A 68,184-nucleotide genomic window follows, 5' to 3' on the forward strand; every position below is an offset into this window, starting at 1 on the left:
CTCATAAAACTGCAAAGCTTCTGTAAGGCAAAGGACACTGTGGTTAGGACAAAACGGCAACCAACAGATTGGGAAAAGATCTTTACCAATCCTACAACAGATAGAGGCCTTATATCCAAAATATACAAAGAACTCAAGAAGTTAGACCGCAGGGAAACAAATAACCCTATTAAAAAATGGGGTTCAGAGCTAAACAAAGAATTCACAGCTGAGGAATGCCGAATGGCTGAGAAACACCTAAAGAAATGTTCAACATCTTTAGTCATAAGGGAAATGCAAATCAAAACAACCCTGAGATTTCACCTCACACCAGTGCGATTGGCTAAGATCAAAAACTCAGGTGACAGCAGATGCTGGCGAGGATGTGGAGAAAGAGGAACACTCCTCCATTGTTGGTGGGATTGCAGACTGGTAAAACCATTCTGGAAATCAGTCTGGAGGTTCCTCAGAATATTGGACATTGAACTGCCTGAGGATCCAGCTATACCTCTCTTGGGCATATACCCAAAAGATGCCTCAACATATAAAAGAGACACGTGCTCCACTATGTTCATCGCAGCCTTATTTATAATAGCCAGAAGCTGGAAAGAACCCAGATGCCCTTCAACAGAGGAATGGATACAGAAAATGTGGTACATCTACACAATGGAATATTACTCAGCTATCAAAAACAACGAGTTTATGAAATTCGTAGGCAAATGGTTGGAACTGGAAAATATCATCCTGAGTGAGCTAACCCAATCACAGAAAGACATACATGGTATGCACTCATTGATAAGTGGCTATTAGCCCAAATGCTTGAATTACCCTAGATCCCTAGAACAAACGAAACTCAAGACGGATGATCAAAATGTGAATGCTTCACTCCTTCTTTAAATGAGGAAAAAGAATACCCTTGGCAGGGAAGGGAGAGGCAAAGATTAAAACAGAGACTGAAGGAACACCCATTCAGAGCCTGCCCCACATGTGGCCCATACATATACAGCCACCCAATTAGACAAGATGGATGAAGCAAAGAAGTGCAGACCGACAGGAGCCGGATGTAGATCGCTCCTGAGAGACACAGCCAGAATACAGCAAATACAGAGGCGAATGCCAGCAGCAAACCACTGAACTGAGAATAGGTCCCCTATTGAAGGAATCAGAGAAAGAACTGGAAGAGCTTGAAGGGGCTCGAGACCCCAAAAGTACAACAATGCCAAGCAACCAGAGCTTCCAGGGACTAAGCCACTACCTAAAGACTATACATGGACTGACCCTGGACTCTGACCCCATAGGTAGCAATGAATATCCTAGTAAGAGCACCAGTGGAAGGGGAAGCCCTGGGTCCTGCTAAGACTGAACCCCCAGTGAACTAGTCTATGGGGGGAGGGCGGCAATGGGGGGAGGGTTGGGAGGGGAACACCCATAAGGAAGGGGAGGGGGGAGGGGGATGTTTGCCCGGAAACCGGGAAAGGGAATAACACTCGAAATGTATATAAGAAATACTCAAGTTAATAAAAAAAAAAAAAAAAAGAATCAAGGCCAAGTCTCCCAAATAAAAAAGGTTGGACACTTCCCAAATCACCTCCAGAGACCAATGTTTCCCTCCCATTAAAATGTGACCTTATAAGAAGAGAAAACTACTAACCAATATATTTCGTGTGTTTAAATGTGAACTTGTCAACAATAGACGTTTAGCAAATGGAAACACGTAATAGAATTACTTACCATGGCCAAGTTCAATTTATCCTGAAAATTAAAAGTTGGCTTGGCATAAAAGAGATGGAATAAAAGCAGATGAGCTGAATTCCAACAAGACCAAGGGTCTTATCAAGTCGGTGGAAAGATGTCATGGAGTGGGAGGAAATTTTGCAAATTAATCATATATTCATATGATTCATAATCATATATAATAATATCATATTATTCCATGCCCCCTAATAGGATTATAATGAAAAGAAGAAGATAACAAGAGTTGAGAATGTGAAAGAGAAACTTCAATTCTCATACTCTAGTAAGTGAAATATATCAAGATGTAATCAGTTTGGGGAAAATAAATCTTTCAAGTCTTTAAAACTTCCGTCAATAAATGAAGGGGCCATCAGGATGGTTTTGTGGTTAAAAGCCATGCACATCTGGGGCTCTGAGCTCAGTCACTGGAACCCACAGTGGAGGCAGTTGTCCCCTGACTTCCATTAGCTTTGTGGTATACGCACAGGTGGTATGAGCACGCGTGTGGCACACGCGTTTATACACTGATACATGAAGTAGGCCTTTAAACAATAGAAAAGTAGATGGGTAAGCAAATGTCATGCAGCCATTCAGTACAGTGCAATTTGGACACAAACTGTAAGTGGAATATTGACATAGGCCGTGTGGATAAACCTCCACAAATGTGCTAATGAAAGAAGCCAATCTCAAAAGTCACATGCTGTGTGAGTCCATGTCTGGTACAGGGGAGTAAAAAGTAGATTAGTGATAAAGGAAATAAATTAGCAAGCGATGCAAGTGAATCCAAGGGTCCTGTTAGGAGTGCTAGAACTTCTAATTTTAGCTGCTGTGAATTATTGAACAGGCTTACAAAAAAATAATGCAAAAAGAGCTCACTGGATTTATTTTTTTGAGTGTGACAAGTCCCCGGTAGTGGAAATGAATGACGGCATCAATGACGTCATCAGGCCAAGCCTGTCTCTGAGAAGCTCTCCTCTCTGAAGTGACCACTTCCAGGCTGCCTTTTCTTGCAGGATTACATTCTCCCAGCTTTGAGGTAAGCCCCCAAGAAACCTTTTAACTTCTTAATGTAAATGCTTAGCTTAACCGTCTGTGGCCATGCCGTCTGTGGCCATGCCGACTAGTCACTGCAGCCAGCTTGGTTAGCGCGATGGCTACTTTGCTTGTTGCTGTGACAGAATGCAGGACAAAAGCAGCTCAGGGGAAGGAAGATTCAGTTTGCCTCAAAGGTTGAGGTACAGTCCCTCATGGCGGCGGAGTTCTGCAAACAGGAGTGAGAAGCACCTGATCGAACTGTGTCCACAGTCAGGAAATAGGGAGCCGTGAGTGCCAACGTTCAACTAACTCACAGTTCAGTCTGAGAACTAAGCCCTCGGATCAGCGCCACCCATATTAAGGGGGCGTCTTCCCACCTCAGTTTACACAATATAGAAAGCCTCTCATAGATATACCCAAAGCTGTCTCCAAAGTGATTCCAGGTCCTGTCACGTTGACAATTTGCATGAACCATCACAGTGTAGTATACTGGTTAGTCTAGGCCTGATTCATACATCAACTCACAAAACTCTGTAACTGGGAGGTAGGGAGTTTGAAGCCTCAAGAAAATAGTGACAATTAGATACTGTGTGTGTGTGTGTGTGTGAGAGAGAGAGAGAGAGAGAGAGAGAGAGAGAGAGAGAGAGAGAGAGAGAGAGGTTTCCATGGGACATTTTCACCAAAAGTAGGTAAAGGCCTCCACTAGGCAAAATGACAACTGAGACTGTACAGGTAGCTGTGTGATCCTGACTGTGAGTGTGAGTGTGAGTGTGAGCGAGCATCCGTGCCTTGGTTTCCTCATCTGTGAAGGGAGAACAGTATGACCTGCCTGCTCAGGTTGTTAACGCTGAAATGAGTTATTCTCTAAGCCACTGGGGACAGCAAGGGCCATGTGATGCTAATACCACTATGGGCAGCAGCATCTCTTCCTCGATTTCCATAACGATCCTCGGTTATGACTTTGTTTATTTTCTTATCAGAATGAGTCTTCCTTTAGTTCTGAGTCAGTAATTCTCGAATGCCTGTTAGCGAGCCAGCTCTTATTTTTCCTGCATAAAGGGACTCTGAAGCCTTTTGCAAGTTCTTACACAAGAGTTAGAAGCAATTATAACAACAATAATTTCTCTAGAGTTGCTAGGGTAAAGCTATTATTCCAGCCACATTGGCAATCTCTTAAGCACAAGCCCAGAGTCCAAAGCTATGCTGAAGTGGATGGTCCTTGAAAGAGCCTTTCACGGATGTTCAGTCTGCAGTGCCTTCCCTAGGGACTCACCATCCCCATGACACAGATGGTGACTTTGAGTCCTAGGATCCCAGAGACCAGCTTCCTGTTTGTGTCCTGGGAGCTCCAGGTCTCTGCGGGTCACATGATCATACTACCTGTACCTGCCCTTTACCCAGAAATGCCTCCCTACACATGGACGGATGCTAAGAACATACAGATGGGGTTTCGCACACAGAGCACAAATCCATCTTCACAACCCAGTCTGTAAAAGCACTGTAGCACTTAGTGTTTGCCAGCCTGTTACAAGCTACGGCCACCTGGGAAGAGGAAATGTTGATAAAGGAATTGCCAGTTTGTGGGGAACTTTCTTGATTAATGATTGATGTGGGAGGGCCCAGCCCACAGTGGGTGGTGCCCTACCATGGGCAGGTCATCCTGGGATCTATAAGAAAACAGGCTGAGTAAGCCATGAGAAACAAGTCACATGCCCACCCACCGATGGCCTCTGCTTCAGTTCCTGCCTCCAGGTTCCTACACGGCTTCACTGAGTTCCCGCTTGGATTTCCTTAGCGGTGGACTAGGAAACATACATAGAAGCCAAATAAACCCTTCCCTCTCCTCATTGCTTTGGATCACAGTCTTTATCATCTCGGTAGGAGAAAGCAAACACACACAAACACTCTGGGTGATTTTTTGTATGAATAGTTTCAAATGTAGGATTATAAGACTGGCTGCTTTGGGAGATAGGGAAGTGAGAGAAGAACTATTTTATCAGGGCTCTCAGCTTTGCTATGAGATGCCGTGAGAGAAAAGAGTAACTCTGTGGCCTGTGAAGAGAATAAATATGTTATTTGTCTGTCTGGTTTAGATTGGTTAGAATGATGGCGGCAACACAGAAATTAAAGAAAGCAGACAGGCATCTCCAGAAGCAGAACAGGTCTTAATCAGAACAACTGAAGGGCCATAGTTTCCTCAGAGTGGGAACTGTACAGTAGGGTTGGTAAGTGGATTCCCTGATCAGAAGCTTCCACAGGGGTTATCAGTAAAGTCAGCTTCCCTGTCCAGAGATTCTCTGTCCACCTGAGTCATTAACCCTTTACTATGAACCATAAGAATTCTATCGGATGACAGACATAAAACTCTGAGCCTTAGAGAATTGCTCATGAAAGTTGTCCCCAGATCATCTTTCTTTCTCCAACAGTGTGTGTTGGAGTATATACACACAGTACACACACACACACACACACACACACACACACACACACACACACACACACACATATGTACATGAACAATGTCAATAGACTTGGTTACCTGGATTCCCATAGCAACCTCTAGCTTTGATCACCTAAGGGACAAATCTCTGGGTGTATCTGTGAAGATGTTTTTAGAGGTGTTTAATTGGGCTGAGAAGACGCCTGCCCCATGAATGTCAGGACAACCATTCCATGGGCTGGATTCCCTAACAGTATATATGGGAGTGAAATGAGCACCAGGGTCTCTGTCTCAGTTTGTCTCTCCCTCCCTCTCTTTCTCCCTCCTCCTCCTCCTCCTCCTCCTCCTCCTCCTCCTCCTCCTCCTCCTCCTCCTTCTTCTTCCTCTTTCCCTTCCCCTTCCCCTCCTCCTCCTCCTCCTCCTCCTCCTCCTTCTTCTTCTTCTTCTTCTTCTTCTTCTTCCTCTTTCCCTTCCCCTTCCCCTTCCCCTCCTCCTCTTCCTCCTCTTCCTCCTCTTCCTCTTCTTCCTCTTCTTCCTCCTCTTCCTCCTCCTCCTCCCCCTCCTCCTCCTCCTCCTCCTCCTCCTCCTCCTCCTCCTCCTCCTCCTCCTCCTCCTCCTTCTTCTTCTTCTTCTTCTTCTTCTTCTTCTTCTTCTTCTTCTTCTTCTTCCTCTTTCCCTTCCCCTTCCCCTTCCCCTTCTCCTTCTTCCTCTTCCTCTTCCTGGATTGTAGATGCAGTGTGACCAGCTGCCTCAAGCACTCATCTGCATGCCTCCCCCACCAGAGCAGACAGCACCACCTCAAACTAGGAACCAAGCAAACCCTTCCTTAAGTTGCTTTTGGTGTTTTGTCACAGTAACAAGAAAATTAACCAATACCCTAGGTCTGTTCAGCTCCTACCTCTGTCTAATACTGATTCCCTTTCATAATATTTCTGACAAATAGTTGGAATTCCCAACCTCAGCTCAGTATCTGCTTCAGGAAAACCCAACTCTAGCAGGTATCAAGTCTCCTGGGAGAACTCTTCCTTCAGACAAGTTCTGAGAGACTGATAGAAGATTTGAGCACACTGATGGGGATTGGGGGGGAGACTTGGTAGGTGATGGTTAATAGAAGTTCAAATCTGGTTTTGTCTGAGGCTCCCATAGACGTGTTGACACCATTTCTTGCTAGCATCTGGGAGACAATGGGTGCAGGAATCCTAAGATGAATTTGGAGGAGGGTCAGGGGAAAGGCATGTAGGTACCTCTTTATATTTGCTTGCTCCTTGACTATGTCCACATCAAAAGCTGTCAGGCACATGAACTACAGATGGGTCTCATGCTACACCCAGTCAATGCCCCATAGATATGTGTGATATGGGTGAGGAGGGGCGGGGTAAAGGAGAAAGGTAGTGCTCAGGAGACAACTCTGAGCAGAGCCTAGGGAGTCTCCGTGGTTTTCAGAGATAAATGCCTTCTACCCCTAGAACTCTCTGTTATGGAAGAATGGATACTGCTCAGTGACAGGCAATCCCCTCACAGCCTAAAAATTGCTGCTAATTATCACTGCCTCAAAACAGCAAGGTTTGTACTAAGGCACTTACTACCCAGCGCTGTGGGTTAATGAGCCCGAATCACATTCTTCAATCCCAATATCCTCTGCAGGGAGCAGATTTCCATGTGAAGACTGCTCAGAGGGGCTGGACAGAGCAGAGCAAGAGTGTCTTTTGTCGTCGTTGGCAACACACATGTCTTCCACAAGGGCTGCTCTCTTGGCCCGCTCTTCTGGGATTCTCAGCAGTGACTGACATCCTCTACTCCAGAGCTGCCATCTTGCCAGCACCACAAGTTATAGGAGGAACTAAACCACTCCAGAGGAAGATTGGTTTGGATTTGTGATTCACACTGGTGATTTTTACCTATATGCACACATAACATCTACAACATATAAAGTGCATACATGTTATACATGATATATATGTAATGTGCAATCATAACTGAAATTTTCCCTTCAGCACACTGCTTCTCAATAAATAGTATTCTTACTCAAATCACCCTTTCCTGCTATGATGCAAGAATTTTAGTATTTTCCCCTTTTATACACACACACACACAAACAAACAAACAAATACAAAACAGACAAACAAAAAACCAAACCATAAGGAAGATTTAAGCTTGATTCTCATGGGGAATTAATTTCCATTAGTGCCACATTCTTTTATGAATGTGGAAAATTAATTTCTGTTTTCATTTTCTAATTTCTATTTAAACCCTCTGCCTTAATGAAACAAACATGAGGAACTTGGCACACGGCAAATTCAGGTATTTGTCCATTGATTCATCCTGCTGAAAACACCTGGGCAATTCACTTTACCTCAAAAGAGCATCTTAAACAGCCAGAGCCAAATCCTCAGTAATTGGTGTACTTGGCAGTCACCTGCCCCTGTGTTGTGAGCCAGACACATAAGTCTGGTGGAGAGCCAAGGAGTCACCCAGATGTCCAGCTCAGTGCTAGCAGCAAAGACTGTGGAAGACATAGTAGGGCTGGAGTATCAGGTCCCCTAAAGGCTCCGAGATGTTGGGGGTAGATTCTGTGAGAGGCATACACTGTGGGGAGCCCCCATGTGAGAGCAGGCAGAAGAGACAGAGTTAGAGAGAAGATGGATAATGCCTTCCAGGCCTGGCTCTACTCCAGGCTGCAAATTGCCCAGGCCTCCAGAAAGGCCAGCTTCCCTTTATTTTCTGTAGTCAGTACCTATCTCACCATCAGACACGTTATCACACAGAACACTGTGGGATGCAGCGGTAGCCTGACCCTGCGTCGGTGAATCTGTGAAAGCCTTGCATCTTCCCATTAAAACATTATATCTCTGTAATACAAAAGATAGAGGGGAATAATGAAGGAAGATTAGGAATGATTACACCAGATTCCTGCAGGGAAAGAGTAAGAAATGATAAATATTCCCCTGATTTCATAAAAACATTGTACGTGCATTTCTCAAGGTATAAGACACTTAAAAAACAACTTTGGGTGTTTATCCATTTGTGAAATTTCAAGATTTGTATACAATAAGCATTTACTTGTTTTAAATTTACAAAAATTTAACTGTGAAACAAAAAACATATGCAGACATAAATGCGCGCACACACACACACACACACACAGCACACACCCCTACCTGAGCTACATCATACTTTATATTTTGAAAAGTCTCCATCATTGGACTGGAGAGATATGAGTCAGAGGACCTGGGTTCACTACTCGGCACCCACACGGCAGCTCGCAACTGTCTACGACTCTAGTTCCAAGGGATCTGATGCCCTTTTCTGGCCCCTGAGGCCACTGCATGTATACAAACACTTAAAAATAAAATAAATCTTTAAAAATTATTAAGTCATTCCAGTGAAGACTTATGATAACTATGATTATGAAGGAATGTTGAGAGGAAAAGATTAAGAAGATACACATCACAAAACTATGCACACTATATCTTTATCTGTACAATAACTGGGAAAATATAAATAATTATCATATAAAGAATGTGACAAATGATAATTAGGGACATAATTTTCCATTTTAAAACAATGTTGGAGCTTAGCATGGTAGCTATAATCACGAACCTGGGCTACAGAGGGAGGGTCTGCTCCAAAAAGTCAACAAAAAGATCTTGGAATGTGTGTTAGACCAAGGACAGCATTTGCCTCATATGTATTCAGAGTCCTTGGTTCAATCCCGAGGAACACACACACACACCCCTAATTTAGCTATATGATTCCTTCTATTTCAAAAGGCCATCTGCATAAGTCAGGGCAGCCTAAGTCACTGCTCCTGTCCAATACTGCCGAGGAAACCTCTTTCCCTGGTCCACTCCCAGTGTACTGAATAAAAACAAACTTCCTGTGACAAATACTTAGAAGGGGGTTGTGACAGGAGAACTGACATAAGTTAGAGGCCAGCCTAGAGCTCCATAGTGAGTTCTGGGCCAGTCTGAACAACACAGTGGGTTCTGGGTCAGCCTGGGAGAGGAAGAAGATGAGAAGAAGAGAGATAAAGAGATATATAGAGAGAGGGAGGGGAAAAGAAGGGAAGAGGAAAAGAGAGGGAAGGGTGAAAGGAAGGGGAGAAGACATAAGGAAGGGAAGAGGGAGGGGGAAGGGGAAAGGAAGGGGAGAGAGTGAGGGAGAAGAGATACACATACGGATATGGATAGATAGACAGATAGGCAGACAGACAGACAGATGGTAGAGAGATTTCCCTTGTAGGCCAATAATTATTTTCACTACTGCTGATTTTCTCCTGTATTCACTGAAAGGATCTGGTAGCCCTCATTATAAAGCTGGCTGCTGTGGTGTTTGCATCTTGGTGACTCACAAGCAAATTTGACTCCACTTTCTTTCAAATCCTTATCAATTCTCCTCTTGCAAGCCACACCTTCAAAAGAAAGGGTCTTTCTTGGCTTAAATGATATCTTAGAGGACACAGGGCTGTCACTGAAAACAGCAGGCCTTGTTTTATGTCTATCAGTAAATAAACAAATTATAGAAAGCTAAGAGTCATGTTAAGGCTTTGTAAATATATGATCTAATTTAAACCTTCTCTCTGCCACAATAATGGGGGAAAGAGATTGTATTAGTACCGTTTCTATCCCCGTGACAGAACACCACGATCAAGGCACTTATAAAAGACAGAGTTTATCTGGACTTACAGTTCTGGAGGGATAAGTGTCCATCAATGCAGGGAATTATGGCAGCAGGCAGGATGGAGGAACATGTGAGAGCTCACATCTCAAACCACAAGCAGAAAGCAGAGAAGACAACCTTGAAATGGTGTAAGTCTTTAAACCTTCAAAACCTGTCCCCAGTGACACACTTCCTCCAGCCAGGCCAGACCTCCAAACTCACCCAAACAACACTGTCAACTGAAAGTCAAATATTCTAATGCTCAGGATGGTGAGGGATGTCTCTTTTAAAAACCAGAGCACAGAGGTTTAATGGAGTTAACGATGCTTCTCAAAGTCACAGTGAAAGCCCTTAGACATCCCATGAGTGCCTTGAAGAGAATGAAAAAGTCTGATGGTCATGCTGATTTTTACATATGCAAGCATTGATTGAGACTATCAGCAGGGTGCCAAGAGTCATCATATTATGCTGTTTCAATGAATAGAAATAAAAATGAAATCTGCATATATATAGTAAAGTATATCAAAAGTACAACTCACAAAATTTCCCTTTGTTTCATTTCATTATTATCTAAGGTTTACTTTAATTTTGTGTTTGTGTGAGGGTATGTCCATGTGTAGGAGCCCAAGGGTCTAGAAAGGGACATGTCATCCCTGGAAGCTGGAGTTACAGGTGGTTTGAGCTGTCCAGCTTTGGTGCTGGACACCACACTTGAGTCCTTTTGACTTCAGTCTTAGACTTTGCTGGGAATATTTGCTTAGCCAAGTGACTCAAGGTCCATGTAGCCACCTATAGAATGAGAGTGTTTTTTAATATAAATCTTATATATAAATATTTTAATATAATTCTTATACAAAATATAGTATGTATTTATATTATATAATACATAATTTCTATACTATATTGTGTTTTATTATATATTATAATATTATAAAATATATTTATATATTATATGCTTATATAATACATATTTTATGTATATAAGATTTATATACATTAAGTATATAGGAAAAGGACCTTCAATTTATATTAAACAAATATTTATAGCTCAGAGGTGAAAAGACAAAATGAGCTAAAATATCCCAATAGCGTAGTTTTAGAAATAGTTACAAATGGCTAATCAACTGCTAAAAGACACACAGTATCTTTACTCACTGAGGAGATACAAATCAACACTTCGGCCAGAATGTTTTCTTCCCTTCACTAGTGTGTTGGCCAGATCTCCAAATCTGAAACAAGCATCTGAGATACCCAGCCTCTATAGGACAAGTCTTGGAGCTTCTAATCCATGCCTGGTTTGCCCCATTGCTCTTGAGGCTACTGTGTACCCTGCCTCACAGTGCACGGCAAGATGGTAGAACCTTTCGCTTCCTGGTTGGGGCCAGAAAAATAAGGAGGAAAAGACCTGGATCCAACAATTCCCTTCAACAGCATCTCCTACTCCAACCCGGGCACTCCTCCTAGTGATGTAAAACCTACCAGCGGGTCCTTAAAATCGAGTTTTTAATACATGATCCTTTGGGAGCTACTTATGCAAATCACAGTAGCCAGGATAGCTATCATACAGAAAAAAGGGAACAAACATTAGTGAGTAGACAGACACAGTGTCTTCATGTACATGTTCCTTATTTCTACAGCAAACAGTGGATGGCAGTGGCAGTTGCCCTAAATTAACAAATCAAAAGCAGAAAGGCAAACTAGGACTTTTATTGTTTTGTTTGCACGATTTTCAGCCATCTTTCTCCCACAAGGAAGAAAGCAGATGCGGCTGTAGCTGAACTGCTCTACCATGTGTAGCTTCAACCTGCACTCCCTGGGCTCGCTTGAGTCTCGGAACTTTGGAGAGGGAGGAACCTAGAAGTCCTAGATCCTGGAGAGAGGACGGACTCTTGGAAGGAGGAACCTGGGATCCCACGGAACCTGACTGTGGCGCGGACGCAGCTACCCGGACTTTGGAACGGAAGAGCTGCGCGTGTCGCTTCCTGCCTGGCGGTGGGGAGGGCCGGGGCGCCGCCGCGATGTTACCCTACACCGTGAACTTCAAAGTGTCAGCGCGCACCCTCACCGGGGCTCTCAACGCGCACAACAAGGCGGCGGTGGACTGGTGAGGGCAGTGCTTCCGGCAGCCGGTCTTGGGCGCACTTCGCGAGGGGACGGGGAAAGAACACGGGGCTTCCGGTTTCCCTCGCCGAGTCCGCGGCCAGCCTCCCACACCTCGCAGATTTTCTTTTAACTGAGACATTTTTTGTTGTCGTTTAAGTCGCAAATGCCCCAAGTGGGCAGTTCCTCCGTGCAGACACAGTTTCTGTCCTTTGTTCTTTCTCCGCATCTCATTCCTTTACTCTTCACCATTTCCTTTTCTCCAGCCTGCACTGGGGAGGGCTTCTCTCCATTCCCTGTCTCCTTATCTCTTTCTGGTTCCGACTTTTTCTCATTCATGCATACTCCTCTTTTTCACTGAGATCCATTCACCAATGCCCTAGACTCTGACCTGTCACCTGTTCCCACCTTTTTCTTTACTGGTTCCTGTGAAGCAGGGCCTCTCCACAGCCTGATCTCTTTCCAAAGTAAAAGAACACCCAAATTCTGGCACTAACCATGTGAAGCAAATTCTATGGCTGTTTTGGTGCTAGGAATATTGGTACGGAGGCTGAGCCCTCTTGTATTTACCTATTTATCTGGCTGAAAGGACTAAGACTAGTCACGTATCGTAGGCACATTGCGGATTCTCTGTTGTTATCAAAATAAATGTTATTGGACGCTGAATAAGACAACATGTGCATAAAAAAAGACAGCCCAGATGGGCTTGCACATCAGAGCTCTGCGTAGATAATCCTTCAGCTAGGGCTTTATGTAAATGGAACAATATCACAAGCCTTTCATTTTTAAATATTACTACGAATAATGGTACATATGATCTAGATTCGTTTATGATAGGCAAGAGGAAAGTTGAGTTACTTTGTTTTATATTTACATTTTAACACCGTTGTTTTGCCAGGGGCTGGCAAGGTTTAATTGCGTATGGATGCCATTCGCTTGTGGTAGTGATCGATTCCAATACTGCCCAAACTCTGCAAGTTCTAGAAAAACATAAAGCTGACATTGTTAAGGTAAGTTAAATTGTACATCAGTCCCATAACTCAAGTTTAATACATTATCAGGTTCTTATTAAGTCCTAATGAGTCTGATTCGTTTACATATAAATACAGTTATTTAGGGTTGCCCAGCATTTTCGTACCCATGCCGTAATGTCAGTCCAGAATGTGTTGTTAAGTGCTAGTTCTGGGGCACTTTGAAAAGGTGAGCAGAAAATATCAATTCTGTCATTTACCATATCAACCTCTCATCCAGTAGTTCTGACTACTGACTACCACGTGCTAAGAATATAAAGTTTAGTTGGGGATTTAGCTCAGTGGTAGAGCGCTTGCCTAGCAAGCGCAAGGCCCTGGGTTTGGTCCCCAGCTCTGAAAAAAGAAAAAGAAAAAAAAAAAAAAAGAATATAAAGTTTAACCGTCTTTGTGGGTGTGAGTCTCACCATGGTTTTGATTTGTGATTTCATGGTGGATAATCATGAAAATCTTTTCATAGACTTGTTCACTATTTTCATGTCTTCGTAAAAATCCTGTGATGGTTTGCTATGCTCAGGGAGTGGCACTATTGGAAGGCGTGGCCCTGAGAGTAGGTGTGTCACTGTGGGTGTGGGCTATAAGACTGTCTTAGCTGCCCAAGGTCAGCATTCTTCTAACAGCTTTCAGATGAAGATGTAGAACTCTCAGCTCTGCTTGCACGGTTCCTGCTTGGACACTGCCACGCTCCCACCTTGATAATAATGGACTGAGCCTCTAAACCTGTAAGCCAGCGCCAATTAAATGCTGTCCTTGTAAGAGTTGCCTTTGTCATGGTATCTGTTCACAACAATAAAACCCTAACTAAGAAAAATACCTACACTGATTCTTTGCCACTTTGAAATGTTGCCTTTTTACGATTAAATTGTGACCTTTAGCAGTGTATTTACATATGAGCCCCCTTATCAGATGCATGACCTACAGATATTTTCTCTTATAATTTGGTCTTCTTTTCATTTCTTTTGAGAGTGCCTTTTCAGAAACTAATGGTTTTAATTTTGATATAATCCATTTACTTGTGCTGTATCCAAGAAATCACTGACTTATACAACATCAATTTACAAGTTTATTTTTAGCTCTTTAGTTCAGTCCTTGATACATTTTAAGTTAATTTCTGTGTTTGATATGAGGTTGAGGGAAAATATAGGACATATTCACCAATGTCCTATGGTCTTAATAAACTCACTTATTAGAACTAGTAATTTTGGACTGGATACTTAGATGTAGATCTAATCATGACATCTGCTAAGGATAGCAGTTTAATTTGGTAATCTCTACTTGCTTAATTTTTTCTTTCCATATTGCATTGGCCGGGACCTCTAACTTCAGTGAGTCAGGATGCTAAGTGGTGCTTACACCTCCTTCCTGAGCTGAGGGGAAAGCGTCTAATCTGTCATCAGTAAGGTTTCAATTTGAGTTTTTCAGGGAGAGAAGTATTGTCACCCCTCCCCCTTCTCTTTCCTCTTTTATCTTTTCTGGAGTTTCATTAACGTGTAGATTTGGGCTTCAATTTAATAGTCTATTTCTTTTGCCTGAAGAAATTATTGTCAGCTCTTGAATTGAATATCTTGGTTAATTTTATCAGCTTTTCCTGGTCTGAGGAAATATTTTGCTTTTGTTTTTGTTTATTTTTTTATTTTGTTTTGTTTTAAATATTCTCAAAGGACATAAAGACATCTGGGTTGTTAGTTTAATTTTCCTGAAGTAATTTTAAAATACCACTTCATTATCTTCTAGCTCACATCACTGACGAGAAATTCTCAGGTTCTCTCCCTGAATTGTAGCTTCCTATGTTCTCCCCTCTTTTTAGTAGCCTGATGTGCGAGCATAGTTGGTTATCACATGTTTATAAGAATATTAGAATTTATGTAGAGAGACCTCAGTGCTGTACCTGCATACATACACACACACTTTTTCTTATTCAGAGTAACTATATTCCGTAATATCATTGCAGACATGGATTAGGGACTACTAAAACCTTGTTTTCTAAGCAGTTAGCTTCCTGTGAGCCTCTGGGCACATCGTATCACCTCAGCAGTACGTAGCCTGTGTGTTCCTGGTCCCACTTACACTGAGACTCAGCTGCGTCTCTGAGCAGAGCTGCTTCCCCCTTCTTTTCTGGTTAGGCACATTGCAGCCTCTTGCTTGTAGCCACAGTAAGGAGCAGTGTGCTAGGGGCCATTTTAAACAATAAGATAGCAGGAAAAGGCCAACACAAGGAAAAGCGTGGTGAAGCTGTGAGACCGACACTCATTTGCACTGTTGGGGCTAAGGAAGGGTTCCTGGTCTCACAGCTCCTTACGTTCATGCGTTGTCAGCTCTGGTTGGTCATCACTGTGTCCTTGTCTGCAAATGCCCTACAAGTATTGGCCTTGAGGTTATAAACACATGATAGCAGACAGGTGAGTTCACATGTGCAAACTACATACAATAAAAGTTACTAGACTTACCTGTGTGTAAGTCTATGCATAATACACATGGTGTTCAGATGTAAATGTACACGTGCATGCGCCCACACACACAGAAACACATATATACACACCTTTATTAAAAAGAGTTTTACCTGAGGAGTTTAAAGATCAGTAAAATTAGTACTCAGAAAACTTGTATTTCCACCTTCTCCATACATTCTATTGTAATTTGTTACATTTCTTTCCTACTTTGGCATTCATTATAGATGGTTGTTTCTAGGTGTGCACACACATGTGATGACCTATGTTTCTGTGTATTTGACGATTCTATGATGTTTACTAGGCCCACTCATCAACAGATTTGGAATCTACACTGTGGTTAGGGCATAGAAGTGCAAGCCCTCTGTGGTCTGTGCTGTGGACCGGTAGGTAGTAGTGAAAGAAGTGAAATATTTACATATCATGCAATGGCAGGATGTGCAGAGAGACAGAGGATGGTCCTGGGCATCAGGGAGGCGCCGGGGAATGCCCTGGCTATGGGGAGGACTGAGATGCATCTCTTAACTCTACTATTTAATGTTCAAGAATATAATCAGATTTACTTTACAGTTCTGGTGGGATTTTATTTTATTTTTTTTTTCGGAGCTGGGGACCGAACCCAGGGCCTTGCGTTTGCTAGGCAAGTGCTCTACCGCTGAGCTAAATCCCCAACCCCGGGATTTTATTTTTAATTTGTGTTTGTGATGCTGGGTAGAGTCCTGCACAAACTCAGCATGCACACTACTGCTAAAGCCACACAGAGCTGGAGTCCTTCTGCTTCAGCCTCCAGAGTATCAGGAATTATTAGTGTACCAACAGGTCAGCTCTCTACTTTAATATATTTGGCATGTTTATGTGTATTGTGTGTGCATATGTGTGTATTCACATTCATGTTTGCGTACATGTGTTATGGGGCTGTCTTAGTGGGGGTTCCTGTCGCTGTGAGGAGGAAAGGGCTTATTTCATCCCGTGGCTTGTAGTCGTCATGCAGGGAGGTCGGACAGGAACAAAAGGCAGTAGGCATGAGGCAGGACATGATGCAGAGGCTGTGGAAAAATACTGCCCATGGACTTGCTCCTTGTGGCTTACTCAGCCTGCTTTCTTACAGCACCCAAGACCAAGAGCCTAGGAGTAGCACCATCCACAGTGGGCCAGTCCTTACCACATAAATCATCAATCAAGAAAATGTACTACAGGCCAATCTGATAGGGGCATTCTCTCAGTTGAAGTTCCTTCTAAAATGACACAAGCTTGTGTCAGGGTGACATAAAACTAGTGAGCACAAGTACTGTGTGTGTGTGTGTGTGTGTGTGTGTGTGTGTGTGTGTGTGTGTGAAGCCCAGAGGTTGACACTGGATTATCTTAATGCATTTGCTGTCCATCTTATGTTTTGAAGTAGGGTCTCTTGCCAAGCCCAGAGGTCATTAATTTGAAAAGTCTAGCTATCCAGCTTGCCCCAAGAAAGTTCTCCCATCTAGAATTACAGGCAGGACATCATGCCTACCTGACATCGGGATCTCTGGTCCGGGATCCCTGGTTCTCATGAAACAAGCACTTTACTGAACCATTTTCTTCAGCTTTTTTTTTTTTACTTTTAATATGAATTTTAATTATAAAGCAAAAACTTTGATTTAGAGAAATTATTCTTCCTGAAAGGATACAGATAGAGGTTTGCAAGGTTGTTTATTTCCTTTTTCCCTCCAAAAGTACTTAGATCTATAATGTTTTTCCTTCTAATTAGGGTAATAGAATATAGAAAAATGTTCTTCTTAGCCATTAATGATTTTAAATGCTTTGCCAAAATTCAGTTTTAGGAAAACTAAGTTCCAAGATGGCTTGGGAATTTACCAAGGCATTTGAGAAATTCTGTTGTTTTCATACTCAAATATTTAGGCTCTCTCTCTCTCTCTCTCTCTCTCTCTCTCTCTCTCTCTTTTTACATTTTACAGGCATTGTGATTTTTTTAAAAAAATTAAATACAGTATTTAAAAATAAAAATCTAAGTTTCAAAATGAATGCTCGTTTCCTACTTAGTTAGACCAAGTTTCTTTAACCGTCTTCGTGGTTACCGTTCTGTGGGAATGATGCCCAGGGTCATTTGGTGCACGTGAGATTGATCCAATCTCTCCTCGTCACTAGGTCAAGTGGGCCAGGGAGAACTATCACCACAACATCGGGTCTCCATACTGCCTGCGCTTGGCTTCTGCTGATGTCAATGGGAAGATCATTGTTTGGGATGTAGCAGCGGGAGTAGCTCAGTGTGAGATCCAAGAGCATGTCAAGCCCATCCAAGGTGAGAGCCTCCCCACCCCCACCCCATGGAGCTTCTTCCTGCCTTTACCCCCAGATTGCTGCTCCTGTCTCTGCTCTCTTCCCTTGTGTTCTATTTTGTTACTTCCAGGATGACTCTTGAAGGTGTTTAGCCTAGCATTCTTTTCCTTCTCAGTACACTTTTAGACATTGTTGCCTTAAATGTTAACTGATTCTTGCTATAGTAAAACACTGATTTCAGTGTCAGCCTTAGCTACATTGTGGAGACTCTCGAGCTGACACAGTGTATGCGATCAGGTACAGTTGTCTGCAGTTGCAGTGAGATCGCTGTCAGCACTTAAGGTAAAGCAATGGAGATCAGCAAACGTGTATTCTCGTGTCCCTAAGAGTTACTTGTTTTTTTTTTTTTCTTTTAGTGCTATTCCTCTAAAATTAGTACAGCCTTCTTTAGACAAATGATTGAGAAGGTCTCTTGCTTGTCTGGGAAAAATATGCGTATGTGATAGGTATGGGGGAATGCAAGTAGGTGGATTTGGGTCATATGTATATATTAAGTATACGCCTGCAATGTGAGAACAGGGGACAGTCTCAGTCAGACCCTAGGTGCCTTCCACCTTCCGTTTGAGACAGCGCCTCTGATTGGCCTGGTACTTTATCACACAGGCTGGGCTAGCTGTACTGGCTGTTTGCATGGGCTCTGATGGTCTGAACTCCAGTCCCCATGAATGCAGGACAAATATCTTATCTACTGAGCCATCTCCCTAGCCCCGAATACTTTTTCAGTTGATGATTTTAAAAATATCTATTGAGTACTTAACTATGTACTAAGTACTAAACAATATTGTTGTTCTAAGATATTTATTGTTTTTGAAATATCATGAAAAGTTTCAGTGCTTTCCAGTAACCCCACAAGAGCATTAGTGAAGTATAGCATCTTGACCATCCCTAGGAAAGTCTCGGATCTGAGATTATAGTTTCAGGTCATGATCATAAGTAATATCTCAGGGTAAGTCAGATGTGAACCAAACAACTCGGCTTTATATAAAATTAGCCTGATAGTGCGTATATATCACATTTGGGGAGGTATTGGATTGTACACTCTGGCCATCTTGTCCTTGATACCTTTCAGACTTCTTGGAGTGATGTCATGGAGTGTGGCTTGCCCTCACCCTTCTGGTCTTTACAGATGTGCAGTGGCTGTGGAATCAGGATGCCTCCCGAGATTTACTGCTTGCTATCCACCCGCCAAATTACATCGTGCTTTGGAATGCAGACACTGGCACCAAACTCTGGAAGAAGAGCTATGCAGATAACATCCTTTCTTTTTCTTTTGACCCTTTTGATCCTTCACATTTAACTTGTAAGTAATAATTATTTGTAGAAAATCAGTTATAGGAGGTACTAAAAATAAAATTAGTGTTATACACACAAAGTACACACATTGTTTGTCCTCAACAACTTAAAAGTGAACACTGTGGAGGAGCACAGCACTTGTTCATATAGCTGCAGTTTCTAACCTGCATGCTGAATTGTAACCCCACACTGTTGCAGGTACTTTGATCGTCAGCCATTTATGGCAGCAAGCCATGCACACATTGAGGTCATGGCTTAATAAATAGTATTGTGCTAGCTTGGGACAGAGAGCTACTGTATTGTTCTAGTTCAGACTTAAGAAGACTTCATTTAAAGAATCAGGGATTTCATTTAACCTGTAGCCTGAGTTCTTGCTTTTAAAACTATCATTCTATTTAGTGCTATTTCATGTAAAAGAGAATTTTTTTTTTTTGCAGAAGTGGTTTTTTGCCAACATTTTGTGTTTTGTGGATCAAATGATGTAAGAATAAGGTTTGTTTTAGACAGATTTTTGTGAGTTTTATTATTTAGCAAATTCTCTTCATGCAGTGATTCAACAGATACTGCTTTAGCTAGTGTTACTATTCTGGGAGCCAAGATGGAGTTTCCCAACTTCGTGGAGTTCTTGTTTTAGTAAGAGGCAGTCAGACTGTAAACTAGGAACGAATGAATTTATAAGTTCTAGTGTTTTAAGAGAGGGCTGGAGGGATGACTGGGAAGTTAAGAAGATGTAGTGTTATAGTAGAGGACCCTAGCTCAGTTCCTGACACTCACGGCTCACAACCTCCTGTAAATCCAGCTTCTTAGGTTTCAGCAACTGCACTCATGTTGTACACACACACACACACACACACACAAATACACACACATGCACACACACTCACACACACGCACTCACACACACGCGCACACACTCTCACACACACTCACACACACGAACTCACACACACAAATACGCACACGCACGCACACTCACACACATGCACTCACACACATGCACACACACACACACACACACACACACACACACACACTCTCAAGTCTTTAAAAGGTGATCAATGATACTAAGGTAAAATCAGATGGGGGAGATGAAGGATGAGCATCAGGTTGTGTTAATGGTCAGAACAAACTTGATTTTAGTAATGATCAGAGGCTTGAGGGAGGCAGAGGACTGGCTGTCATTTATAGTGTTTTCCCTGGATTTGAATGTTTCAAAATTCTGATTTTATCTAGCTGTTTATTGAGAGAGACCGTGTGTGTGTGTGTGTGTGTGTGTGTGTGTGTGTGTGTGTGTGTGTGTGTGTGTGTGTGTGTTAAAAGAGAAGGAAGATTGGAAGTTTAAATGGAGAACATGGCTATAACAATGAAGCCGACACATCGTGTTCGGGCCTGTCTGTGTATTACTTGTACACGCTTACTGGTTTGCTGACAGATTCAGGGCTGTAGGACACAGTCAGAGAGGCTCGTTCATTATATTCAGTGGGTGACAGTGACATGAATGAAGGAAACCAGTGAGACTTTGGAGGATGAATTCTGGAACCTTCAGGGAGACAAGGATTAGGCTGAGTTTACTGTGTTACACTGCATCTCTGGATTGGGCTGCTGAGGTACTGTATTTGTGTGTATGTGCCGATTATGACTTTGAGAAAAGATCGCCAGTTTGGCCTCAAACCCATGACCCTATTCCTTAGACTGCTGGGATCTCACCTGCTTTCCGAGTGTCAGCTGCCCTACTGTTTTGTGTGTAAACTTGCACTTAATGTGCCAGGCTTGTCACAGCATTGCATGAATCCCTGTGCCTACAGCAGCTTCACTGATGTCAGGATCTTCACTGGTGCACTTCTCTGCCATCTGCCCAGTACTGGCCAGGGTGTGGGGTAGATGTTATTTAAGTCTTAAGAATGCATACGTTATGACATGAAATATGGTGCTGGGGTAGGTCTGTTTCATGGACGGGAAGCTCCATTGGTATTCTGCTTTATATCTGAGTGCTTATGTGTGTGCATGTGTGTGCATTTGTGTATGTATATAAAATTAGACATACAGGTACAAAGAATACTTTAATTTTAAGGTTCAGGCTGATGTTTGAGAAGAAAAAATACTTATTAGACTAAGTAGCTCAAAGTAGTCATAAAAGTTTAGTATCACTAAATCAGATATTTGAGCCTGGCTAATGGTGACACCCAGTTTCTTCCATGTGCTTTCCTATGTGGCTTGTACATTCTGAAGAATGCTTGGATTTTGAACGTATAGGATATAACGGGAGTGAATGTCTATGCATAGAATTTTCTCTGAAAGAACCAATCTTTGTTGCTATGCCAATCATCTCGCAATAGCTCTTAATATAGGGTACAGTTGAAAAGGTCAACGTGGAAGCTTCTGGTGAATTGTGGTGGACCCCCTGTTTCTGCCGGCTAGCACTACACTGTGTTAGGGAGATAGCATTGCCAGCTCGTACTGAAAGTCTCCTTGTCTCGCTTTCATGGGGTAGAGTGGAGCTGTGTGCTATGTAACTCAGCCAAGTTTTAATCAGAGTTCTTCTGCCTCCCTCTGTGTAGTACTCACCAGCGAGGGCATTGTTTTCATCTCGGACTTCTCTCCATCCAAGGCTCCCTCCGGCCCTGGGAAAAAAGTGTACATCTCCAGCCCACACTGCAGCCCAGCTCATAACAAGCTGGCCGCAGCCACAGGAGCCAAGAGGGCTCTTAATAAAGTAAAGGTTTTAGTCACGCAGGAGAAACCTAGGTGAGTACGCGGTAAGACTGACTGAGTACACAACTCTCCTCCCTCACTTCCGAAGGTGTTCATGTTATGAACTTTCTCTTTCAGCTCACCTTTTCTCCTTTACTGATTTTGAATTTAGTAAAGGAGGAGTCTTCTTTGTCCCCTCCCCTGCATCCAGTGACCTCGTCATTCCACTAGTGTTGGACTTCCTCGCTCATGTTGCAAATTGGAATTACCCCTTCCTAATTTAACTTGGGGAAATCTGGGATGATGTTAAAGTCATGGTCACTGAGCACATGAAGACTGGGGAGCACGGTTTTTCACTTTGATACACTTCCTCACGTGCCGTGTCCTCTCCGCAGTCAGCCAGAGCTGATGGCTTGTGTGCAAGCGAAGGCATTCACTGCCCAGCCTTGCTGATAGTTGGGATCTTTAGCATTGTTCAGGCTTTCCCATCCCAGTCTGTGTGTCAGGGTTCTAAAGTATTCATAGGCTTATTACGGAGGTAGACAGAGCAGACGCTGTGTCCATCCAGCACTTAGTGTAGTGCCACAAATGTCACACGCCTTCCCAAAGTGTGAGCTCTTACTGATGAACAAACTGCACCCGAGAAGAAATGTAATGAGCCATTTGTATGCGTTACAGATGGATTGCTGGGTTTGCTAGAACTACAGTTTTAGATATTTTTATAGCTTTACAAGTTTTCTTGGTATTTGTTTTAAAATAGTCTTTAATATGCTGATTATTCTGCTTAAACTGAATAATTAATTGACTTATATGTCAAAGACTTATATGTAAAAGATTGTGCTATAAATATACTTTGAATTTGTAGATAAATACTGTTTTTTTATATTATGCTGTAGTCTGGTTAAATTTACTGGTGAATTTATCTCAAGCCCTATGCTGAGATGGTTTAAGATTGCTTTTTAAATGGCTTAATAGAACTTTATATTTTTATGGACTCCTTGTCATAAGCAAATAATTACTCATTTAGAGACTGCATAGTTTTGTCCTGCTTGCTGTTGTCTGCCATGTGATGTTGAGCATAGGAGAACCTTAGGTGAACTGGACAGGATGCTTTCACATCCAACCGTCCACGCGGTCTCTGCAGTGCTGGGCATCTGTGCCTTTCTCACTGTGCAGAAGGAGAAATTGGGTCCCAATGTCCTCAGGCTCACAGCTTGGTTGGCAGTTAGGAGGTTAAAGCAATACAGATTCCTCTCTTTCTGCTCACCCACATTAACTCTGTTGTAAACTTCCAAAGCTTTCGATGTAGTTATGTCAGAATGTTGAGTGTTTAATAAAAGATACTGAAATGAGTCTTGAGACTCTTCAGCAGCTTAAAAAAAAATCGGGTTTTCTGTTATACTTGCATAGAAGAAAGTGGAAGAGAGTAAACTGTCTGAGTTTGTTTAAGGAGGCATTAAACTATGAGGACGGAGTAGAGGTGGTGGCTGCTCCAGGCCACATTGATGGCCCCGTCTTCCTGGTTTCCCTGATGCTTGTCACCCTGAATGCTTTATGTTCCAAGTCGGTAGCTCAGCGGTCTAGTACTTGCAATCGCAAAGGTAAAATAAAATAGTCTCGTGAGTGCCAGTATAGCCACCATGTCATCATAATCAGAAGGCTGTGCTGTTTATCTGCCACAAAGATTTACAAACACTGGTGTCTGCCCAGCCCATGCAATATTGTCATTATTTGGATTCATAACATAACAGAGGTCTGAGTTTTAGCTGCTAATCCATTTTGGTCATTTTAGGAAATAGTTGTTCATTCTTGACAGTTTTTGTGTGGTTGGGTCTTGATGCTGACATTGATGTGGTTCATTTTTTGTTTTTCTCAGTGCTGAATTTGTAGCTCTCAATGACTGCCTCCAGTTAGCCTATCTGCCTTCAAAAAGGAGTCACATGCTGTTGCTCTACCCTCGGGAGATTTTAATCCTTGACCTTGAAGTGAATCAAACAGTTGGCGTGATTGCAATTGAGCGAACAGGCGTTCCCTTTCTGCAGGTATCTACGTGGGTCAGCTACATGCCCCACAGTTACTGACTCTAGGCTTACCTAGAAACTGTCCTGACGCTAGGTAAGAGCCAAAAACGTGCTGTAATCTTGTAATCCCATCACTCAGGAGGCTGACACAGGAGGGTCACCATCAATTCAAGACCAGTCTGGCTACATAGTGAGTTCCAGGCCAGCCAGAGTTATCTAGGAAGGCTATTTAAAACATAGACACAAAAAACCCAAAACAATAATTTAACTTGTATAGGTGCTAAGGACAAGTTAATTTTAGGTTTGCAAATAGATTTTTTAAATATTCCCTTTGTTAAAGCTTAGAGAATATTCGTATATGTTTGTGTCTGCTATGTTGTCCATATCTTGTTTAAATGAGTTTGAGTTACATGGTATACATTTAATGCTGTGTTGGGTTTTAAAAGCCAACCTGTCTCTGTTCAAAGGTAATACCGTGCTCTCAGCGCGATGGCCTGTTTTGCCTACATGAAAATGGCTGCATAACCTTACGTGTCCGGAGGTCTTATAGCAGCATCTGCACCACTTCAAGTGATGAACCAGGTGGGAGCACATCACAGAGATGTTACTAGCACTTCTCTTCAAAGTGGTCTTATAAAGCATCCCATGGAATAGTGCTGATGACATCCTTGTCTTGAGAAAATGATAGAATGAAATTACACGTGTGACATAGGATAGTGCAAACACCCAGTACAGGAGAGATGGCACTTTGTCATTCCTTTTTGATATATGCACAGACCAAGTAGGTGTGACCTGTTGTGAATATGTCCTCTGCTGTGTTCCTTTAGCCTTGCACCCCTTGACTTTTGCGCTGTGGTAGCTTTCATTGTAAAGTGACAGAGGTCGGTTAGTCTCCAAGGCGACCGAGTGTTGTGTAGCTGTTTTGGGGAATACTTTATCACAAAAGATAATGCTTTTGTGAAATGGTGTACTACACATAGATGGAAGAAATTTTATAAAGCCTGGGTGTTGTCAGTCTTCTGCAAAGTGTAGTTTATAGGGCACTACTTACTGATGTTCTTCAAAGCATTCTACAAAGGTTTAAAGACAAGGTATCGTGAGCATAGAGTACACTTACACAGTTCTTACATGAAGTCTCTTTACAGTGTGAAGGAATTAGTAATAGTAAATCATGACTGTAGTTTGGGCAGTCTGTCTGCACTAGTGACAAAATGCTGTCCTTGCAGCTGAGGTCATTTCCACGAAACAGTGGTATTTTTTGCTGCACTTCCTCACTGTCATCTGAAAGACAGTTTCCCCTTAAGATCTAGATCCTGTTCAGGAGCTTACCTATGACCTGAGAAGCCAGTGTGATGCAATCAGGGTGACGAAAACTGTCCGTCCCTTCAGTATGGTGTGCTGTCCTGTTAATGAGAATGCAGCTGCCCTCATAGTAAGTGACGGCAGAGTCATGATATGGGAACTCAAGTCTGCTGTGTGCAGTCGAAATGCACGGAACAGGTGAGGGAATGCATGGGTCGTGGTTTGGGCTGGGGTTGCTGTTTTCTGTTTTAAAGGGCAGAGCACTAGATCACTAGGGGATTATGTTGCTTCACTTGTGGCCAAGATTAATATCTGCTGCTATAAAAGAATGCCATGGCCAGGAGTTGCTGCTTGAGTGCCTGGTGTGTAAAGCTGGCCTTACATATGTGTAACCATCTGCCCACTGTATTGTTGCAGTAGTTCTGCTGTGTCCCCTTTATACTCGCCCGTGTCCTTCTGTGGGATCCCTGGAGGAGTGCTGCAGAATAAACTCCCAGACCTCTCCCTAGATAATATGATTGGTAAGCTTGTTTCTCTCCTCTAACCTGCACGTTAGAGAGTCTTTTTGAAGTGCAAAATTAATAGAGTGACTGATTTAGCAATTACTACAAAGTCAAAGTTAATATTCGGGGAAACTAAAATGTGAAAAAATTTTTTTTCCTAAATCAACCGCTGGAGTCTAACATGTTTAAGCATGAGGATATCTGATGTGGCTTGGTTAGACCCTGCAGTTGTTGGATTTAGAAAATTACATCCTTGAAAGATTCTGATCTAAATAAAAGAGACTGCAAGAAAGGATCATGGGTGCCTAGGTTGAAAGGCTCTGCTTTACGGTCTCCCTCCTCAGGCCTGCGTGTTCCCTGACCTTGGCATTAATTCCCTTGGCATTAATTACTTGCCTCTTGTCTTTTTCTGTTACTTGTAATTCAAACTCCAGCTCAAGTGTTGTTTCTTGATCTAAGCTTCATTTAGGTGTTTTTTTTTAAATATATATAGTCTCTAATATAGTGACCCACAGTATAACTGTGGGTTTATCTCTCTTCTAGTAGGTCAGAAGTTCTACAGGAATAGGATAGTGATTCAGGTCCATATCCCCAGGGCTTATGCTCTGTAGATCTGCAGTCAAAATTCACTGAAGGAATAAGTTAGCTAAGCAATATTAGAAACAAGGAAACTTTTTGTGGGCATTTTCTCATTTGGAGATTCTTGCCTTCAACAGATATTTATAAATAAAACATCTAGTCATTGCATGATTGTGGAGCTAGGATATAAAAGAAAGAACAGTATCAAATGTTATGAAACTTGAAATTGTAAGCCTATAATACACCAAGGAATGTTAGCATATAATTCTTATAGGTTTATAAAGGATTTTCTGCATTGTTACCTTTCCATAACATAAATGAGAATGGGTATTATCTAGTGACTTGTTTTGTGTAAACCCCTGTAACATATTTCAAAGAATGTTACCCTACTGGTTCTAGTAATCAGCTGATAGTCTGTGTGCCTCTGTGTACTCACTGAGTGGCAAGTACACAATGAGTCTTACAGCCCCACAGCACAGTTAGTAAGCCTCCATTTCTGTAGAGAATAGGTCCCAGAGAGGTTGACAAACATGCCCTTAATCACACAGCAGTCGATGGGAGCTCATGCCAACTCTGTCTTCCTGGTCTCTGGTCCTGTGTTCTCCTGTTGCCTGGGAAAAGCCCTGACCTTGAAGACCTTGAAGACTTGCTTCATGATTCATCCAGTCGTAGTCTTTTGTTCAGTTATACCATCTTTAATTCTTTTTATTCCCTATGAGGGTGTTTAGACAAACTGACAAGTTTTGCAGAATTATTTGATCATTAGCAACTTCTCGAGTTTATTGATTTTTGTCTGTTGCTAGTATAAAATATAAAGAATTATGAATATGAATGAACAAAACTAATCAGCAGTGTGGAGCTTAGAGCCAGGCAAGCTTGTGTTATTCATGTGCCTGAGTTATACAATCGTGGTGTTTAAAACCAAAGATACAGACTGCCAAGAAGTTCGTGACAACAGAGTTTAAGTGTTTATTTTAAATGATGTATTTATCTTTATTTTTCATTTTATGAGCATTGGTGTTTTGCCTGTATGTATGTCTGTGTGAGGGCATCCAGTTCCCTGGAATGGACTTACAGACAGTTGGGAGTTACTATGTAGATGCTAGAAATTGAACCCAGAACCTCCGACCCATCTCTCCAGCCCACTTGAGAACATTTTAAGTAAAACTTTTAATTAAACTTTAAATTTGAAACTCACCATGTCCTTGGCCAAGATGGAAAATAACTCAGTGAGATATGGAGACTGGCTTAGGTTTACTGGGCTGCTGCTTAGTGGGGTCTAAGCTGCCCTACTGTGTGAATTGCCTCTTAGGGAAAATGCTGGAGACATGGGGCAGTTCCCAGGAGTCATCTATAAGCTAAACCTGCTGGTGTCCATAGTACATCTGTCAAACCTCCCTTTTCACAACATTCCACCAGTTGGTGTCAATTGTATGGCCAATCCCAAGGGGTTGTGTTAACTGGAATAAATTAGTGTTTGCTTTTCTTTAATCCCTCTAGACTTCAGAATGGTATTACTAAAATAAGTTGATAGCTTCAAAGGATTATACTCAGGCATTCTTAGTGATTGAATCTCACAGTGTTCATGTATGTCCTTTATTGTGTACTTTTGACAAATCCAGTGTATTTTTAGTGGAGTCTTGATTTTATTATAGTTATTTTACTTATATTTTCTTAGTTTAGAATCTTATTGGAATCATTGTTTAATTTGCATAAACAATGCATATGTAAATAATGCAACTTAATACTTAATTATCAAGCCTGTAATCCTAGAATTGTCAAATTTGTAAAATCGCAGAGGTGAGGGGCAAAAGGATCAGTTCAAGGTCATCCTAGGCCATATAGCAAATTCAAGGTCAGTCAGGCAGCAGTCTCAAAAAAAACAATATCTACGGTGTCGCTTTCTAGTTGCGTATATTTTTACTGATGTTTTTTTGTCATTGACATACTTAAATATAAAGTGGAGCATTTTGTAGCGTGATGATATATAAGGCTTCTTATTAGCAATCACGAATTCTTTGGATGTTTTTTATGCTTACTAATTTAATGTGTCTTACACAGTCACTCTGGCTGAAAAGTAGTTCTGCAAAAAGGTCTCGGTCTGTAGACAATGCTCTAAGCCAGTTCTTCTGCTCTCTTCCTGAAGCCTTTTCTCAGTGCTTTTCCCCCGGAGCTCCAGAAGACATGGGTAGCATGACCCTGGAGTCATCTGCTCTGGATCTAGTGAAGTAAATCCCTGAGTTGTTGCTGATGTGACCCTAAGGTCCATGGCGGCTCTCGAGCTGTTATGAGCCTGTATAGCCCTGTGGCTCTCAGCCTTCCTAGTGCTGCCCGCCAGCCTATAATACAGTGGCTCAAGTGGTGACCCCAACCGTAAAATTATTTTCCTTGCTACCTCATAGCTGTAATTTTGCTTCTGTTACGAATCATAATATAAATATCTTTGTTGAGCAGACTTAGATTTTTAAGTTCAGCAAAGTTTTTCGTTAATCCTTTATATTTTTTATTACATACCAGGGCAAAGTGCAATTGCTGGGGAAGAGCATCCCAAAGGCTCCATTCTGCAGGAAGTGCACCTCAAATTCCTGCTGACGGGACTGCTCTCAGGACTCCCCTCCCCTCAGTTTGCCATCCGGATGTGCCCACCACTGACCACAAAAAACATTAAGATGTATCAGCCACTCCTTGCTGTTGGTGAGTACTGGCCTATTCTTTTGTTAAACTCATTTTATAAAATACTTAGTTTCCTGATTTCTAGAAAGTCCTTTATTCTTTTTGGGGATGCTTTAAAAGAAGAAATGGATTGGGGAAATTATATAAATAATTTCCTTGAAATATTTTTCTATCCTGTTTCCTGTCTTAGTTTTAATGGCATGAGCCCATGTGCCTGAGATTATCTCTGTCAGCAAGTTTCTGAAATACCAGGACTGTCTGGGACAGAAGAGGCTTGATGCATAGCGCTGGCCGTGAGCATTGGTTAGGGCATTGGTAGCAGAAATGCTGATTAGCCAGGTTAGCATCAGTGACCCGGGGCCATGCTCTGTGCCTTGAGCGTGTTCTCCTCTGAGCTCTAACATTGAATTTTCTGTTACTTGTAGTAGGTTCAGTGTTGGGTGAGCAGCTCGCCTAAGACCTGAGCCAAAGTTTCTTCAGCTTCAGAAATCACATTTAATCGCATCATAATATATTGTCTTGTCATGATTAATTTAAAGGAGATGAAACATTATAGAGCACTCGGGCTAGTTGCTTTGATAATAAACATTCTGAGTTCCAGAAATACCAACTTTCACATGTAGAAAAGTTTAAATTATTATATTGGTTTATCTTTTAAAATCTTATGTCCATGAAGTTAGATAATATGTTCCTAAGGATACATGTCCATGAAGGCCCCATCCTGATAAGGATGGAAACATTTCCCTCCTTATTCACCTGTGTTTAAGTATATAATCAGAATCCTTCTGTAGAAGATAATTTTAACAAAGACTTTGATTGCATTTAGCTCCCTACTAAATTAGCATTCGTCTCTTCCATCATTTTGAAAGGTACAAGTAACGGTTCTGTCCTGGTGTACCACCTCACCAGTGGTCTGCTACACAAGGAGCTAAGCGTCCACTCGTGTGAAGTCAAGTGAGTATGGCTGTGACATGGAGATTACAAACACAGTGGCAGAAAACGCCGCTCACTGGGTCTCCTAGGCTTCTCTGCGTTGATGTTCTGTAGTGGTGTGTGGCGTGGTGACTTTGTTTGCATTTGAGTGACAAATGTGTATCTAGCTGAGGGTTCATTAGGAGTGGGCACTCATCTCTGCTTTGTGAATTTCTAATGCCAGGTTCTTTTCTCACTGGCAGTCACTGTCGCCAGGTTTATACAGTTTATTTCTCAATTTGATTAAGATCCGTCAGAACTGCTCATTTTTAACTGTTAGTTTGAATATCACCAGGAAAGACACAAACTGGGACACATTTATTTGATTCTGAGATGCGATGTGTGGTGAGGCTTAAGAGAGAAGGCCAGCGGAGGAGCAGAGAGCCACTGGCATTCGCTTTAGACACTCCACAGCCTTATTGTGCTGAATCAGAACTGTTTCCCCTTCGCCTGTGAGTTATGCATGATACAAGTTACATATATGTGCAGTGTGCCCAGTGCTTTAATGATCTAATGAAAACACAAAAAGCTTCTCCGTGTTGTACATTTCGTACTTAGTCTTGGGTACAGTGAAAGCCTTAGCGGACCTATTGAGTATACTTGAACGTAATGTTTTCTACACAGAGCAAGATTAACCTTTGAGTATTACAGCTGGTGATTATAATAAAAATGTCTTTTAAGACTACTGCCAGTGGCACAGCCCAGGTGACTTTTTAGCTGTCTTATGTTGTTCCTCCCCAGCTCTGCAAATACATTTACATAAATAGTAATGTCTTCAGGATATTGAGCTTGGGATCTTCGTACTGTATCTCTTGGCCTCAGGGCCTCAGCTGACTATCCTGACACTTCTTCCAGGGATCTCTGCTGCCACTGTTCTCTGTCTCCTCTTTCTCTTCCTTCCCTATGTTTCCTTTTACCCTTGTCTTTTGTGCATGGTTGTTCCTTTTATGGCTGACATCAACCAATCAGAATTGTGCACTGCCATCCAGCACTTGTTCTAAGACATTTATGCTCTTAGAGTCGGTGTGTCAGTCATTTCACTGACCCCACCACAACCCTGCAGAGTGGGTGCTGTCACCTTTCCCAGGGACAGACAAAGAAACCGAGTAATGCAAAGCCTGGGAAAAGGTGGATGGGATTCGCTCCTGGCCTCAGGCATCAGAGCCTGAGCTCTGTACTTGAGCTATGGTCTCCTGCCAAGAATGTCCAAGGTTGAACATGATAGCAATAAGTTAAATGTGGACTGATCAGGAGTATGACGAGCTTCCAGAAGATCCAGCCTGTTGTCTTTAGTTTCTGAATTCTGAACCTCAGTAACTGGTGTAGCCCAGGGTCAGGGTATGCATAATGGCGCATACAGTGGTTGTGGCCTGGTGGTCCTGAGACTGTTGAGTACTGTGAGGGATGTCCTGTTCCAGAGGAGCTGGGAGTGATCATATGCACACGGCCCACTTTTCATATAAACTTCCCTCTTTGTTGACATTTTGAAGGTAATTGACTTTATATTCAAAGATGTTACCCAAGAGGATGCTAAAATCCTGCTGTCCCTGTGTTTCAGTTAATGCATCTTAGAGTTACAATTAAAACCATTATGAAGATTTCACAGATGTGCTATAAAAAGTTCTAAACCAATTAGCAATAAACCTAATGTGTTCTTGATTTTTCACATGCAGATTAAGGCTAACTTTTAGATAGTTGTTTCCTGTACTTAAATCTTATGAAGGTAGACATGTTGCCAGGCACTGTGTAATGATGATAGTGTATGGGAGGGGTGTAGGAAACATGATGCTTCAATGTTTACAAAGGATGTTTCACAGACACTATTGAACATTTTCTGTAAAACTATAATTGGAAGCTTTGGTGCTTATAATCCAGTGGCAGATATAGGAATTATAAAGTGGAATGGTCGACTCTTTTAGAACATTTTGTCCAGTGGGTGGAGTTTAAAACAGTATCCTGGTACTATGAAGAACTTAGAAACAATGGTTTGTATAGGCATGGATTGCTTAGATTACATTGAATTACTTGTGGAAAATGAAATGGTCTCTCTTGTTTTCCTGGACATTTGCAGAACAATCATAGGATTTAAGTCTTGCAGAATTGTGTGCTCCCTACTTTCTTGAGAAGTAGCTTGTGTGTTATATGTTCTATAGATGCCTGGCATGCTCAGCCTGTGAGCCTGAAGCCATCTGATGATAAATTCTAAGATTACAGTTGTTCTGTGGCTAGGGATTCTAGCAAAAAAGATGAGAGAAATCCTAGATCAGGGATGAGATGCTGTTTCCAGTCCTTCAGATATTAAGTGCAGAATTAGAGGTAAGCCTGGACAACAGTGTTCTAATCCCAGGGGCAATGTGGAGCTCAGCCGTGTCTGACAGGAGGTTTTAATACTTTTCTTCTGACAGATAGATAACCCCTGCCTTATTTAATCTACTTTGAAATCCAGTTTGGTTTTACTTTATTTAAGAAGATGTAAGCTGCTGCTGCATTCCGTTCGAAAGCAACCTGCTCACACTGCCAGACTACAAACACGCAGCCCTGCAGGTTCTGCTACAGCTCCGGGGCTGGGACCTCCAGTGAGCAGGGCAGACACTTCCTGAATCTGGGTTACACTGCTTAACAAAAGAGAGGTGCTAGGCAAGATATCATGGTGCCGTCCTTAAAAGACTCTTCAGGGTGCTGGGGAGTAGGTCATTGGTAGAGTTCTTATCTAGCACATTTGAGGCCCTGGGTTTAATCCCCAGCAACACATAGTTGGCCTCTTGCCTCTTGTGCTATTACCTTGATTGGTCAGGCTTAGGTCCAATGGCACAGTTTCCAGAGCTGGTCCCTGAGGTCAGAGTGTGTGCAGCTCACACACTCCTGTTGAGCTCTTTGCCATCTCTTTTGCAGTAGGTATTGCAAAATACATGTTTTCTGAGAGAACATAAGTTCCAGATGGACAGTAGGTATGTCTCCCTCATCCACAGCATCTCACATAGCCACTGGCATGTATTGGATACTTAATGGAGTCATTTTAAAAATAATGGATGAAAAGCGGGAAGGCAGGTTGCCAGTGCCCAGAGCTCCTGACACGACCACACCAAGTTGAATTATGAATTAGTGAGTTGATACTGCCAGCAGCAGGACTTGGGAAATGGTCTTAGGGAATCTCTAGGCAACACACGCTTGACGCTACCAGACTTTTAGACCAGATGTAGTGAGTTCCTCCTTTTACTCTAGAGATGGTGAGGACTTAGCTGCTGGGGAGAAGAGAAGAGAAAGAAGAGGGGAAAGACCTTGTCTAGAGGTTGGCCCAGCTGTATGATCACAGTGTGGGTGTATTTATTTAGAACAGATCTGATGAGGACAACCAGGCTTCAGTTAGTTCCTGGATCACTGTGCCAACCATGAGTGTGATATCGGCTAGACCTCCTGGGTGCCCTCTGTACTGTTTCTGTGTAACTAATGAGACTAAGGTGCAGAGGGTGAGCTCTGGAGTCAGCCTATCCCACTGTGTCTGGAGAACGAAGGTGAGAACTTGAGCCAGGAATGGAAATTCCCAAGTGTGCTAATTCCACGCAGCCATTAGTCTGGGTGCCGGGTACAGCTTTGTATTGAAATGGTTGTAATCCTAATCACCGCAGCTAGTGCTACTGCTTCAGATGCTGCTTTTGGGTCTCTGTGGATTGTGTTGTCCTTCTGCACAAAGAAAAGTACCCGGGTACCCAGGAGCCAATGAGGGAAACACTTGTAGTCAATATAGCAGATGAGAGTTGACTGTGGTGTCTTCCCCCGGTAATCCCACAGTCAGTAGGCTGAGGCAGTTGAATGACCATGGGCTACATAGTATGCTTGAGGTCAGCCTGGAATACAGGGCAAGACTATCTCAAAAAGAAAGTAAATGACTGCAGGTAAGGGAAATGTCTGAGGGCCTTGAAAGCTGCAGACAGGAGCCTACATAGACATAGGAGATGATTGTACTGCTTGGGAAAAAAAGCAAGACAGACAAAAAGAAGTATCTCCTGCAAATCCTGTTACTGCATTAGAATTATTGTAGATCAGAGGTCAATAAACATTTTTCATAATGGATCAGTAATAAAGTTTTGAGGCTTAAGAGTTTAGATCTTAAGCCTTTCAGAGCTGCCTTTCCCAGTCTGCCATTGTACTGTGAGAGCAGCCCGAGGCTGTACCATTTGCACTGCAAATAGCTAGCCTATAGGTCCTGATGAACAAATGTAACTGGGGCCCGGCTTTAGGCTTTGGTCTTAGCCAGCTTTACTCCAAGGAAGAAAATGTATCACCACTGACTGCTTGTCAGCCCCATGTGGGCAAGGCGTCCACACTGTCGTGTTGGGGTAGCCCTCACTCAGCCCATGGTTTTTCTCTGCATGGTGGGACATTTGTCTCCTCTTCCATCTGGAAGATGAAGGAAGGGTCTTTGCTCCATTAAATTTTGCCCTAGTTTCGCAGCTGGGAATTTTGATGACATCCCCAGCAGTCACTTTAAGGATTCATCTCTTGAATGTTTCTGTGCTGCTTGCTTTAAACAGTTAGGTTCTTAAAAATTGCTGCGATTTCAGCATCCATTTTAATGATGGTATGAATTCTGATAACTCTTTGTCATTACACTTGGATATAACATTTTAATTAGAACAAATTCCACACATGCCAGAGGATGCATTAATGTAGACTGAAAGAGTAGTATTTCAAGTTATATTATGTAATAAAATGAGGCCTTGGGAAAAACCTAATTTTTCAAATAAACTTTTCAAATGAGAAAAGAATGCAAAACTAAACTGTGTTTGCTTTTTAGGGGTATTGAATGGACAAGCTTGACCAGTTTCCTTTCTTTTGCTGCTTCAACCCCAAACAACATGGGGTTAGTAAGAAACGAACTTCAGCTGGTTGATCTCCCAACAGGTCCGTGTCTTACCTTCTGAAAGGTTGGAGTGGTATCTCATGCTGATGGGAGACACTGCTTGCATAAAATGTCCTCAGAGCATTTTCTTTCACCTTGGTGTGTGTTCTTACATCCTGTTTACTCTCTCTAGTTCTGTAGTAATTGCCTAGAAAAACCACAGCATTGTTTCTATGTACACACCACTCGTGTAGCACAGGGTAAGTGGAAATCATTAGCTGAACTCATGGATGCACGACAAAAGAGGGGCCCAGTCTTCTTTTGCATGGTGTCTTATGTATAGGAGATTCATGTAGAGGCCAGAGGACAACTCTTGGGAGCCAGCCCTTTCCTTTAGCCATGTCAGCCCATGGAGTTGAGGTCAGTGCAAGCAACTGCCCCCTGAGCCAGTCCCCTAGCTCTCTGCAAGATCATTTTTAAGCTTTCTCTGTAGTTGCAGATTTTGGGACCTCTGCTTAGAATTTGGACTATTGTAGGAAGCCTTCAAAAATTGTATAGGTTAGTGTGATGTTCAAATGTTCAAATCTAAAGCTTTTGATAGCTGTAGGCTGATTGAATTAGGGACCATACGAAGTCTTTGCAGTAGCAAACATTCCAGGGGTAGGGGTGTAGCTTCAGTCGTACAGTGCTTGCTTTAGCATGCGGAAGCCCTACGTTCTATTGCCAGCACCACACAAACTGGAAGTGATCCCAGCATTCAGGAGGAAGAAGATGCATCATACGCAGCTACATAACAAGTTCAAGGCCAGCCTAGGAAAGGCTGAGCCCAGGAGAGCCCTGACTCATAATTGAAAAAAGGGAGGATAGGGTCCTTAATCTGGGTAATCAGCGGATAACCCAAGTGGTAGAGGCAGAGAACTGACCCCCAAGGTGTTTTTCACACCTGTGTGTGCACACTCATGAAATCACAGACTCTAACTAATATAATAGAAAAGAAAGCACCCTGCTAACGTGTTTACAATTATTTACAATGTGAGACCTAACAAACTTCAGAATGAAGGACTTTATAATAATAGCACATGAATTTTAAAGGCAGTGATTTCAAATGTGAGTTTCTGCAAAATAATACCATAGCTGAGCATGGTGGCAAATCTCATTGAGTTCCAGGCTAGCCAGAGCTACACAGTGAGAGCCTGTCTCAGAACAAACAAAACAAACAAAAAAACCCAACCAACCAATCAAGAAAACAGGAATAAAATCAATATATGCAGATGATTTTTAATAATAATAATAATAATTAATAATAATAATAATGTGCAGGAGTAACAAGCGTTTGGTTGTTTTCTGTATGTAGGTGGTGTTAACTTAAAGAATCAGCCATGTGCACACTCCAGTGTTGCTATAACACCAGAAAGTGACCTGCCCAGGAACTGAAGTTCCTAGACTCTGCTTTGCTGGCACACTGGCTCTGGCCTTCTCTCAAGCACTGTCATATTCCAGATGAGCAAGACTATAGTTAGTCAGTCACTTGTTTAAAAAATCCCCATTTCTTTTCTTCAGAAGGACTATTGTTTAATTTAGAATCTTTTCTTGCAGATTTCTTTTGTCTATAATAATCAGCAGTTGCTGATTTGCTGAAGAGAGAAATGTGAGCACTCAGGTTGTAGGGTTTTGAACCTGGAAGCTCTGGAGCACTGGTTCTCAGCCTTCCTAAAACTGCAGCCCTTTAATACAGTTCCTCGTGCCGTGGTGACCTCAACCATAAAGTTATTTTATTGCTACCTCATTCCTGTAATTTTGCTACTGTTAGGAATCGTAACGTAAATACCTGTGTTTTCCTGTGAAAAAGTCATTCTTGCCCGCAGGTCCAGGACCACTGTCAGAGGTTAGTACCAGCTGACTTAGAAAGACCCGTGTTTGCACTTGCCGCCTGCGGGAGCAGGGTGTGTAGATGTGTTCGGCTGTTGTTCTCTCTTTAATTCAGTGTAAATAAAATCTCACAAAAATATTAAAATTTGTTTGTTAAAGTGAAAGGTAGAATTATTTATTTATGAAAACTTCTCTTTTGGCACTTAACTAATACGGCATATAGTTATAACTCCACAATTTCACTCAGAAAGACTTTTTGGTAGTAATGTGCTCAGACATTTCATTTACTACTTTGCAAATAAAATAAGAAATCTTCAGTATTCATTTCAAAAGTTTTTTTTTTCTCCCAACTAATCGGTACTTGAAAACATGGGTGTGTCTTCTCTGACTTTAAATGCACAGTGAGTCCCCCCACTAGGCCACAGAGGCTCCAAAGTTGTAGACAGCATTATCTCTTAAGGTTCTAAAATTGAATTACAGAATTGAAGAAACTATATAACATTAAAATACCTTTTTATATAAGGTATTTTATAAAATATTTATAAAATTATATATATTTATAAATTTTATAAATATTTACCTATTTTATGACATAGATATCTAAAATAGATATATTACTTATATACTAAGTAATATATTTTTGTTTCCTTTCATATTTTAAGAATATTTCAAATTTCACTATTAGACCTGGCTTTGAAGCAAAGCCCTGAGTGACGGAGGCAGAGGGTGTGGCTGGCCACATCAGGTGGTGGGGCTTCTTGCTCTTTTATGTGGTGCCTGTGATTCACCTTCTCATTTTTCAATTAAAGGGAGGAGCACTGCGTTCCGTGGTGACCGGGGCAATGATGAATCACCCATTGAAATGATCAAAGTGTCTCATTTGAAGTAAGTGCCATCCTATTCTATCTACGGTTGTGTCTCAGGAGCATTGCACAGCTGCTTTTTTAACTTTTAAGAAAGTAGGGACATGCTAAATATTCCTGAAATCTGTTAGTGACAGCAGATAATTACAAGTGGCCATATCAAAAAGCAGAGCTTGACCACAGATGTGAGACAGCCTGGAGATGCTCTGTTCTCTTTGCTTCCCCCTCACCTCCCTTCCTGGTTTCTACTAATCCTACTTCACATGCATTTTCACTTGGAACAAAACATTCAAAAGACTATTAGAAACAGAGTGAACCTAAATTGTACATAAAGAAAATGAGAGCTTTCACAATAATCCCATGCTCTAAAGGTCACAACACTCACAACAGTCTTTATCAGGAAAAACATATTTTATCAATTCATGAAACTGTCTATGCTGGCATCTGAAAGGAGATAACCTCAATGGAGAAAATGCTTCCACAAGATCCAGCTGAAGGGCGTATTCTTAATTAGTGATTGATGGGGAAGGGCCCAGCCCATTGTGGGTGGAGCCATCCCCTAGGCTAGAGGTCCTGAGTTCTATAAGAGAGCTAAGCAAGCCATGGGGAGCAAGCCAGTAAGCAGCATCCCTCCAAAACCTCTGCATCAGCTCCTGCCTGCATCCCTCCAAAACCTCTGCATCCACCCCTACCTGTTGCAGTTCCTGCCCTGACTTCCTTTGATGATGAACATTGAGATGGAAGTGTGAGCTAAACAAACCCTTTTCTCCCCAACTCGCTTTTGATCATAGTGTTTCATCAGCGTGACAGAACCCGTGACTAAGACATCTGGTGTCATTAATCTCATAACGTGTTAAATTCATCCCAATGTCATATTATTTTAGAAAACAGTTAAAAGGAATAGCAATATATTTTGGGATTTCATATCAATTTTAGAAGCAGCTTGTCAGTTTTACCCACAGCACCTTCCAGGGGTTTTGATCTGAGTATCAGTCTGGGAGAGAACAGACACTTCAGCAAATTTTGAAATCATGAATGTGGCACATACCATTACCTATTTATGTCTTCTTTGTCCAGAAATATATACTTTTCAGTATGGTATTGCATGCAGTATTATTGTATATCATTCAATTAAGTTCTTACGTGTCATCAAGTTTTATATCTTCTATAATCAGTTGTAAGTGGGTTTTATCTCAATTTTCAATACTATATACTGGAATTACAGTGAAGTTTCCGACGGTGACCTGAAGACTGTGACCATGCTGAGCTGAGTTATTCTAGTGATGTTTTTGTTAGTCTCTTACAAGTCTCTGTGTAAATAGTGTTTGCTTATAAAGACACTTCTGATCTTTCTCACTCATCTCCAGGCCATTTGCATCTTTTTTCTACTAAGTAGGGCTGCTGGTAAATGTTGATGCAGAAGCAAGAGCATTTCCTGCGACAAGGGCCTATACTTTTGATGCACTGTATTTTCATATTAGTTCATGTCATCCTGTCTTAACATTCGCTCGGCATATTTATATACTTGGTTCCTCCCTCCCTCCAGATAGACCTTTCTGTTGTTTTCTAGTTCTTTGTAGGCAGAGAACATATTTTATGTTATTTCAGACTTTTGAGATTTAGCTGTGACTTGTCACATGACTCAGTATCTGATCTGTCTTAATGAATGTCCCCTGTGTCTTGAAAAGCTGTTGTTATTACAGTCTTCTGTGAGTTGGTTCTACTTGGTTCCTAAGTCTGCTGTGTCTTTGCTAGTTCTGGATTAAGTCATTCTGTGCACTTCTGAAAGGTGTGCACTGACTTCCCTACCTTAGTTATGGCCTCGTTTAGTTTCCTTTTGAAGCACTCAAGTACTTGTGGTAGGTATTCTGTGGTTGTAATTAGGCACACATGAGATCAGTGTTCTGGTTTTTTGTTTGTTTTTTTTTTTTTTATCATTAGGAAAGATCTTTTCTCTTGAGTATTCTACACTTGGAAATAAGTCTGGATAGGGTGATATCGGAATAGCCGATCCAGTTTGTTTAATTAGTATTTATGAATCGTTGGGTGTAGACTCCCATGCCTTCATGCTCTTCATGGTTCCCCTCTAGACAGTGCATACTATGAGTTCACCCTGTACCTGTTTGCTTAAGGGGTCCTGAGAGCCTCTAGCACCTCAGCTCAACCCTCTCTTCATCTCTGTGGTAGGCTCTGTGAAAATGCCCTTCACTGGCAATTCCTCCTTCCCCAAAACTCACCTCACCATTTCAGTGCAGTTGGCAGTTCCTTGTATTGTATTTTGTTTCTGGTCATTTTCACCTGAACTGCGTCCAAGTCTGTGTGTGTTAAGTTTCCCAATGTGGTCCAATCAGTGCTAATCTTGCCCTGAGCCCACTATAAACTCAGGTCTGCCATCTCGGCTCCTCAGTGATTCATATTTATTGTAACTTTGAACATGACTTGTAATGGGGTCTGAATGTTAGTTTAGTTGTTTATGCAAGGCATGTGCTGTCTGAGTCCCACCTTTCAACTCATTAACTAATGCATGACAGTTTTTGTTGTTGTAAAAAGATCTTTTTGATAGATTTTAATTTTTGTTGTCTCTTTTAGACAGTATTTGGCAGTTGTTTTCAAAGATAAGCCCCTGGAATTGTGGGATATTAGAACCTGTACTCTTCTCAGAGAAATGTCTAAGAGCTTCCCTGCTATAACTGCCTTGGTGAGTCATGCCAGCCCACGAGCCGGTGCTCCTGGTACTGAGCTGTGTGGTTGCTACTTTTCCATAGCTTGAGTTAACATCATTCCTGCAATGTATTTTCTTGTTAAAATGGATTAATGTTTGGGTATCTTGAGGAACATAAATATATTTATGAAAGAAGGTAGGCTTTAATCATTCTAGAAGTAAAAAGACATAAAGTTGATCATAATATCTGGAATTAGTAATTTTAGAAAGTCATAGACATAAAGCCAGTGTCCAGTTGACAGAAGAAGAGGAAATGGATCACTGTCAGAAAGAGTTCAGAACAGACCTGTGGGTGTGTGGGATCCAAATGCACAAGGTAATCGTGTGCAAGTCAAAGAGAATAGTCCGACCATTTAGTAGTCAGGGTAAGGAAACAGTCTCATCTTTTATTTTTAAGTACACATACAAGTACACATTGTATGTTAAACACACACACACCCCTTCCCTTTTCCTTTGGACCTCTCACTAGTCCCCTTTGTCCCTCTAGACAAAAGTTATTTGTCTTCTCTGCCTCCGTCCCACAGAAAGGAGCAGTTTATTCAGGAACCTTTCTTTCTGCATGCAAGCAGCAATCTCTCTTTTCTTTTCTTCTCTGTCCCCCCCTCAGCCCCCGAGCACAGTCCCTTATATCTTCCCTCAACTCCGCCTCCTCAGTCCAGACTGCGTAATCTCAGTTTATAGGTCCACATCACATGGCCTGATCTTGCTTCACGGTGCGCTTGTGCAGCTCTCACAATGGACGTGGCTAGTTTCAGGTGTGTGAGGAAGTCAGGTGCTAGTCATGAGACTTAGCTGCAGTCCCGGGTGCCATCTTGGGACTGCCGCCACACCCGCTCCCCACAGTTATTCAACTTTAGTGAAGGAAAATAGAAACAATAAGAAACAGGGTGGTGTGTAAGACAGCACTGTTTCTGTAAATTAGATTCTCGTGCGTATGAGAACTGACCACGCCCTGACATTCCAGCACTGCAAGGCAGGAGGAGGGCAGCACATTTCCTACAGCTGAGGCGTGACAGGAGAAGAAAGGAGACTGTCCTAGAATGTCCACGTGTGCAGGGACCACTGGACGCGTAGCTCAGCACCCAGGTGGTGGCTCACAACTCAGTCTGATCACGCATGTGGTCTGTAACATACACAAGCAAAACACACAATATAAATTAAACCTTAAAAAGGAACTTTTACATGAGACAATATTTGACTAAGCTCGTTAGAATAGGTGGAGGCGTGAGAATAATCATGGAAGTGAGCGGCTGGCTGTGTGAGCGCCTATGCCTGAGAACTCGATTCTCCCATCCTACATGGGTGGGAGTGCACAGGACTATAGTGGGATTCGAGAAAACATGAAAACTTAATCCTAGACGGTTGCCTGTAAATGATGTCCTTGCTCGAAAGCCAGTAGTGTGCTGATCATAAGTAGCTGTGCCCGGCTACTCTAAGCAGACTTTAGTGGAAGGGAGCCTGGCATGTCTGTCTGTGCTGTGCAGGAATGGTCACCGTCTCACAACCTGAAGAGCCTGAGAAAGAAGCAGCTAGCCACCCGGGAGGCCATGGCCCGCCAGACTGTGGTCTCGGATGCAGAGCTGGGTGCCGTTGAATCATCTGTGATCAGGTACGAGGTCCTGCCCCTGTTGGTGCACCTTTGTGCTGCCTGTGTCCTGGCAGAGAACCTGGCAGGCCCAGACGACTGAAGCACAGTTGCTGTGCCTGTGCTCAGTGTTGTCAGTAAAACGCAGAGCTGCTGACTTGTCAGCGGCCCCGAGTGTGATCAAGTCAGCACCTGTAGCTGAAACAAACGAGCACTGATGTGGGCAGAGACAGTCACCTCCCCAGAAAATGTCCTGGGAACACTCAAGAGGGGTTTAAATGCTCTTGGACCTCCTGTAAATGCATCTAAACAGTGGGTAGTAATGGGTTTCACCCTAGGGAAAACTTACCTTTCTTCTCTGCCTTAAGTTTATTACAGGAGGCAGAAAGTAAGTCTGAACTCAGTCAGAACATCTCCGCTCGGGAACATTTTGTGTTCACTGACAACGATGGCCAAGTTTATCATCTCACTGTCGAAGGAAATTCTGTGAAAGACAGTGCTCGGATTCCACCGGATGTGAGTGTCATCCTCAGGACACCTCTGTCAGGAGTGTGTGACCAGGGATCCCGTTTATCCATACCCAGTGAAGACATAGTTAAGCCTAATACAGTAAATGTTACTATTCAGGGAGAGGTCACTGCAGACTAACTTGGTCCATACCAAGTTCATATACTGCAGAGTGACATAGCCACCGTGATCCTAGACCGCATGTGCGGTCCCATCTTACCACCATGGCACGCCATAGGAATTACCTGTTTGCTTATGAAACTGAGGACAGGAAGGTTCATGGCTGTCATGGCAGCTGTCCTATTTCTTTTTTTTTATTTTTTGGGGGGGGTTCTTTTTTTTTTTCGGAGCTGGGGACCAAACCCAGGGCCTTGTGCTTCCTAGGCAAGCGCTCTACCACTGAGCTAAATCCTATTTCTAGTCTGAACATTTCCATTGGTTAGTTTGAAATAATTCTAATATGATTGTGAGTATAGTGGTATTAATATTTACTCACTTGTAGGTGTCTTATTTTGGCTTTGCAGAATCAATTATAGTTAATAATTGACATCAGCACACATCTTACAGATTGCTCTTAATAAATGAATTAATAAACCATTAACTAATATATATTATAATTAAATGGAGGCATTAAAGGGGATTTCAAACAATGCATATTTAAGTTTTCATCTAAGAATAGATGTTCTAATAGAAAACCTATTAAAAGTGTCTCAGTAAGGATCTTGACTAGCTGAGGTCATTTAAAGTTAAATGGGCCAGAGAGACAATCTCAGTGAGGGTCTCTGTTGCTATGTGATAAATGCCATGGCTGTATCTGAGGGAGGAAAGGACTTGTGTCGTCCTATGCCTCTCAAGTCACACTCAGTATTACCACTGAGGGAAGTCAGGGCAAGAGCCGAAGCAGAGGCCGTGAAGGAATGTTGCTTATTAGCTGCTCCCTGTGACTTGCTCTGCCTGCATCCTTACACAACCAGGACCTCCTGGCCAGGGATGGCACTGCTCACAGTGGGACATACCACCTCAATAAAGAAAATTTATCCCAGGCAGCCTGCTGGAGCCATATTTTCAGTTGAGGTTCCCTCTTCCCAGAGGACCCTCTCCTGTGTTTACACAAAAGCTGGCCATCATGTTTATCCGCTCCAAGGTGGTGCTGTCAAGAAGCTTTTTAAAGTTAAAGCTGTGGGTTGTCGGAGCCAAGTGCTTCTTCAAGAACTCCTTGTGTCACCTCCCATCTTGGCAACCGAGTTCTCAAGTGAGTGAGTTAGGAGAGCCAGGTCACATGGCCTACTTTCAGAAATGATGCCCTGTCACATTTACAGTCTGCTGTTGGTCCTTGGATCAGTCCTACTTTACTGTGGGAAGTGGCTCCTGGGGCCTTTGAAAGAGTGAGGGTTCTTTAGAGGCTAGCTATCAAGTGCTCCTGTTAACATAGAATTGAAGGCGTTCATTTAAAACCATTATTCTAAAGTCAAAGTTAATATCATAATCTTCATACCGTAGCATAGAATAAGTCATATCTAGGATTTAGTAGTAACTATTTTTGAGGACATCTGATATTGCTTACATTTTCAATATGGATGTGGGAAATTGATGTTTGATGTTTATAATAGGAAAGTAACTTTAAATGTATACCAAGAAAGGCTGCTGAAGGTTAGGACCCCATTGTCCACTCTTAGCCTCCAAATAGCTCCTCTTGTAGGAAGATGTCCTCTGGGCTCTTACAGAGTCACCTACTAATAGTTTGGTCTCTTCACTTTCCAGTTGCTTCACACTGAGGTTAGAACACAACACCTTCCAACTAAACCAAAGAGAAAGCTTTGAACTTTGGCCATGAGTATTCGTTTCATAATTTATTACATTATTATTTACAGTGTCATGTTGTAGTCACAGGACAACTTGTAGCACTCACTCCTTTCTTTCTACCATATGGATCCCAGGTATAACCTTGGATTGGCAGGCTTGGTGGCTTTCCCATCCAGGCACTGATCTTCTCTGGTCATGGGTACTCTTATAAATGCCTTTGGAGGCAGCCACGGCACACAGTCGGGAGGTGGCACTTCCACTCTGTGGGGTCTTGAAGTGAGGGCACAAAGACTCTCTTTACTCTGCTAAATTCTTTTGTTTCAAATGAATCAAGTCTTTGAAGAAATGTGACTGTTAGTAAGCGTGCTGCGTCCAGTGGGACTGGCTTATGTTTAGGGGAGGATTGATATCTATATACTTTGTGAGAACTGGTTTTGGTTTGTTGTTCTTTCTGAAGCTGACATTTTTTCCAGTGGCTATAATATAGTATGTAGAAGAAAGGTTTTTGTTTGTTTGTTTGTTTCAACCCACTATTTTCTTTATTGTTCTTTCAAATGCAAGGCTCTAAACACTAATTTTGAGCTGAAATTTTCATTCTGGAAGTTGGCCCCCAAACTGTGAAGTATATAGCATGGTAAAAGGAGAAAGCTCAGCAGTGTTTTAAACTGTGTGTATCCATGGTGGCTGCCTTCATCGTGGAAACGGAGAGAATCCTGCCTGGCATGCGGGCAGCACAGCAGCTGCAGCAGTGAGCAAGGAGCACCACAGAGAGTAGAGGGAGCCACAGGGGATGCACAGCAGGCCCCGCAGAAGCACCTCTCCATCCCCAACGGCTCTACTCCCTCAGCCCTGCAGGAGGGCGTCTGCATGTCCACACAGTTGAATTAACACAGCAACACTAATTTGTAGATTAATTTAATATAATCTCATTTTTAAGTGTGAAAAGAAAACTAAGGTTAAAAATGTGAACGTATTCAAGACAAAGTAAACTTAAAGGCAAACTCTTCTTAAACATCCCATTCAAATTTCAGAAAAATGGAACTAAGATCTGAGAGCATTGCAGAGTCTCATATACTTGGTGTAAGTTTTGTTGTTAAGTTTATTGCAATATTGAGGGGTTTTTTTTACTCTGTTAGGCCTTTTATTTGTTTGTTTGTTTTAGTTTTGGGATATTACCAGGATTGTGTAGTATTTAGAGAGGCAGTTGGTAATTTTGTCAACCATTGGCACAATCTTGACCTAACTGTAGAGACCCTCTTGAATATTTTCATTGTTCTGTAATTACAAAGCAAGGTCTCTTTTCATGAGTAGAGAGACAGTGAGTAGCAGCATTATTTAATTCTGACGTGAACTGTGTTTACAGTGTGGCAGACATTGCTTCTCGAGCTTTAGCTTTATAGATTTATACCAGCACCTGACTCCACCAACAGTAGGCCCAGGACACAGAAGGGTTAAGTAGACACGCCCTGTCAAGAGCTGGGACACAAGCCTGGCAGCATGGTCTGATGCCAGAGTATAAGTACTTGGGCCCCAACCCACCCAGCAACTCTGCTGGATGGCCTGTTCTCCCTCTACACTCCCCTCTCACAATAGCGTGTCAGCAAAGTTCTCAGTCTTTTTTTCCTGTAGAGAAACCATTACATAGCTAGTTATGAGGGTCATTGAGTTTCCCTTGGAGTAAATTTATTAACCTTTAATAAAGAGATAATTAGAGATGGTGCTCTAGACTGCAGTTTTTTGTTTTGGGGTATTTTGTTTTATTTTTGCCTTTCTGGAATTTTCCTTTTCCTAAAGCATTTCTTCCTAAAAGACATGTCTTCTCTGTAGCAGTAGTTTAGATGACTGAATGTCCATCAAATTGAAATATCCTGTTTCAGCACAGTTGATCTGATATGCTGAGGCTCTTTCAGAGTTGAAAGTTTTAGTAAATGATGGCAGGCACGCTAAAGTGAGCATTTATAAGTAATGTTTTTACTACTTCACTGTGATCATTGCAGGGAAACGTTTCTGTCCTCGTGGTGACTCAGCAGAGAAGTTCATGGGTGGTTTTGTTGCTCTTGCTTCTAGGGTAGCATGGGCAGCATTACCTGCATCGCTTGGAAAGGGGATACATTAGTGCTTGGAGATATGGATGGAAATTTAAACTTCTGGGATTTGAAAGGCAGAGTATCCAGGTAAGAGCCAAGAGAAACCTTTGTTTGGTTGTAAATAGGACCAGTAAGCATGAGTGGGAATTGGAGCTTTGACCCCTAACCTTTGGAGGAAGACTGACTGGTCATGAGCCAGCTCTGGTCAGTCACAGAGACCCTGGTTCAGCCCTGCAGAGGCCCTGGGGTCTTGCCCCAGCAGATATTGATGCAGATCTACCTGTCAAAAGTGACTCCCGAGAATGTGAAGTGGTACTCCCATCCCCACACCTGATCATAAGTAGTGCACACACTGAATGTCATTTTATGTCCTGTTGGTATTTTTATTTCTTTGTCCTCAGAGGAATACCCACACACAGAAGTTGGGTGAGGAAGATTCGTTTTGCCCCCGGCAAGGGAAACCAGAAGCTAATAGCAATGTATACCGATGGCGCTGAAGTGTGGGATACCAAAGAGGTAGGCGCAGCTCTGCAGCCTGCCAGTGGAGCGAGGGGAGCAGTCAGCCCAGGAACTGGCTGTCTTTCCCACTCTGTCTGAAAGTACAGTCTCCAGCAAGTATGTCCAGCTTCTTATGAGAAATTATTTGTTAGAGAACTTTGCTCTCAGAGTATTCTGTTGTAAGCGAGACAGCGTGGCAGATAATTGATGGACTCTTGGGTGTCATCGCTGTGGTTGAGGCCTGTAGAGTAGTCTGCATGTGGGGATGGGCTGCTAGTGGCTGTTCATTTGCAGATATACTCTGGGCCTCTGTCACCCAGTCTCTGACCATTTAATCCAGAATGGTAAACAGCTTTATTTTCTGTCACTCACTCTCACAGGTTCAGATGGTGAGCAGTTTAAGAAGTGGAAGAAATGTGACCTTTCGGATTTTGGATGTGGACTGGTGCACGTCAGACAAGGTGATCTTGGCATCTGATGACGGGTGCATCCGAGTCCTGGAGATGTCCATGAAGTCTACGTGTTTCAGGATGGATGAGCAGGAGTTAGTAGGTAAGGCACACTCCTGAGAGGGACTCCTGAGAGGGAGCTTGCTGCCACAGGGTGTGATCCTCTGCAGAGACAGCAGCTGCCGCTTTATTTCAGAGAACTCTTGGAAAGCAAGCGTGAATCTACTCACTTTTCTGTAATAAGCTTCATGCATCCCACATTGTGTATCAGGGAAATCCACTGTGCACTGTGACATTTGAGGCCTGTCTGTGACCAATGTGATCATCCAAAGCTAAACTAGGTGATTGGAGGATCTTGCTCCTACTTGTGTGGTTGTTTTGAGGAGTGTTTGGTTTTGTTTGGTTTTAAAACATAATTTAAAGAAAAAAAGACCTCCGTGCATGACTTCTTTTTCCTAAAGAAGAGGTAAGAAGATTGTAAGCATTCCCACCCAGTGCCTTATTCAGAGTGGTTCTGATCCTCCTTCTGTCTCCAAGTGTCCTCTGGGCGTATCCTCCATGACACTCCTGGTGACCATTTGCAGAGAATGTCTTGAGAGCCTCGTTTACTCATTTGCTGATTCAGTTCTGCCTGTGCTTGGCAGAGGCGATTGCTGTTTGGCACCTGAGAGACTGGGGTGTTGTAAGCTGCCCACCCTGGAGTGGCCGGCACCCTGCTGCCGCTGCTGGTGGTGGGTGCTGAACCTTTCCTGTGCTGTGCTTGTCACTTCTCTGCGGCCATGACAGCCCTCAGGGGAAATGGAAGCAGCTTGTTGCATTCCCATTCCCATACTCGATCTTGAGTCATCTGTCAGCTCTGAGAGGTGTCAGGACCTCCTCACCAAGACAGGCAAACAGAAACAACACTTTAAACTGAATTACCAAGGAACTTGAGGGAATGTCAGAGGGATGTTTAAAAAACAAAACAAAGCAAAAACAATTGCTAGTTCTAGGTTAAGAAGCAGATAAGTGCAATCTAAGTATTTGAAGTTTTTTTTTTTCTTTTGATTTATAATTTGAATCTAAAAAGCTCTATCATCACTTGAATGAGTTCTAAACTAAACTGATTACAGAACTGGAGTCCATCATGTTGATTTTTATACTGTAGCTGTGGACCAGGATTTACATCATACTTAAAATTTGTACTAATATTAAGAAAAGAAATACTAATGTTCATTTCAGTCTCTAGTGATACTGCCTGAACCAGAAAAATAGAATTTTAAAATAGTGATGGTATTTTAGGGCTTTTATTGAGTCAGCAGTGAAGCTCTGTGGTGTGGAAGAGTAGTAGAAGCCTTTCTCACCTTGTCTGCCTTTTAAGTTGAGAAGCCTGTACACAATAGTCATCCTGTTTAATTTTTTGACACGTAGAATCATATTTGCTAAACAACATTGCTTCTATTAACTTACATATATAAAAATTATCATTTCAAGTATACTCTTTATTAATAATTACTAATGATATTATCTTTTTAAAGAAGTTCTTAAGATCTTGTTGGTATTACAAAGTAAGTTGGGACAGCTGTTATTCAGAGGACAACTTTTCGGCAGAAATATTTGAGCCCTGTTTGGATTTTGTAATGTTTCATGTGAGCAATAGCTATGCATCTGAGTCCCTCCAGTTCTACTCCAAAGTGACCTAAGGACCAAGTCAACTATCAGGACTTTCTAAGTCATTCATTCTCTCTTCGCATTAGCCATCTTTCAGGTGCTCAGTGACTACACATGTAACTCGTAGGTATCCTGCGTATCAGATGGCACAGTCTCTCATACATTTGGGCCATTTTAGCTCACTGTATCTGTCCAAGGGACAGGAAGGAAAGGCTCCATGGGAGCTGGAGAGGATCAGGGAGTGAAAGCCAGTGGGCCCCTGGGCAGTGGGTCAAAGGTGGGGAACCCAGTGGAGAGAGATGCTGACCTTGGCTGGCAGGCAGTAGCGCCTTTGGTCCTGTGTCTTTCCACCGGAATGTATTGGAAACAGCTGGCTCTTGCTCGTTTCGTAGTGTCCTGCATGTTGGGGCTGGGGTGAGGACTGTGCCTGTAGGAAGTTATCCCTGTGTCCAAAAGACTTCATAAAACGCCTCCTGGGAGTGCCAGACATCAGAGGGTGGGTGGACCATGTTAGTTTAATAGTCTCAGAAAAACAGATGCAGTGGTAAAAGTATTGCAGGTAAATGCAATTGCTTTTAATTCTCTTTAAACGAACTTCATCTGTGTGTGTTGGGTCATGACGTTGAGCCTTTCATTCACAGTGCAGAGCTTTGTCCATCACAGATCCCTAAAAAGGAGAAAGAGGATGTACTGATCGATCACACCGAGTGCAGAGAATCTGCAGAGAAGTCTACTCTGGAGTAGACTTCTGGTCACACTGGGTTTAGGCATTGCTCTCTGCTGACTGCCATGTAATCAGTTTGTAGCTGAGACGTTGTTGAGGTATAAAGTTCGTTTTATTGAGAAGCTCCTTTGCTGTCTAGAGCCAGTGTGGTGCCCATACCTCCTTGTTCCAAGGGCCGCCCTTGCCTTGAAAGCCTTCCTACTACACCAGCCTTGGAATGGAAGATATTCTCTGGACATTTCTCACATGTAAGTTTCTTTCCGTTTTGTTTTGCTTGCATAATTTACTCAGGGATTGCAGTCCAGAAAAGAATGAAGCCTTAAAACCAATCCAAGCAAAGGCAAAGACACTAAGGATTTTTTTCTGCCCCTGTCTGTACCACTGTGAGGCCTCTGTGGAAGAGTGGGTCAGTGAGGAGCTGCAGGGTCATAGGATGCTCTAGGGCTGGGTAGACATCACACAGGTGCATCATCGTAGAGGGAAAGAATGAATGTGCAGACGGCCGAGAGATGCTGGAGGCTCGAGGACAGGCAGAGTCAGAAATGTGTTATAAGTCAGTGTCTACCACACTTCAAAAAAGCCATCACAGAAACACAGTAGCAACTATTAATTAATTCTACAATTACTGAATTTATTCTATGTGATGTACAGGTTGGTGTGGGATGAGAGTTTTGTTGTGGTTGTTAATTTTAAGGCAATAAATATCTGTTGCCTAAGAACTACCATGCCCATTCTATAGAGAGGAGGGAATGAATCACTGGTCATTGTTCATTGTAGGCTCTTTGTTCAAAGCAATCCAGACCTGATAGTTCTTAGAGCCAGCAAACCCATTTTCTCCTCTTTTGGAGACCTGAGGTTTTCTTTATTCATTTCCTTGTTTCTATTCAGTAATGTGAAGTCAGCCAAGGAAACGGTCAGTGAGTCTCAGACTCATGGTTACTACTTTGATCTGTAGCCACATTTTTAACCAGAGGGTATAAAAAGGTTAAGTTCTTATTAATTCAACTAATTTCAGTAAAGAAATACAAGTAATTGCAGAGACAATGAATGATTCAGACTTTTTCCTGCACAGTGATTATCCAGAAAATGAAGAAATAAAGACTCTCCTTCAGGAACAGTTGCATGCATTGTCTAAGTAAGTAACTGTGTTTCGTAGAAGGTAAGAACACCGGAAAGTAACACACACTAACTGACTTTTTAAAACCAAAAGTTATTTTTCTAAGTGTTAGTGGCCCACAGTCCATCCCTTGACATAGGTTTGTTCCTCTTTGTAGCCTAGTTTGCTAGAAGGACTGTCTTAATCATCTCACAGAGAGGGTATTGGTCTCCATCCAGTTTCCAGCTCTGACACAGCAGAAGCTCTCTGTAGTGAGGCTCCATTGTGAGCGTCTCATGGAGCTGTGCTAGAGGACATAGGCAGGACTCTGAAACAGCCTGTGCCAGGTCTGTGAGTGCACAATTCTGGCTAAGAAATTGATGTTTCTTAGAGCCATGAGCATTTAAAAGTAAATACTAAGAATGATATAGCAAGGGGAGGAGAAAAATAGGGGTCTACATGAAGTTCTTGGTTCTCTAGAGCATGTTTTTGCAATCTGGACTCTGCCACATATAACCATCGTTATCATCGTCATTGTCATCATCATCATAAACTTGAAAAAGTTATACTATCTGGCTAATGACAGTTTCAAATAATTGATCACTTTTCTCCAGTTTCCAAAATTTAGCATTTGTATTTAATTGGGAAACTGTAGGCTTTAAGAAGGCTGTCGATAATGACATGCTTATTCTTGTAGTCAGGTAAACTTTGCAAGACTACACAGCAGAGGTGATTGACGGCACCCTTCTACTTGTGAAGTTGGGAGCCAAGACCAAGTAACTGCTCCTGTAACTTGTATTGTTACTTCTCTTTGCTTTTTGTTTGGCTGGAAATGTTTGTCCTACCTTTGTCTGGGTTCCTGTCTGCAGCGACATAAAGAAACTCCTGCTTGATCCTGAATTCACTCTCCTGCAGAGGTGTCTGCTCGTTTCCAGGTAATGTTCTCGGATATGGAATGCTGAATTTAACGATAATTTCAGGTTAACTCGTTTTATTGAGGCTTTGTAAAAGTTAGAACTACACATGATTTGAAACTCTAAGCTCCTCTTTTAGATGTGACTTACAGTCTGGTTTACGAGCACTAATATAACCCAGCAAGTCCAGCTACGTCTCAGATGAGATCTGGGCTTTCTGTGCTGCAAGGCCTTTCACCTATAGGCAGCTTTTAAAATAAGAGCTGCAAACTGTGTATTTATAAACATGCTGATAGCCGTACTTACCCAGTGCTCAGCAGAGTCGTGAAGACATTTCCCGCCATGTTCCAGAGAACAAGTAGCAGATTGTTTTGACACTTTATCCAGAAACTCTTACTGTGAAGGTGATGCCCAAACACCATCCATGCTGTTGGCACAGCAGGCCTATAGAGCTGTTGGATGTGAAGGGCTCTGTGTGCCCAGGCCTTGTGCTCTTGGGAGCCCAGTAACTAGGCTAGAGGGCTCACTGCTTTGTGATTTCCCTGGCGCACTCTGAAGTGGAACACTGTTGCTGGTGGCCACTCCAGGCAGCCTGCTCAGGCCTGGAGAGCGAATTCACAGAGGCCTTGCTCTCCTCTTCCAGGCTTTACGGTGATGAGTCAGAGCTGCACTTCTGGACAGTGGCGGCCCACTACCTGCACAGCCTGTCCCAAGCCAAGTCTGGGGACACAGTGGTAACAAAGGACGGTGCTCCTAAGGACAAGCTGAATAATCCTCTGGACATCTGCTACGATGTGCTCTGTGAAAACGCCTACTTCCAGGTGCTGCTGCTTCTAGACAAAGACTTTTCATAGATGCTGCCTTTGTTATTGAAGTTTTCCCGAGATCTTAAACTTGGGAGACTTTCGAGCCAGCCTTCAGTCCACATCCTAGAAATTAGCATTGTATCATATCTGTATGAGAAAGGCCTGCTTCTCTGAAAGCTTATAAACTCCAAATTTTAATCCATATGAAAATTTTTATTAAAACAGTCTTGATTTGTATCTTAAAGTTTTTACCATGGAAAGTTAATTTTAATTAGCTCACTTCAATTTTCAATAAATCACAGTTTTTCTACTTGACCTAAGAAATGTGATCTAAATTAAATTTTCTTCCTTCCTTTTTTCTTTCTTTTTCTTTCTTCTTCTGCCTCCTCCTCTTTTCCTATTTTAGAAATTTCAGCTAGAAAGAGTTAATCTACAGGAAGTAAAACGGTCAACTTATGATCACACAAGGAAATGCACTGACCAGCTCCTGCTGTTGGGCCAGGTATGTCAGTTCTGGTGCTTCGTGGCGTTGCTAGTTGATGAACATTTCACAGCATTGTTACACACGACGCTCACACTCTCCCCTACACATCCGCATGTTTGTGCACACTTGAAAGCATGGCCTTTGCACATACTTAGGTTTTAACAGTGTCAGAGCTTGTGAGGTGCACACTGCAGCTAGCTTAGTGCAGCTGTAGCTTCTGTTCCACTCACAGAGCAGCGTCTTCCACATTGACTGATAGAACATACAGGAGCAAAGGGATTGTCCAAAGGGAGTGTTGCCTGCAGGCTGTAGACTCCGACATCCCACATTACAACTTTCTCTGGTGGAAGAAAACCTTCCCGTAGCTAAAGGAGACATTTCTTTCCCTAGACAGACAGGGCCGTGCAGCTGCTGCTGGAGACAAGTGCAGATAACCAGCACTACTACTGTGACTCGCTGAAAGCTTGCTTGGTCACCACCGTCACCTCCTCAGGCCCTTCTCAGAGCACAATTAAGCTGGTAGCAACCAATATGATCGCCAATGGCAAGCTGGCAGGTAAGGCACTGCGTCTGCGTCTCAGTGCTGGGCTGGGCTGTTAGAGACTGTCCCTTTATATATGCTGCAGAAAAGAGCGCTACTTGTAGGAGATGGCCAGTCACATTAGCGGGGCTTATTTGAAGCATAGAAGAAGGCGTCACTGATTGCAGTGACAATAGACCTAGGTCCTGCAGTCCTGGGCGAGCTGCACCATCCCAAATCATGTTCTAGGATTTGTTCATGCTTACTACCCTGGTGTCCATGCTTACTACTGTGGAGGGTAACATAGAGCGCTGCCCAGTGCTTTATTTTAACATTTAGCTTAGTGGCTTCCCATTGTCCAGGTTGAATACCATTTGACATAATTAAGTGTGTTCACCTTAAATAAAAATGCAAGTCTCAAGTCAAATGTGGCTTCACTTTTTAATGATTTGTTAAAGAGAGCACTGAAGGTCAGGTGACTGTCCTTCTGTCTTCCAGAGGGCGTTCAGTTACTCTGCCTGATAGACAAGGCTGCAGACGCCTGTCGCTACCTGCAGACGTATGGCGAGTGGAACCGGGCAGCATGGCTTGCAAAGGTAGGCGTGTGTTTCTAAGATGTGTCCTGCTCTCCTCCTGTGAAGCTGCTCCATGTTCAGTTCCTTTCAGTTCCCCCTCTGACCGAGTAGTAGCTACTGCTGCTTATGAAGACAGAGCTTGCATTGGTGTGACTCCTGTCTGCTGGGGTCTGGTGCATCCAGGTCCCACAGCAGTCCGGGCTGCGTACAGGGCAAAGCCCGGCTGTTTGTTTCAGAGAAGCACACTTATTTGTTTCTCTGTAAAGGGTGCTTCTGTCCCAGCATGGACCTCTTTCTCAGGTTCGGTTGAATTCTGAAGAGTGTGCGGATGTTCTGAAGCGGTGGGCTGACCACCTTTGTTCTCCACAAGTCAACCAGAAGTCCAAGGCCCTCCTGGTCCTCCTCTCTCTGGGTTGCTTTGTCAGCGTGGCAGAGACACTTCACAGGTAAGACACGTGAGCCCTGGCCGCTCAGGCTGTGCTGGGTGAGCCATTCAGTGCCTCACGCTCTGACAGTGGAGGCGGTGGCAAGGCATGGTGTGGAAGGAGACTGACGACTTTTTAACTGGGCAGTGGGTGCCTAACTTAGAAACCCACATAGTCCTAGAACACTGTGGTTTAAAGTCCTTAGCACAGTGCTGTGTATCCACCATGAAGCTTGTGCTTAGAGAAGTCTGCTCTCCTCTTCTTTATATCCAGGGCTCAGAGGGGCATTGGGCCACCTCTGGGACTGTCCATTTCCACAGAAAATGTGTGTAGTGCAAAGCTCCACACAGAAGTGCAGGCTTGGCCTCACCCACCTAGAACAGGCTTTGAGAACCATTTTATTCCGCATTTTATTTTTAGGGACTAACTCACTTTTGTTCTGTTGACCAGTATGAGATACTTCGATAGAGCTGCCTTGTTTGTGGAAGCCTGCCTCAAGTATGGTGCATTTGGAGTCAGTGAGGACACAGATATCCTTTCCAAGGACATGTGTCCTGAGTGGGAAAAGGTAACGTCAGTATTGAGAGAGATCCGTGTTGTGGGTCACCAAATGCAGAAGAGAAGGAGAAGGGGAGGAAAGGAAACCAGAATGGGTTGCTGTACTGCAGGCTGGTTAGAGGAGAGGCACGAGGACTGCTCAGTGAAGTGCTCATATTCTGTAATATGTGTTTGAGTTTACAAGAAGGGATGTGGTCTTGGCGCTTTAAAATGGTATTCTTTCAAAATGAGACATTTTGTGGAAAATGTTTTTTATGTATACCTTGAAAATGTTGGCTAAAAAATTAAATACCCATCACCCCCGACACTATACCCAAGTGAGCATCTGATACAGAATCAGACAGAGCATTTGTGATGTGCCCTACAGTGAGGCCACAGTGAGCTGCCTCTGCCCAGGACCTCCAGATTTCTACGAGCCATCATCAGGGGAAGTCTGTTGTAAAAAGAAAGGGCTTGTGAATATGGCTCCCAGGTCTGCGGGTGTCCATAGCTCTGCCTTTTCTTACTGCACTTTTTCTTGGGCTTCTCCCTTTGGCCTCCTTTCTATATGTTGGCTATGAGCTCTGTACATACTCGTTCTTTTAAAAAGCTAAACTAAATCAACGTTCTGAGAATGTAACTGAAGCCTAAGGTTAGGCAAGGTCACTGGTGAAGTTGGTCTGGTGTCAGCTCTTTCAGAACATGACAGAACAGGGCTGTGAGTGCCCAGCTGTCTGGAGCCTCTTCCCTAGAACATGCTCTGCCTGCCTGCCTGCCTGCCTGCCTGCCTGCCTGCCTGCCTGCCTGCCTGCCTGCCTGCCTGCCTGCCTGCCTGCCTGCCTGCCTGCCTGTCTGCCTGCCTGCCTGCCTGCCTGTCTGCCTGCCTCCCTGCCTGTCTGCCTGTCTGCCTGTCTGCCTGTCTGCCTCCCTGCCTGTCTGCCTGCCTCCCTGCCTGTCTGCCTGCCTGCCTGCCTGTCTGCCTGCCTCCCTGCCTGTCTGCCTGCCTGCCTGCCTGGCTGCCTGCCTGGCTGCCTGTCTCTGGAAACTCCCACATAGAGGGAGGGCGAGCTCAAGGCTCTGTCCTGTCCTCTGCCATTCGCACTCTCCAGTCCTCAGAAGAGTGGGCAGTGGGAGAATCTGAGGGTGCTGGCTGGAGTCCTCTGAAAGAACCACTGGACTCAGCTGGGGCAAGGTGCATCATGCTTAGACTGAGGCACTTCCTCCCTCATAAAGAAGTGACTGTGCTCGTGACATGCTGCTCCCCATGGCCACCAGGTCCCACTGGAGCACCTGGCTTCAGAGCCTGTGAGGAGCCCCCCCCCCCCACACACACACACACCCATCTCGTGCTCGTCAGTTCCTTAACTGAGGTTTACAGAAGCTCATCACTGCCATCTATACAGACTATGCCCGAAGCCTGAAGAGCCTCGGCTTTAAACAGGGAGCAGTGCATTTTGCTTCAAAAGCTGGAGCGGCCGGCAGAGATTTATTGAATGAGCTTGGGTCCCCCAAGGAAGAAGCAACAGAAGGTTGACAGGCTGTGTGCGGGAAATCTGGTGTTGGAAGCGAGGTCTAAGGAGAGCTGACTTGACTGTGCGCATGGTCACAGTCATGGTCAGTCCAGCCTGATACGAGGACGTGGCCCCTGTTAGCTGTGACACCACCTTCTTAAGGCTGCAGGTGTGCAGCAGCAAGGGCACATTTACACTAGGAGCCAGTTCTGTGTCCTGTGTGACGTCAAAACGGGGGACACATGGTGGGAAGGCACATAGTGTTTATACTTTTGGAAAGTGCTTTCAAGATCTCTGTGAATACTTTTCAATTTTTGTAACTTAAAAATTCAAAAGACTGAATCACTGTCCTTTCTCATTAGCTAAATGGAAGATGTTTAAGAAATCTGTAGCCAGAGATTGGGCAGCTGATGGATTTTCAGATACTTGCTGTGTGTGCCTGTGTTGATAAGCAGTCTATAGGACACAGCAGGGCAGAAGCATTTGAAGACAGCCCACCACAGCACTTTCTTTATCTCGAGAACACAGTGGATTCTTTGCTTGAGGCACTGCTGAGTTTTGTATTCGGGGCTAATAGTCTTCATGGAGCACATCTAAACTTTATGTTTAGCTTAGTGGTCTGTGGTGGTCTGAGTTTTAACTCCCAGGATACATTCCAGTAACCTCATTTCTGAAGCCTCTTTTGTACATTTCCTGCCTTTGTCTTCTTCCCCTGGATGTAATTATTATAAATTATTACTCAGAACTTAAACATCTGTGACTATAAAAATGATAAATAAAGAAAAATCCCAGCCAAGACTTTGTTTTGTTTTTTTTTTGTTTTGTTTTGTTTTGTTTTTTGTTTTTTTGAGATGGGGTCTTTTGGCCCCACACAGTCAAATGAACAATGGCTTTACCCCTACTTTATCTTTTCAGGGACTCTAAGAAACACAACTTCAGGTCAAATTAGTCACTGGTTCCCAGCAACTTGGGGTGGTTTCCAGAAACCCTGTCTTCCATTGTTGAAGTTGGGGAAGTCCGAGTGCTTCAGTGAGATGGCTTGTTTGAGACCCCATGTAGGACCTTGGCAAAAACACTGGGTGTGAACAACAACTGTGGGTGTGAGGGGAGGTAAAGACAGTTTAGTCCATGCTCTGTGATGTAGCCAGAGGTGCCGGCTTGCTTCCTGCAGCTACAGCATTTGAAGAAATGAAGCTGGCTGGCATGGAAACTGGAGAGGAGGGCCGCCCCAGTTATGCTCCCACATCTGCAGTTACTGTGAGTGAAGCTTCGCGGTGTATCATCAGGCCCCGTGTTCACTGCCTTTGGTCGATCTGGTTGGAGGACTGATGGGGGTCCGTGTGCCTGAAGGCAGGTGGCTTGAAAGGCCTAAAATGTTACTGCCCTGAACTTGACAGAGCAGTTTTATGACCTCCACTTAGGGGCCCAATTGCTGCCTTGTGAAGTCTCTGGGTCCAACTGACCCACTGGGACAGATTGGCACTGGGTCTCTTGTTAGCAGTACAGTGAGGGCAGTGGACTCCTCTCCAACTCGCTGTGCTCAGGACAATGTCAGAACGCTCGTCCCACCTGGCACTTCGCAGTCTCAGATTCTCATGAGCGAGTCTCAAGGAAATGTCTGTGAGTGGCCCAGGCTGACTGTTGTGTCATTTGTGACAACTCTCAGGTAAATGGCCTCAGATGATGCATATCTGTTTACTCCAGACGTGCTGCTGCAAGACCCTCCTTCATTTCTGTCTTTGGTCATTCTCCCACCATTTTTAAACCAAGATAGTTAAGGCCAGAAGATAAAATTAGTTGTGTTTGAAACTAGTGGTGTGCATCCTATTACATAAGACAATAAAGAGCAGAGGCATGTGTGACCTGATTGTGGAGAGGTCCTAGGCTGAGGAGTCTCCATGCTTGGTGCCTGGAGCCCCATGCAGTCCCGCAGAGCCAAGCAGCAAGAACTAACAAGTCTGAGGTAAAACCGACGGGTCAGGGTCAAGGAAGAAACTGGCAGTGTACTGCACAGGCACCTGTGCAGGGGGCAGAAGCAGACTGGTGAAGACGTGGGGAAAGGGCTCACACCGTTTTCTCAAGAAGCCACGGGCTAATGTTTGAGTGCCACTCATTAACCTTAGTGTATGATTACTGACCTTTCACTCATCTCTGATTTACCTGAGTGGAAGGCATCTGGCTTCCAGACTTAGAAACAACCCTGATGATTATTGATGTCTGATTCACCAGGGTCCTTCTGACAGCCCTAATGGTGTCTGGACTGCACTGTACACAAATGCTAAGTCAAGGGACTTCCTAACTCCTTGCTTGTTTCTAGAATCAGCCTGTAACTTTAGCGAACTAGGTTGTGACTACTTCATAACCAACATGCCTAGTGCCTGCTGGCTGCTAGGAACTTGGTGAGTCACCACTTCAGGACTAGACTCCAGAACACATTTGAATGTCATAACTGGAGTGAGCATCTAGTTTTTCAAAAACTGTCTGAGTCCGAAAAATCCAAGTTCACATGGCTGAGGCAGAGGTAAAGTTCTGTGGTTTCGTGTCAGTTACCCTCTAAGTATCCGTTATCCGTGCTATGTCTCACATTTTCTACTACTGCACCAAAACACCATGACCAAGCAAGCTGGGGAGGAGAGGGTGTATTTGGCTTACACTTCCACATGACAGACCATCACTGACGGATGTCAGGACAGGAATTCAAGCGGGGCAGGAACCTGGAGGCAGGAGCTGATGCAGAGGCCGTGGAGGATGCTGCTTACTGGCTTGGCCCTGAGGTGTGCTCAGCTTTGCTTTCTTAGAGAATCCAGGACCATCAGCCCAGGGGTGGCACCATTCACAGTGGATGTGGCCCTCTCCCATCACTAATGAAGAAAATGCCTTACAGCCACATTTATGGAGGTATTTTCTCAGTTAAGGCTCCTTCCTTTCAGATAACTGTGTGTCAGGTTGCCATAGGACTAGCCAGCACATACTACCTAGTGTATGTTATTAGAAGAAGTATTTCTAACTACCCCTCAACACACAGGAAGAGGAACTTAACTGTTCAACAGAATTTGAGTCCTGTTGATTTCTCCTCCCCAGTGCCCTTTTAGGGATGTCCTTTGATCCAAAATGTAACTAACTGGCAGTCCTCTGACCTGGCCTGGGGCAATGCTATCTGTATCCTGTGTGCTCTCTTTTTTGAGGACTCTCAGATCCCAATAAAAGGATGAATTCCGGGGTTGGGGATTTAGCTCAGTGGTAGAGCGCTTGCCTAGCAAGCACAAGGCCCTGGGTTCGGTCCCCAGCTCCGAATAGAAAAGAAAAAAAAAAAAAGGATGAATTCCATTACATGCTTGGCGTGATTGTGTTTATGGGGAACTGGGCAGAATGGTACAGGATTTGAATCAGGATTAGGACACTCCACTGAGAGGTGAGAGGCCGCTGATAGGACTGTGCACTTTGGCCCCGGGAGGGCTCACCTGAGCTTACTGCTGAAAGTGGGACATCTGAGAGAAGCCAGCAGCAGTGCAGCCTTACACAAGGTAACGGGGCCTTCCCATTTGACTGGGCTTTGGTAAGGGTTCTTTGACTTGGCAGAACACATAAATATATAATCATATTTCAGAAGTTTCTCTTTCCTCCTGGCTGGCAATCATCCCTTTCTCATTATATTTCATTTCCTTTACCAAATGGGCATAGTGTTTTATTGAAGTCAATTCTTAGAAAATAAGCGACTGGTCTGCTTAGTTTAACAGCATGCTGTTGACGAATGCAGGACTGGATACGCACTTTGACAGAAGGAAATAATCTGTCATTCTGTGCTTGCTTCCCTGAAATCCACAGAGAAGTATTGTTGTATTAGTTCTTGTCTCAGTGCTGAGACAAAAACCTGATAAACAGGGAGAGCTTGTTTAGGCTTACCGTTTCGGGGTGCAAAGCATGAGGTAGGAGGTCACACTGCATCTATAGGATGTCTAGTGTAGACAGGAAATAGGATACCACTCTAAAACTTCGAGGACTTCCCCCAGTGACCCACTTCCTCCAATGAGATGCCACTTAAAAGTTTCACAACCTTCCTGCAGCCTGAAGCCACAGCTAGGGACCGGGTCTTCCAGCATGCAAGCCAGTGAAGATCGCTTCATATTCAAACCAAAACATCAATTCAATTTGGTTTTTCCCATCAGTCTCGCCAGTCCTGGGTCTACCCACAAAGTCCCACAGAACATTCTCAGTACCTCTTATTTGAGATAGCCCTGCAGACTTCAGAGTGCATGTACCCTGGCCTGTCTGTCCTGCTTGCCCTGCAGACTTCAGAGTGCATGTACCCTGGCCTGTCTGTCCTGCTTGCCCTGAAGACTTCAGAGTGCATGTACCCTGCCCTCCCTGTCCTGCTTGCCCTGAAGACTTCAGAGTGCATGTACCCTGCCCTCCCTGTCCTGCTTGCCCAGTCCCCTCAGCAGATTTGAATCCATCCCTGCTGGGAACATGCCCAGATCCAAGGTCCCCCAAAGCAGCTAGAGAGGAGCTCCAGGGGCCTGGCAGGAGATCGGTGCAGGCAAAGAGGCAGGAGCACAGCTGAGTGCGTCCTGCCTGCCCTATACCTCAGCCTCTGAGGCGAAGCCTGTCCTTGTTATCTGACTCACACAGCACTGTAGAGTGAAGAGATATAGGTCACACAGTGTCCTGAATCCTCATGTCGAATTTCTTGGGACACCGGACTTTCAATCCTAAAATTCAGATATTCCCTAGCAAACAGGAGTGGTTAATCACCCTACTGGTAAGGGACAAAGGAATGCAAGACCTGATACACTCAACACCCAGCCCCCATCACCTCCACTCTCCAGCTCTCTAAAGCAAGAAGACTTTAGGGGGTCTGAATCAGTGCCAGTTGAGGAAGAGGTAAGATGGGGCAGTCTGAAGCTGGCCGAGCCAGGATTGGAGGACTGCTGATCAGGCATATACTGCTGGTGGGAAAGGAAGGCTTGCAAAGCATTTCTCAAACCTTTGTGTGGCAGTTTGGACATTCCAAGACCTATTTGCAACGCGCAGCAAGTGAGACCACTGTGGTTTGGGTGTTCTCCTGTGTGCAGAAACCACTGCATGCCCACGCTCTGCCTTCACCCTTATTTTCCTTTTAGATGAGTACCAGATGTTTAAAGGGAGCTGAAACAGTACCTGCCGGCTTAAAAACCACAATATTGTTCCTCGGGGTCGACTCTGTCCCTTGGTCAAGGACTTTGGAACCTTAGTTCTTTCTCTGCTACTGCAGAGTCCCTCTGTTTTCAATTACAAAGTCAGTGAAGGATGGCGAAGGGGCAGCCTGGGCCGTTTTCCCCTTGGGTGGGGCCGTAGTGGCTGCCAGTCATTCAAATCCTGATCTCTATTCTTAGGCCCAGGGTCAACTTCCGCTTGAGAATCCTGGTAGGCGTATGCTGTGGAGATGACTTTAGCCTCACAAGCAAGAGTTTAATCAGCAAACATGGGGAGAAGATGGGGCCAGTGATCTCTGTGGACCGTACTGCATTGGATGGTGTCCTTACAAGGAGAGAAAACATTGAAGCTAGTGAGACAAGGTCTTGCTGTAACAGAGAGCAAGACCCATGGTGTACTGTCAGGAGCCAAGCAGCACCAAGAATATCTTAATAATCTAGGAAGAAACCAGGAAGGCACCTCTGCAGGGAGCCCAACTGTTCACTCCAGCTTCAGACTTCTGCCTGTGGGATGGCGAGGCTCGGTAGGTTCTGTGCATTGAAGCCACCAAGTTTATAGTCCTTTGTGATCAGGCTCTTGAGAGCTAGGCTACCTCTGTTGACCCACAGTGAACCGGTTAGGTGGGAGGCCTCAGAACCTTCACATGTTCTCACCCCTCTCAGAAGATAGGCAGTTCAAACACTTCTGTCTTCTGGCTGAAGGTAGAAGGAGGCCTCTGCTTGGCCTCGCTGTGGTCAGTGGGATTTTTCCAGTATAGACCTACTTTTTCGTTGGGGAAAGGGTGCCAGGATAGAGCCCAGAGCCTTCTGTATATCAGGTATGGGCTCTACCACTGAATCAATGTCCTAACTACACTATTTTTAAAAAGTGTATGTGTGTAAATATGTGTGTGTGCATATGTGTGTTTGCATATGTGTGCGGGGGCCATAAGAGGGTGTTGGAATGCCTGAAACTTGAATCACTCAAATCAGGTGCTTTGAGTCACCTGTGCCATGAATTGAACTCTGGTCCTCTGCAAGAGAAATGCATGCTCTAACTGCCAAGTCGTCTTTCCAGCCTGCCTGTGGCTTTTCTGAGGCAGTTATGCTTCATATCCCCTGGCTGGCTCCCAACTCATGACAATTCAGCTGCCTCAACATCCTAAGGGCTCAGATTGCAGGCATAAGCCTTCAGGCCCATCCAGGAGGAAACATTAGTGACAATTAGTGACAATGAGATAGGTGGCTCTGAGGGCTCAAATTCAGTGCTCGGCATCCCAGCGAGGAATGAGGAATGAGCTGTCACCAGAGGCCACAGGGAAGGGGCCCCGCTGAGAGCACCTGTGGTGAGTGCCCTGTTTATGTCCTCATTACAAACCTGGCATCCTGTGTCTGGCTTTACCCCATGGTGAACCTCTGGTGATGGCATCCACTCATACCATAGCTTGGAGAGTCTTAGGCACTGCTAAGACCCCCTGTAGACACACCCATCCTCCTTATTCCTCTGAGCGTCTCTTTGGCAATCTTCACTGGGAAAGCAGAAAGAACTGAAGAAGCCAGAGTGGCCATCTTTGTTTATCTTTGTTGTTTGCTTCTGGGGTGCTGGGTGTTGAACTTGGGGCTTCTTACATGGGAGACAAGCCCGTTACTACTGACCTAGAACTAAGAGGTTTGTTTTTCTTTCCTGTTATTGGTTTTGTTTGGTTTGGTTTGGTTTGGTTGGCTACCTCCAGACATGGCCCTGGCTGACTTGGCCTGGAACTCTCTATGTTCGCCAAGCTCCAACATAGCACTGCTTTAAAAAGATTGCTTCCTGGTAGACCTCTTGACAAGCTAGGTTTCCCCCACCCCTCTCCTCCTTCTATTCCCATTACCATTTGCAACAGCACTACTGCTCTGCCAGCATTTCTCCTCCTGCCTTCTGCTGACCAGAGAATCACGGAAACCAACTGTCCAGACTTCTACTCCAGGGCCCAGTTTGTCAAAACCTCTGGAGCTGTAACAGTGGCTGGGTAAAATCTGGTCTCTGGTTTTAAGCTTTTCAGACTTCTGGATCCAAGAATGCCTTTTCCCAACATGAATATCTCCATCTGTGTTCCTTGGGGTCACAACAGTGATCTGGTGAGGTATTAAATACTTTAAGCATTGTCATGGTCAAATAAATTTAGGAGATGCCCAAACTCAGCATGTTTCTTCGTGGCAGACCTTCTCAGTGCCTTCATAATGCAAAGCAAGTTGCTTCGCACAGAGAAAGCATAGGACGAGATATTCTAAGATTCTTGGTCTGTTGAACAGGCTTATTGTTATTGTTGTTGTTTGGGGAGTGGGGGAGCTTGTCCCACCTCCTCTACATTCTGCCTGCTTCTGTCTGTAATATTCTGAACTTCCTCAGTAAAGATGTCTCTTTCTTCCTTTTCTCCTAAGTTTTAGGAAAATCATCTGCCCTTTGTGCCTTATATTCAGTGGAACCATGCAGCGTCCTCAGCCAGCATCAGTCCTAGCAGCAAGCTCTGTGGTCTGGTTTAGTCTGGTTTGGTTTGGTTGGTTTTTGAGCCATAATCTCATGAATACCAGAGTAGTTTCAAACTTACCACACAGAAAGTTGTGGACCACCACGTGTGTGCTGGGAATCAAACCCAGGACCTCGGGAGGAACAGCAAGTGCTCTTAACTACTGAGCCATCACTCCAGCCCCACACGTTCATGTTTGAGTGGCTTCTATATAAGCCAGGACTAGGCCACTCTCTTCTCTCGATGCTGTCATATGCCCTGCCCCCATGATGGGGTCAGCCAGAAACACCGTGCTTTTGAGTAAACAGTAGTCATGTGTTACTCTGTCTGTCTGGTACACCTTTCCCTCCGTGAGTTTGGAAACTGGCATCTATGCCCCGCCCCCCAACCCCTCACATCCCCAACCCCTCCCAGCTTTTAGACCAGGAGCCCACTGCTGGCTTAACACCATAGTAATGGACCAGTGGATGGGCTCCAAGTCTGCAGTATCAACACTTTCTCCCCAGGCACCTGATCTTGACTCCAGGAGTCAGAGTGCGGGGCACGCCCATACCAGGGTTAGCTGGAGCCTGAGGCTGGTCCAGAGATGAGACTCCTGGGCCTAGGCACAACTGACTTCCACGCTCACTGCTCCTGCTCTGCGTAATTAGCATGAGGAGAATATTTCCTCTTCCCTGTGGTTATGTTGTTAATGTTTCCCCTTCCTTTTCCTCATGGACGTTCCAAGTCTTCTTCTTACCACCTAGCCAGGTCCCTTCGGGTCCCTCTTCAGCTGTGGCAGTCGGCCATTTATAAGCAACATGTGTGGTTTGGTTGGAATCGGTGACTTACTCTTTGCTTTCTGTTCCACCCTCCTTTGTCCTCCTTTTGCATTTGCATTCTTTTGACTATCCGATTCCTGCCATTGTTTATAGCATCCTCTTCTACCTCTGTACCTATAATCTGTATGGGTACACCACTTGCCCTTGACCTACACTCTAACATAGATTAGCGCTTTGGCCATTTTCCAGAGAGCAAGACAGCCCATCCTACTCCCATTCCTCCCTCTCTTGGTTAATGCTCCTCTATTTCCGTGTATGTCCCTTCCCATTCCCCACCAGGACATCTGCTGTGCTGTCAATATCCATTTAAACTCGGCCATGTCAGTCAGTGCCTGAGTCCATTTCTGGCTTTGAGATCTTAGAGACTTGCAGCATTTCCAGTTTGCTTCACCCATGTAGACATGAAATTTCTATGTTGAAGATATGAATTCTCAGTTTCCTACTTCTGCTGCCATGCCTGCTATGACCCCATGCTATGGCAGAGACTATTACCCCCTTGGAACCATAAACCCAAAGAAACGGCTTCTTACACAGCTCTGCTCAGTCAGACCCACACTATTATTTCCAAAGCAGCTTTTTTTTTTTTTTTTTTAGCTCTGCTAGCTCTCCGCTGCCTTCTGAAGGGTCTACGTCAGTGCCCAGCTTCTCAGTCACCACTTTAAAACCCAATTAAAAAACCCTTTGAGCGCACCTCCTGCTGCAGGAGTCAAGATAACAGAGGCCCTGAGCTCACCTGCTGGCCCACAGCTGTGCCGTGCTCCTTGAACCTGCCGAAGGAGCATCCTCCTCTTAGTTGAGCAAAGATGACAGAGGTTTTCATACCAGTGGGCTCTGGTGAACAGAGCAGCAAGCATGGACTGGACAGAGGACTGGGAGACGGACAATGATGGTGAGGTCAACAGGTGAATTTTTTTCTAGATTTATCTAATGGTTACAGTAACTGTGAAAACAAAAACATACAGTAACAATATATTTTTAGTTGGGTGGCTGGAGTGACTTGGCTGGTTCCTGGGACAGGAGTGCATCGTCAGCTCTCATGTCTGCTGGTTTTGAATCTATTGGTGCTGACCACAGATGGGAAAGACTGGAAAACAGTAGCATGCTGCTGCTTGGCATGTCCTGGTTAGTCAGGCCCATGACCGTCAAGCTGCACTGAATATAATATTCTTGTTTGGGGAGCTGTTTTCTGGGACACAGGCTGTGGGTGTTTACACAGCACTCACAGTGAATTTGGTATTATGAGGACCGTAGAGGTGATTTAAACGTGTACAGGCGTGGGATCCAGCTATGGCTCAGTGTAAAGGCTTTGTGGGACAAGCATGAGGGCCTGAGTTCAGGTCACTAGGATCTACACTGTTTTTTAAAGCAGACACAGCAGTGTGTACATGCAATCTCAGCCCTTGGGGAGGTGGAGGATCTTCAGCGTGCTGGCCAGCCAGTCCAACTGGATGGGTAGCTCCTAGTTCAGTGAGACTACTGTCCATAGAAACATGTGGTAAGAACTGGTTGAAGAAAATACTTAGCATCTACCGATGGCCTACACACACACACACACACACACACACACACACACACAGAGAGAGAGAGAGAGAGAGAGACAGAGAGACAGAGAGACAGAGAGACAGAGAGAGAGGGAGACAGAGAGACAGAGACAGACACACACACAGAGACAGACAGACAGACACACACAGAAAGACAGACAGACACAGAGACAGACAGAGAGAGAGGGAGACAGAGAGACAGAGACAGACACACACAGAGACAGACACACACAGAGACAGACAGACACACACAGAGAGACAGACAGACACAGAGACAGACAGACACAGAGAGAGAGAGAGAGAGAGAGAGAGAGAGAGAGAGAGAGAGAGAGAGAGAGAGAGATTGATTGGTGAAGGGCAGGAGTTGTATGCAAACACTACTGTGTCCTGACTGTGATGTCCATGACTTTTGTGTCTTGGAATCAGTCATAATGAAGCCTGGGGTTTATATCACAGAGCAGTGGATTCAATCTCTGCTGTTCCAGTCGGCCCCAACTCTTCCTTTTATGGACAGCTATAATCCTAAGGCTCCAGAGCTAATTAGAAAACCAAGGGCTTGCAGAGGAGAGCAGCCCGACTGCTGAGGACATGGCAGAGGTGTAGCACCCCTTCCCTCCCTGTGTGACAGCTCATTCCTGGGCCCAGGGCTCTGGGCTCTAGAAGGAAGGTCGGCAACAGCCACTCTGCTCCAGTGGACAGCACAACAAAAATGGGAGACCCTGAGTGTCAGATCTTTTGATCTTTCAAAGGGGGGCTGAAAGTTCAAAGAACAATGTGCTATATCAGATTTTTAAATACTGGCTTGACTAAAAAGAGTCCAGTGCAAGCCAAACAAAATACATCTCTAAGCCAAGATCAGCTTTGCATGGACAATTTGTGCCTTCTGTGATCATAAAAGTCAGAAAGCATAGACATCAGGCTTCGTCTTGCATCCCTGCGCTGTACACTCTGAGAAGTAAAGTCTGCTAACACACAGCACGCTGCTGGTGCTGTACATGCTGAGCACACATGGGCCTCCGCTCCTAGGCACCCGAACTGTACTGGGTTTTATTTTCTCAGCTAAAGTCATGGGAGCTATGGCTTAGACTTCTGGGGGTTTTTATAGTTGCCCCAATTATTTTCATGTGCAGCCATGATGAAGTTTTTCTTTGTTTCCTAGTTACTCCCCTTTCTTCCCATCAGCATGGTGGTGACCAAGAGCTGCTGTGGTCCCCATGGCTGCCTCAGTAGTCAAAGGCTACAGTGGCTTAGAGGAGACCATCTTCCTTGCAAGACGTTTGCAGATGTCTGGCTTACACTAAACTCCCCCACCATGGACAAGAGATAGGATGTGCTATCTGGCATCAAAAGTCCTCCTCCTGTCCCTTCCTGAGTAGATTAGACACTTCTCAACTTGAACTATAGCTGTAGAATGAAAAGCAGAATTCTAGGAGCAGTTTGTCTTTTTTATTTTCATTTTGTTTTTGTTGGAGGGTACCTGACCAATGAAGGAAGGGAAGGAAAGGAATGGGAAGGAAGGAAGCAAGGAAGGAAGGGAGGGAGGGAGGGAGGGAGGAAGCTTTGTTTTGGAGGGCATTATGAGGGTACCATCTATCATGGCGGGAGAGCTTGGGGGCAGCCTGTCACATTGCAGCTATGGCCAAGAAGCAGAAGTGAACACTCATCTTTTCCTTCAGGTCAGAACCACCACCCATGGGATGGTGCTGCTCACAGGTGGCGGTGGGGTCTTTCCATCCTAACAAGCCCTGTCTATAAGCCTCCTCACGGGCATGTTCAGAAATCCTTCTCCTAGTGATTCCCGATCATGTGAAGCTGCCGGTCAATGCTAGCCATCACACAACTAACTAGTAAGGCCTGTTTCCTGGTTGTTCTTGGTGTTCACATTTCGG

General features: G+C 43.8%; 1 protein-coding gene across 2 annotated transcripts; it reads left to right on the top strand.

Moving 5' to 3' along the window:
- Positions 1-11,504: 11,504 nt before the first annotated feature.
- On the top strand, positions 11,505-57,048 carry Wdr11 (WD repeat domain 11). Of its 2 annotated transcripts, none has more exons than XM_006230424.5 (29): positions 11,505-11,951; positions 12,846-12,957; positions 17,562-17,715; positions 18,880-19,053; positions 21,605-21,791; positions 23,614-23,779; positions 24,226-24,340; positions 25,063-25,258; positions 25,478-25,581; positions 28,660-28,836; positions 29,685-29,769; positions 34,583-34,689; positions 37,306-37,381; positions 39,949-40,057; positions 41,566-41,690; positions 42,035-42,182; positions 46,044-46,150; positions 46,465-46,579; positions 46,942-47,113; positions 49,524-49,632; positions 50,457-50,519; positions 51,350-51,415; positions 52,038-52,215; positions 52,607-52,702; positions 53,075-53,240; positions 53,703-53,800; positions 54,080-54,225; positions 54,655-54,734; positions 56,118-57,048. In XM_006230424.5, the coding sequence occupies exons 1-29, from the start codon at positions 11,866-11,868 to the stop codon at positions 56,273-56,275; spliced, it is 3,675 nt and encodes a 1,224-aa protein (XP_006230486.1). In that variant the 5' UTR covers positions 11,505-11,865; the 3' UTR covers positions 56,276-57,048. The 2 variants fall into 2 exon arrangements, with proteins under 2 accessions (XP_006230486.1, NP_001414736.1); NM_001427807.1 differs by having other exon boundaries at positions 11,825-11,951; positions 25,481-25,581.
- The last annotated feature ends 11,136 nt before the right edge of the window (positions 57,049-68,184 follow it).

This window comes from Rattus norvegicus, chromosome 1, assembly GCF_036323735.1.
Source record: "Rattus norvegicus strain BN/NHsdMcwi chromosome 1, GRCr8, whole genome shotgun sequence".
Classification (NCBI taxonomy): Eukaryota; Metazoa; Chordata; class Mammalia; order Rodentia; family Muridae; genus Rattus; species Rattus norvegicus.

Bases quoted from the DNA above. Each gene is read 5' to 3' on its own strand.
- Wdr11 (XM_006230424.5), top strand. From the start codon at position 11,866: ATGTTACCCTACACCGTGAACTTCAAAGTGTCAGCGCGCACCCTCACC. The intron at 24,341-25,062 runs GTGGGAGCACAT...TTTCCCCTTAAG, and splicing joins CACTTCAAGTGATGAACCAG to ATCTAGATCCTGTTCAGGAG. The intron at 52,703-53,074 runs GTATGTCAGTTC...TTCTTTCCCTAG, and splicing joins AGCTCCTGCTGTTGGGCCAG to ACAGACAGGGCCGTGCAGCT.